The sequence below is a fragment of the Monodelphis domestica genome, chromosome 6, assembly GCF_027887165.1.
Source record: "Monodelphis domestica isolate mMonDom1 chromosome 6, mMonDom1.pri, whole genome shotgun sequence".
In the NCBI taxonomy this organism is placed as follows: domain Eukaryota; kingdom Metazoa; phylum Chordata; class Mammalia; order Didelphimorphia; family Didelphidae; genus Monodelphis; species Monodelphis domestica.
In genome coordinates, this window is record NC_077232.1 from 69,233,698 (window position 1) to 69,305,786 (window position 72,089).

Below are 72,089 nucleotides of genomic sequence, written 5' to 3' on the forward strand. Positions count from 1 at the left end.
TCATTCTCTATATGTTGTTGCCACTAAGGGTGAGCTTTGTCCCCTGCTGTGGCTCTGACAGACCAGGGTTAAGAAGTTAATAGCTTCAGATCCTGTTTCCAAGAGATAAGGCTGGCTTCAAATCTCACTGGCACCTCTGCTTAAAGACTCTGTGGACTTCTGGAAATCTAGTATTGATGTGAACCAGATGGAGGAATACATTCATTCTCCCATTGGTTTTATTGATCAATGCTTCATCTGACAACCTTTTTGAATATTTCCTATTGGTTTTCTTTTTCTCAATTTCTAGAAAGTATAAATAATCAAAGCAAAGTTAGACATTGACCATCAAGAGCTGGGCAGGATTTTTCAGCATTAGTAGTATAGATTCCTAGTTGTATATTATATTGATGAGAGTTCAGCACAATCATACTCTCTCACAATTATATTCCATAACAGGTTCATTCATTCATTAATTTATGGACACCATAACTGAGCCCAATCCTTTGCCTTTTCCAAAATAACTTAAAGGATTTTTGTACATACTTTGTTTTGTTTAGGTCTAATCCCTCCATTAACCTATCTTCCTTCTAATTTCCCTTTCCCATTTTCCTCTTCCACTCCTATATCTTTTTTGAATGAAATATATTTGTCTATCCAACTCAGTTTATATGTGTATTCTTCCTTTTCTTTACCAGTTCAAATGAGAATAAGATCCAAGAGCCCTCTCTTATTTACATAGATATATTATATATACTTTCATTTTGAAAGGTGATCAAAAAGCTGGCTTTCTAGGTATCTTCTCTCTAGTCATTTCTAAAAATCATTAAGACATGAAGACAATCACTCTAAGACTTTATCTAATTGTATTCCTTCTAGGACCCCTGAAGAGAACAAGGTTCAGAAGGGACATGTGTATCCATTTCCCCTTATTTGTGTGAGCCATTTATCCTTATTTAAACCTTTATTACTATTCATTCTGTTTATGTTTTTGTGTTTCTATTCACTCTAATTTGAACTTCACAGTTTCTTCACAGCACGTCTTCAATGAAAATGTTTGAAAGCCTATTTCCTTACAAATTCATCTTTCCCTCTGTAGCATTTTGTCATTTTATTAGGATTTTCTCAACTGTAAACCCACATGCTTGGCCTTCATGTATACCCTATTCGAAATTCTCTGTTCCTTTTTAGTGGTGGTGAAAAGAAAAGAAAAGAAAGAAAAGAAAAGAGAAATCTAAGGTATCTTGTAGCAGAAACACCTGATTTGGAAAACAAATTGAGGAGGAAAAAATAGAAGAGTCATTGAAATATTAACATGAAAACCAAAAAAAAAAAGCCTAACATTCTATTTCATAAATATGAAAACTCTCCAGATCTCTTAGAATCAGAGATCAAAGTAGAAATGGAAAGAACCCATTGGTCACTTCCTGAAAGAAACCCCCAAATGGAAACTCCTGGGACATCATAGACAAAATTCAGAACTTTTAGGTCAAAGAAAAAAAATATTGCAGTAAGTCAGAAAGAAAGAATTGAAGGTCCAAGAAGTCATGTTTCAATATTATACATGATCTAGCAGTCACCACTTTTTCCAACATCATACCAAGATCTAGTATTTAGTAATTATTTAAAACAACATTTTCCAACCATGGATCTTTCAGGATGATATGAGACAATGACCCAAATTAGGGCATACTTGTGAGTAACAGAACCTCAGAAGTATATCCACATAGGCTCTCTTCTAGAGTTCCTTCTCTGCACTCCATACTTTCTCATTTTCATCTCAATTCTTTTCATTCACATTCACAGCTATTATTGCTGTGTGTTTCCCTCCTCCTCTTCTATTATAACAATCCTGGCCTCCTTTCACTCTACTTTAAAGTTTTGTTTTACATCTCATCATTACTTTCATTTATATATAAGCCCTTTTATTCTTTCCTTCCCTTTTCTCTTAATTCCTTTCTCTCCCATTTCCCTGTTGTAGAAAACAAATGGATCCATTTCCTACAATAAAAGAAAGCTGATTTGGGTTCCACTGCCAAGGGTTTACCTGATCGCTTTAGCTGCCCAGACTCCACAAGATCCTCTCTAAACAACATCATAATTCCATGAGGAAGTGTTTGAATTTTTGAAATCAAGTTCATACATATCCAAGTAGTCCCTCAACAAACCTCCAGACCTAGAAAAAGACTAACAAGTCAAAAATAGAGGAGGACCCAGTGACATAAATACACTGGTAGTTGGCATTCCTCTACTAATCTAAAGAATTCTCTTCCTTGGCTGCCTCTCCCCAGTTCCCTGGTATCCATAGCCATAGCACATTAAAGTAAACCTTCAGTTTTTTTTTTTACTAAAAACAAATCTACGATTTCCAATGCTGAATCTGAAAAAAAAAAACTCATTTTTTTCATTTCTGCCCCCTTTTACATATTAGTATTCTTCTGAGGCTTTCATCTCTTCTCTCATCAAAACCTCTGTGGCTCATATTATAACTATATATTCTTTCCAGTTAGTATTGGCCCAACCACTGGCATTGCTCAGGTACAAACTTGTAACTTTATTTTCCCTCAATTCCTCACCATACAGACATTTGTCTTTTTCAGAGAAGAGATTGTGTTTGTATAGAACAGTAGCCCAACCTCAGTCACCTTCCTCAAGCTAGGGAACAGAGCACCATACCACATGAATGTATTAATATGTTGATGCCATCAACAACTCCTGAATCACCATAGTTTTGACTTGGATTATCCAATCTAGATCTTCTCCATGAAGAGTTTCTGGTGGGAAAATTCTCTCACACAAGACATTGCACATGCAGTGGATATTAAAGTCTTATAGAAGTGTCTGGAGCACACAAAATTAAGTGATTTGCCTGGAGTCAAAGAGTCTGTGGTTTCAGAGACAGAACATGAACTGGAGTCTTCTCAGTTTAGGAGTCACCTCTTTCTCCCTTCCACCACACTGCTATTCCTCCTGGTAAATTTAAGGTGTGTTTATCAAGATTATCTTTGTACATTTCTTAGGCAATACTAGTTTCAAATGGAAATCTGCCTTCCATTCACACTAAATTTGGGGGACAGACAGCTATAGAGAACTCATTACTGCCTAGATTCTTTACTTTGATCAACCTGCTTCATGAACCTTGCAGAATCTAAAAAAAAAAACAATTTTGGCTCTTTACACAGAGGATCAAAGAGAAGAGGAAGATGATCATGGTAGACTTCATTACATTTCATGGACTGACTTTTAGGAAGTATATGATCAGAGAAAACAATGAAGGCTCATCACTTCCCTTTTGAGATATACCTTAAGACCAATGAGCCTACTCCCTCATTTTCTTTTGTTTTCATTTGCATTACAATTATTTCATATCTGAAAGGTCCAGAAGCCTCTTATGGAAAAATCTCTCTTCACCCACCACCCAATTTTACCCACATTCCATGAGCTTTGAGGCAGAGACCTCTTTCTTTTCATTTACTGAAGTCATTGCTGAGAACATTTTAGGTATTGGCCCTCATACACTCCATTAGGCTCACTGAATCATTTCACATGTCTTTTGTTGAGTCATTTCTTCTGCTGATACTAAGGAATCATGGAGACATGGTTCCACCCCATAAAAATTTTTAGAATTGAATTTACAAAAAAAGATCCATCAAGAATAGAGGAGGAAGATGTCTCATTGAGATTTGAGCTCACCTGTATGTTCTCTCTGTACCTCAATACCTACGGAAGTTGAGAGGTAGTGCAGATTTTCAGGGCAGGGAAAACTGTATTCATTCCAACCCACCATCCAAAGGAATAAATGAGAAACCAACTTGGCAAATATGCAGCATGATTTTATAAATCCCTATACAAGTATTTGCCCCAAGCTGATGGCAGAAATAATTTTGAATGATCACCTTTCCCCAACTGCATGGCCCAAAACCAGATTCTTGGCCTTCTTTCCTATTTGCATGTTTTCCTCAAATTCTAGTTTCCTAATTTTAATTAAATTAAATTTAAATTAAATTTAAATTAAATTTTAATTAAACTTGCATTAGATTCCTATCAAATAAATAAATATCAGTAAAATATTATCCAAATTCTATCACATATCAATGCCAATAAAATATTAGACAACACAATTCTTTCTAAGAATTCATCTGTTTAATTGCAGTGATTGTGGTATAATTTTTAACCCACTGTGGGGAAGGGCCAAGTCTAGTTATTTATCCTCCAAAGGAAGAAGAATTTCATGACCTAAAAGTCAATATTTTAAAATCTCTGTTTGTGGATGATTTCTTTTAAGAACTCAGCCTCCACACTCTGAGCCTATAACCAAACACACATGCAGAACTTGATTTCCCATTCTCTAGGCCAACTGGGTGCACTCATTGTTCCACAGGATATGCCCACAATCACCAATGCAGTTTTTGATCATCATGTTATTGTGTATGGGAGAATTTGAAATAAAAGGCAGGTAAATGCTATCACATAAATAATGTTTAGTATTACTGTAGGCACTCCATAACATTGTACATTGAGTGGAGGAAGCCTATACTTTAAGTGGTATATTATCTTAGCTTTTGGAGTGGTGAATGATTAGAGAACAAAGAGAATAACAAAGAGTAGTTTGCTGTGAGAATGATCTATCTTGTAAATCCAATAGAAAGGCATGAGGAAGCAAATGTCAGGACAGAGGAGAATTAATTCATTATATGTCTTAACAATGCATTTCTATGTTCATGTTGTTATAACATTTACATGAAATATACATTTTATTTTATAACAGATAATCCCTTTTCTCTGGAATCATATGTGATTTAGGTACTGTAGGACTTAAATTAATTTCCAACACTCTAAGAATTATATTTTTGTTTATTAATAATTACTTGAAGTAGAAGGAATAAAAAGGAAATAGAAGTTAAGAAAACCTAATTATTTAACAAAATTAAGACCACATGACTAAGTTCTCCTTGCCTGTTTAAAAACTCCACTTCTGGGGGCAGCTGGGTAGCACAGTGGATTGAGAACCAGTCCTAGAGACGGGAGGTCCTAGGTTCAAATCTGGCTTCAGCCACTTCCCAGCTGTGTGACCCTGGGCAAGTCACTTGACCCCCATTGCCTAGCCCTTACCACTCTTCTGCCTTGGAGCCAATACACAGTATTGACTCCAAGACGGAAGGTAAGGGTTTAAAAAAAAAAAAACTCCACTTCACCAAAGCCCCAACAGGAAGATAAAAGAGCAAGAGGAGGTGCTACACCAAAATTATATCCTCCCTATCTCAGTAGTTTTTACTGTAACAGATTCCAATTATACAATGTCCCCTGAGGAGAGTGTTGACAACCACACAGATCACCCAAGTATACATGACTGAGTTAGGAGGTATGTGAATCAATCGTAAAAAAGGAAATCAAAAACATTTTAAAAAATAGAAGAAAAAAATCAAAATTAAATGGTACATAAAAATTCTGGGTAAGCAAGAGAGAGAGTAAGCCCATAACGGGTCCTTGAATCAGGGGTCAATAAAGTGATTTATGTCCCACAAGCCTGTAGGACCATTGCAGCAATATGCACATACTCAATCATCAGCCAGGACTACAGAAAATTGCCAAACTTACGAAAGACAGAAAAGAGACTGGATTTTTATAGCATATGGGAATCAGCATTTCTATATATCTCCAACACAGCTCAGTAGCAAGAACTAGAAAGAGAAATCCCATTCAAAATCACCTTAAACAAAACAAAATACCCAGGAATCTATCTCCCAAGACAAACAAAGTAACTATATGAACACAACTACAAAACACTCTCCACACAACTAAAACTAGACTTGAACAATTGGAAAAACATTAACTGCTCATGGGTAGGACAAGCCAATATAATAAAAATGACCATCCTACCCAAACCCATCTATCTATTTAGTGCCATACCCATGGAACTTCCAAAAATTTTTTTTACTGATTTAGAAAAAACCATAACAAAGTTCATTTGGAATAACAAAGGATCAAGGATATCCAGGGAAATAATGAAAAAAATGCAAAGGAAGGGGGCCTTGCAGTCCCAGATCTCAGACTATATTATAAAGCAGCGGTCACCAAAACAATCTGGTACCGGCTAAGAGACAGAAAGGAGGATCGGTGGAATAGACTCAGGATAAGTGACCTCAGCAAGACAGTATATGACAAACCCAAAGATCCCAGCTTTTGGGACAAAAATCCACTATTTCATAAAAACTGCTGGGAAAATTGGAGGACAGTGTGGGAAAGATTAGGTTTAGATCAACACCTCACACCCTACACCAAGATAAATTCAAAATGGGTGAATGACTTGAACATAAAGAAGGAAACTATAAGAAAATTAGGCGAACACAGAATAGTACACATGTCAGACCTTTGGGAAGGGAAAGACTTCAAAACCAAACAAGACTTAGAAAGGGTTACAAAATGCAAAACAAATAATCTGGAATACATCAAATTAAAAAGTTTTTGTACAAACAAAACCAACGTAACTAAAATCAGAAGGGAAGCAACAAATTGGGAAACAATCTTCATAAAAACCTCTAACAAAGGTTTAATTACTCAAATTTACAAAGAGCTAAATCAATTGTACAAAAAATCAAGCCATTCTCCAATTGATAAATGGGCAAGGGACATGAACAGGCAGTTCTCAGCCAAAGAAATCAAAACTATTAATAAGCACATGAAAAAATGCTCTACAACTCTTATAATCAGAGAGATGCAAATCAAAACAACTCTAAGGTATCACTTCACACCTAGCAGATTGGCTAACATGATAGCAAAGGAAAGTAATGAATGCTGGAGGGGATGTGGCAAAGTAGGGACACTAATTCATTGCTGGTGGAGTTGTGAATTGATCCAACCATTCTGGAGGGCAATTTGGAACTATGCCCAAAGGGTGATAAATGACTGTCTGCCCTTTGATCCAGCTATAGCACTGCTGGGTTTGTACCCCAAAGAGATCATAAGGAAAAAGACTTGTACAAGAATATTCATAACTGCACTCTTTGTGGTAGCCAAAAATTGGAAAACGAGGGGATGAACACAACTACAAAACACTCTCCACACAACTAAAACTAAACTAAAACAATTGGGGAATGACTGAACAAATTGTGGTATATGTTGGTGATGGAATACTATTGTGCTAAAAGGAATAATAAAGTGGAGGAATTCCATGGAGACTGGAACAACCTCCAAGAAGTGATGCAGAGCGAAAGGAGCAGAACCAGGAAATCATTATACACAGAGACTGATACACTGTGGTACAATCAAAGGTAATGGACTTCTCCATTAGTATCAATGCAATGTCCCTGAACAATCTGCAGGGATCTAAAAAATACTACCCACAAGCAGAGGATAAACTGTGGGAGTAAAAACAACGAGGAAAAGCAACTGCCTGATTACAGGGGTGGAGGTGATAGGACTGAGGAGAGACTCTAAATGAACCCTCTAATGCAAATACCAACAACATGGAAATGGGTTAGAAACAGGAACACATGTGATAACCAGTGGAATCGTACATCGGCTATGGGAGAGAGAAAGGGGGGGGGGGGGGAGGAAAAGAAAATGATCTTTGTTTCCAGTGAATAATGTTTGGAAATGACCAAATAAAATAATGTTAAAAAAAATCTAAAAGCAGCAGGACTGGGGAAGGTATTTACATACAAATCCCCTTTCCCTTAGGGAACAAACAACCCAATTAGGCAACCCTCACTGACAATACTGCCTAGATTACTCTTAATTAACAGTGAGAGAAACCTGGAGAAAGTTTTGGCCTTGTCCTGCTCCCCACATGTCTCTAGTTTTAAAATTAAGTGACGAGTGAAAAAAAAAAAAACTTGTGGGGCCCGCTAAGAAAATAACTACCCAAAAAAAAAAAAATATATATATATATAAGTAAATACTACATTCTATGACATTTGTATGGCTGTTGAAAAATTAGGGACACTAAAGATTTCAGAATATGTCCAATTTCTTATGTTATTAGGTAATTTCCTTTTTATACTCCTAAATACTGTGATGAGAAATGCTAACTTGAAAAATTCTGAAGCTAAAATGTAGAAAAACATGCAAAAATTTGAAGGTAAAATGCAGGAAAACATGAAAAACCAATTGAATAGTTTAAAATGCTTCTTACAGGATCAATTGGCAAATACTGACCCCACCAAAAACATGTCTGAGCCTGACAAATCTGTTTCTGAACCTCTAAATGAGGAAATTCCCTCCCCCAAAATGGAGATGGAAAACACCTCTCCTATAGCTCAGCTAACAGACTGGTTCTCTCATGGTCTGCAAATCTTGGCTTAACTTAATCCCCAAGACCCTTCTCCTGAAACCCAAACTTCTGAAATCCCAGTTCCTCCTGTTCCTTCTCCTACCCAAAAACCAATTCCAGCCACAAGGAAATGTCCTCCTACAAAAAACCAATTCTAGCCCCAAGGAAATCTCATCCTTGTAAAGAAACTCGTTCTAGGGGGCAGCTGGGTAGCTCAGTGGATTGAGAGCTAGCCCTAGAGACAGGAGGTCCTAGGTTCAAATCTGGCCTCAGATACTTCCCAGCTGTGTGACCCTGGGCAAGTCACTTGACCCCCATTGCCTACCCTTACCACTCTTCTGCCTTGGAGCCAATACACAGTATTGACTCCAAGATGGAAGGTAAGGGTTTAAAAAAAAAAAAAGAAACTCGTTCTAGTCAAACTGACCCACAGGTACCAAATTCAACTAGAGGCCTTTTTCCTCTAAGAGAAGTACCTGAAATAGGATGCAATGTGGATGTGGTGAATCTAAGGCACAATATACCACAATATACCACATATACCCCAAGAAATAAATGAATTCACATGAAATATTCCCACATATGAACAAGATCCTTTTCTAGTAACAAAAAAGATGACAGACATATTTTTTCAGTATAATCCATCTTACAAAGATGTTGAAAACTTGCTACAGGCTTTTTTAACTGAACGTGAGAAAAATAAAATAATTTCTCATGTCAATTAAACCCGGGGATGCAATGCAGCATACTGGCCATCTCAGGATCAACTCTGAGGATTATTTACAACTATACCATTGTAGGGAGGCCATCTTAACAGCCATAAGAGAGTGTGCAGACAGTACAGATAAGTGGACAGAATTTGAAAGAATTAAGCAAAATGAGGAAGAGACACCCTCCAGATTCATGGACAGAATAATTGAGTTTGGGGATCGATACCTGGATTTTGACCTTTCTAAAGAAAATTGCATAAAACAAATTAGGAGGCACTTTGTCAGTAACTCTTGCAAAGTGATTAGGGATTTTTTTTTGGCAATTCACTCTCCTTTATTCCATCCCCTGGCACACAGAGGGACAAGGTTCAGCAGCATCCCTTCCCTGCCCCCTAATCCACAAATACAAAGAGATCGTAGACACCAGCAGCAAACAGGCTCCATCCCCTCTAAAGACCATGATCCCCACTGAATAGGCATCTGGTGTGACCTCCTCCACCTCTGCAATGCAGCTGGAGGTTCCTGTCAGGTTCCTAGGGCCTCTTGGAGCCAATTAGGCCAAAAAAATAAAACAGGATCACTCCTCAAAGTAGTGCTGACAGGTGGACCCAAGGCTCTATGCCCATAACCTGGGTCCCTATAAACTGTGACTGCAAGAAGGGGCAGAGCATCAGAGACACAGCACGGTCGGAGAAGGGTGGCTCAAACTCCACTGCACAGCCGCTGTGCTGCATCTGGTGAAGTGGTGGTGCAAAGCTTATTCAAATCAGAGGATCTGTCAGATGAACCATTATCTATACTGTCAATGTTCAATGATGCATTGTGGTAGCCATAGTTTCTCCACCTACACTGCAAGATATCAAAGCCAAAGCCAGTATTTCCATCTGATCTGTGCATCAATTAAAGTGATGGTCTTCTTGGCACACCAGGCAAAGCCCCACCTGCAGATGTCTCAGTGGTCTTGCATTGGTTGATGATGAGCCCTTTTTTGCAAGTAGTGGTAGTGGTGGTGGTGGTGGGAGGGGAGGGGGAAGGAGGAGGGACCTCCAGGCCACATAGGCTGATTAGCTAGAATGGCATTCAGGAGGAAAACCTCACTCCCGAGGTCGATTGACCATGACCTCACCCAGGGCCTCCAGCACCTCCCTCTTATAGTCTTCGAAGTCTCCATCAATCTGGCTAACACGCTGCTCTTCTACCACCCAAAGCTGGCAGTTGGTTTCTGTGATTAGCCAAGCATCATGACTGACGACAATTACAGCACCCTTGTATTCATTGATAGCTTCTCCCAAAGCGTCAATAGACTCTATATCCAAGTTGTTGGTTGGTTCATCCAGTATGAGGACATCTGGCTCCCGACAGGCCAGCTCAGCAAACACTACTCGAGCTTTCTGTCCACCTGAGAGTTTGCAGATCTGGATGGTATGGGCATGGCTCTCCAGGCCAAATCGGCCCAGACACTTTCTGGCGTCCTGGTAAGGCATGTTGAAGCCCTGCTGAAGGTACTCGGTGGCAGTCTCTTCCATGCGTAGTTGCTCTGCATACTGCTGATTGAAGAAGCCAATTTTCAGACGGTGGTTTTTCCTCATCTCCCCTTGAGTTGGAGTCAGCTTTCCTGTGAGCAGAAGATTAGGGATTATTTTAGAACACATTGCACAAGATGTCTACAGATGGACCTTAAAGAATTGGGAAAAACTGCTTTATATGTTTCAAAGGGAAACAAAGAAAAGGAAGAAAAGACTAATGATTTCATGGAGAAAATTGAGAAACAATTTACATATTTAACAGACAGGATTGTTAAACTGGAAAGAGGGTATGATACTCAACCAATGGCACTTGCCCCTCTCCAAGAATCTAACTATCTATCCATTACCTGCCAGTTCTGTGAGAAGAAAGGCCACAGAACGATAGAGAATAGAACTTTGTTCAAGGTAATCAGAAGGAATATGCAGTTTAATAAAAACTTCAGAAATGATAATTATAGAAATAACTATAATAATAATAATAGAAACCACAACTTTAGGAATGATAACTATAGGAATAGATATTGGAAAAGTGATAACTCAAACCAAATGACTCCACAATATAACTTAAGTGGTGCTCATCCAAAAAATACTTGGGGTGCTAATGCACCTCAGGGGGTACCCCTCAGGGAGGTGCCCAAGGAACTTCCCAAATATTATGAAGGTGTCTGGGGTGGGGACTGGGGTACAGGAATCAGAGGATACAACCTTGATTTTCCAGACCCTGATGTCCTACTACCCATTGTCCCTATCCACTGCCCTACCATACTGATGAGCCCCATATTACCTTAAAGGTGGGTAATACCTATTATGATTGTCTTTTAGACACTGGAGCTTCCAGGTATATATTAAAGAGAACACCTGATTTATATTGCTATTCCATTGACTCAGAGAATGTAATGGGAGTGTCAGGGATACCCCCAAAGAGTTAAAAAGCTTTCCCCTAGAATGGTGCCTGTAGGACCCCTAGAAGTACAACATTCTTTCCTTTTGATGCCTGACTCCCCTTTAAATTTTCTGGGGAGGGAACTTCTTTGCAAACTCAGAGCCACAATAACTTGCTACCCAGATGGTTCCTTATCATTGGAAGTACCTGAGGAATCTTTGGGTGTGGTTGATTGAACTGCAGTTTGATTGAACATTTATTTGAATGTATACTCTGATGCCAAAAGGGTACTGCCCCCTAATTGGTTTTTGTCAATGAACCCAGCAAACATTGGTTTTGCTGTTTGTCTTTCTTCTATTCCCCTTACAATCATGTGAAGTTAAAAAAAAAAAGACTGGACACAGGTAATGGACATCAAGGGAACTCTGAACACTGGGAACTGGGGAGTGGATGCCAAGGCAGTTAGAAACTGAGATTAGGCATTCTTAGGGCGAAATATTTTGTGGGAAAGACTGAAAAGGTTAATTAGGGATATCCAAAATTGAAAAGTAGTAATTCTAAGCTAACAGCACTGAAGAGGAATAAAACACACAAGGATACTAGTTATAGAGTGTATATTGAGGGTGTGCTCCAAGACAATTACAGGGTATCAAAAGAGTTTTATACCAGACAATGAATAAAGAAGGTGGCAAATACCAAGGAGTCTGGACTTGGATTGGACAATATAGGGAACAGATTTGGGGAAGAATACACTGAGAATAAGGATTAAGGGTATTGGAATGTAAGAAATGGAAACTACAAACTATTGCCATTGAAAAGGGCAGAAACAAAAGCATTTGTGGGATGAAAGTGGATGAAGATAGGCATAATGAGAAAGGAATCTTAATCAGAAAATACAGTTCATGAACTATTTTCCTTTCCAGATTATATTGTGTTATTTTATTTTATTATATTTCTAGATTCCCCCATGATTTCTGATAATACACTTTGGAATCAGTCCTCTTGGATGACTTATAGAGAGGTACTTAGAATCACTACAAAACTAGGCTTGGGACACAGGGCTGTGTTATTAAGAAAAATTAACATGGGGTCTCTAAAAGGCCAGGAATGTGGTCACTCAGCTATCCAACCAGGTTTCATTCAAGAAGTCAGACCCAAGGTCAAAGAGCCACAGATCATTTGGCTTCAACATAAATGCAAAGAGATTAAGAAAGTTTATGTTCAGCACTGATGTTTATTAAATGCAAACATGTTAGCAGCTACACCTTGCACACATGCAATAGTGGGTTGGGGGAGCAAGGAAGAAGGGTTACTCCAGGAGAAGCTCACAAGCTATGTAGAGGAGTTATCAAGAAGCAAAGCCAACTTAGGAGTCGAGGTTCCTGCCATTTGTGTACTAAACAGATTAATGGAAGCATCGGCCCGCAGCATCATCTTTCTGGATGTTGCTTTTAAATGTGGAATCCCCATTATAACTGGAAGAGAGGAAGACATGTATTAGAGAAATCACCATTTCACATCTTTCCCAACCCCTCCCATTTCATTTACTGTAATACATAAAAGTGGAAGGAAGCCCTCTGAGAAGAGATCAAAAAAGGCCATGGACAATCACTGTTCATCACCACAGTCCCCAGACCCAGATCAGCATCTGACAAGTCAGGAGCAAGATACTAACAAGTGGCCTCAGAAATCATCTTACACGTTGGCTGTGCCAAACACAACAAAAGGGAGAATGCTATCTAAATCAATATACCTAGTCAATGGCATCTCAATCAAGTTAAGAAAGAACTCTTTCTTAACTTACTTAAAAGAACTATAAAATATGGTTTTAAAAAATCATGTATAGAAAAAATTAGAATTTCAAAAGTGCTTAATGAAAAAACAGGAAAAAAGAAGGCATAACAATACCAGACTTCATACTATGTTAAAAAGTAATGGTATTTTAAATTATTTCATACTATTTTCTAAAATAAAGATATTGATTCATGGAAAAGATTAGGCATACAAGAAGTAGGTTGACATAATAACATGATATTTGATAAATTTCAAATCCCAACAACTAGGGTAATGAATGGCTATTTGAAAAAACCTACTGGAATAGTCATGATGGAAGGGTTTGGAATTATAGGAACACTAATACATTGTTGTTGGAGCTGTGAAATGGTACAACAATTTTGGCTCCACCCTCTTACTTTCACCCTATGTATATCTACCTTTCTCATATGTATTTCTTATAGACAGCATATGGTAGGGTTTTGGACTCTAATCCACTCTGCTATTCGCTTGCTTTTTATGGGTGAGTTCATTCCATTCACATTCAGAGTTATGATTACTAGCTGTGTATTTCCCAGCATTTTGATTTCTGCTCCTTTACCTGCCTTTTCTTCTTTCACTATTTTCTTCTACACCAATGTTTGCTTTTGAACAGTCCCCCTTGTTCCCACCCTTATTTTACTTCCCTTTCTAATCCCCTCCCTATTTATCCCCCCCTTATTTTCCCTGTGGTCTTTCTAAAATTAACCCCCTGCTCCCTCCCTCTCTTGTACTGCTTCCCTCCCCACCAGACCATTTGTTACCCTTCTACTCCCCTATAGGATGCAAATCTATTCTCTGCCCCCAATGGATTGGATTGTTTTTCCCTCTCTGAGTCACTTTCAAAGCACGTAAAAGTTCAGTATTTCCTGTCTCTGACCTCTTTACCCTTCCAGTGTATTGATGTTCTCCCCCCTCCCACCATGAGAGTCCAGAAGGAGGGTTCCCCGCTTCTGTCCTGTTGTTCAGATTGAATTTCGGTGCCCTAGGAGCATTCAGTCTGTATCAGTAAGGAAGGGTCTTCCACAAGGTCTGAACTTTTGCTGCTTGCTAAGCTGCCATCTTGACTCCCGGTACAACAATTTTGGAAAGAAAATTGAAATTATGAAAATAAGGTGATTAAAATGTCTAGACCCTATGAACCATAGAGTCCATTACTGGACTTATAACCCAAGGAAGTTATCAATAAAAAGAAGTATTCAGATACACTAAATATTTGTGCTATTCATTAATTCTGTAAACATTTACTAAGTGCCTGGAATGTGCTAGGCACTGTGCTAAGCTCTGGGAATATAAATAGAAGGGAAACATAGTCCCTTCTCCTTAAAGAACTTATAGTCTAATGAGGGAAATAACATGTAAACAAATATATACAAAGCAATCTACATACAGGATGAAAAGGAAATCATTAAAAGATGGAAACACTGGAATTAAGGGGAAATAAAGAAGGCATCCTATAGAAGACAAAATATTAGTTGGAACTTAAAGAAAACCAGGTAGATCAGAAGTCAGAGCAGAGAAGGGACAGTATTCCTGGCATGGAAGACAGTCAGAAAAAAAATACCCACAGTTGAGAGATAATATCTTGTTCATGGATCAGCCAAGAGGCTACTGCCACTGGCTCAAAGAGAATGTGTTGTGCAGTAAAGTGTAAGAAAAATCCTGGAAAGGTAGAAGCAAGCTAGGTAAAGGAGGGATTAGTATATTAAACAGAGTATTATTTCATTCAATCTAAGAGGCAACAGAAAACCATTGGAATTTATTGAGTAGGGTGGAGATGTGATGAGACTTGCATTTTAGGAACTTCACTTTAGGGGTTAAATGGACATTAAAGGGATAAACTTTACCCATTAATCAGGGTATGAGGGGATGAAGGACTGCTCTAGAAGAATGGCAGTGTCATAGAACAGAAGGAAACATAATTAGGATGTGTTGCAGAAGCCAAAATGCAAAGGATTAAGAAAAATGGGAAGCATTTGTTGTAGGTGGCCTTTTCAAGGATTTTAGCAGCAAAGGGCAGAAGACATATAGGGCAATAGTAACATTAGTAGGCCTCAGCAACATTTTAAATGTGGGACATGAAAGATAGTGTGGAATCCAGGATGAATCCTTGGTCAAGTGCTTCAGAGATGGGGAGGAGGGTATTTCCCTCTACAATAATAGGGAATTCAGGAGGGAGGGAAGATTTAGGGGAAAAGATGTGAATTCTTTTTCACATATATTGAGTTTTGAGATGTCTCCTGGACATCCAGTTTGAGATGTCTGAAAGACATTGGGATAATAGATTGAAGGTCAGCAGAGAGAATGAGGCAAGAAAGATAGATCTGAAAATCATCAATATAGAGAAGGTAATTAAACCCATGAGAGCAAATGAGATCACCAAGTGAAATAGTAGAGAGGGAAGAACAGAAGACCCAGGATAAAACACTGAGGTATTCCTACAATTAGAGGGAAAATCTGTATCTGGAGGAGGATTCAACAAGGAGACAGAGGAGTGGTGAGACTCACAAAGAAAAAAAAACTGTCAAAGTGAAGAGAGGGATTAAAAATGTCAAAAGCTGCAGTCAGAGAGAATGAGAACTTGAAAACGGCCCCTGGATTAGGTAGTCACTAGATCAGTACCTTGGAGAGAGTCTTATCAGTGGGAAGATAAGGACAGAAGCCAAAATGCAAAACGTTAAGAAAAAGTGGAGGCATGTATTAAGGATGGCCTTTTCAAGGAGTTTAGCTGCAAATGGCAGAAGAGATGTAGGACAACAGTTCAGAGGGATGAATGGATCAAGTGGTGAGGTAGTTTTTTTTTCAGGATTGGACAGCCATGGGCATGTTTTTAGACCAAAGGGAAAAAGCAAGTAGAGACTAAAAATAAGTGAAAGAACGGGGATATCAGAAGGGGATAGTCTGTTTAAGGAGACAGGATGGAATGGGATCATGTGAACAGGTAGAGAGGTTAGGCTTGATAAGGCATAAGGTCTCTTCATCATGTGAGACAAAAGTGAAGGAGGAGAGAGTAGCAGGAGGCATTTGAGTGATAATAGATAAGGAAAAGAAAGGAAGAAGGAGTTCATGGCAAACAGCTCCAGTTTTTTTCTATAAAATATGAGGCAAGTGTCTCCATTTAGAAATTAGAGGAAATGGGATTTATGAGAGGACTGAGGAAGGATGAAAAGATTTTAAAAGGCACTGTATTAAGTTGGCTATCAAGAAGAAAATATAATAAGATTGCCTAGCGTTTGCCTAGCATCAGTGAAGGCCCAGTTGAAGTAACATAACCTCAATTAGTAATGAACCTAGTCATAAGGGCTGCATGATTTCCTCCATCTTTGTTCAGCAAAACACATATAGGCAAAAAATGAAAAAATTGGCAGGAATGATACAAGGCTGAGGCTTCACCCAATAGAATCTGCAACATAATATGGTTGCTAAGAATTCATGAGAGAAGAAGGCAGTGGAGTTGAATTAGATCACCAAGGAGTCATGATGGGGAGCAGAGAAGGAAAAGCAACTAGTGAAAAGGAGATGGCCTGGAAGAGATAAAAGACCACAGGGGATTCATGTTAATGGTGGGAATAAAGAATAGAGTTATATAAGAGAAAGTAGATGGAGAATTGAAAAATCAACAGATTGTGGTCAGATAATATGATTTTAGAATTCTTGGACATGATGGTTGTATATCTGTAACTGATGACAAGATCAAAGGAATGACCATCTTTTGTGTGTTGCTGAAGTAGGGGGACGACTAGGTCATAAGAAGTGAGTAGGTGCAGAAAGTGAATGGTTGGGGTACTTGAAGGCAAATCAGTATGTATGACAAATTCCCCTAGTATGGGAGCAAAAGATGAGGAGAGAAAAATTATAAGCCAGCTATTGAACTCATTGAGAAAAGAAGGGAAGTGACCAAGGAGAACCAATGGAACCACCACCAGGGTTTTGATTGGGTGGTAGATGTGAATATCATGAAACTCAAAGGAAGAAAGGAGACTGAGGAAAGAATAAAGGGGAGAACATAGAAGTGGCAATAAGGAGTAAGAGTATTCTAACTCCCTAGCCTTGACCAGTGAACTGAGGAAAATGAGAGAAAGTACAGTCAATACTGGAGGCAACTGGAGTTAGGAAGACCTGAGTTAAAATCTAGCCTCAGCTGTGTGACTCTAGGCAAATAGCTTAACCACTGCTTGTGTTAGAGGCATTTAGGCACTCAGTGATTAGAGCACTGGGCCTAGAGTCAGGGAGACCTGACTCACTAGCTATGTGACTCCCTCATTTAACCTCTATTTACCTTAATCCACTGAAGAAGAAAATGACAATCCACTCTGGTAGCTTTGCCAAGAAAACCCTTACAAAGAAACTTACAAAGAGTCAGACATGACTAAAAAACAACAATAAAGCAGTCTCTACTGGAAAGGGCAATCAGGAAAGCTGTGTCATCAGAAGAAAGTCAGGTTTCAGTAAATATTAATGGGTTGAAAGTGTAGGAAAGGAATAGGTTTACAATGAAGGGAAGTTTGTTGCTTATGTAGCAGGCATTCCAGGGGGCACAGTGGAAGGATTGAGTAGGGTTAAGATAAAACACTGAGATGGGAGGATTAACAAGACTTTTTGTGACAGCTAAAAATTAGAATCAAAGTGAATGCCTACCAGTTGGGAAATAGCAAAACAAATTGTGGCTTAAATGCAAATGACTGTAATAGAATGTTACTGTGCAGTAAGAAATGGTCTGTATGATGAATATAGAGAAGCATGGTATGATCTATATGAACTGATGAAGAGTGAAGTAAGCAGAGGCAAGAAGGTGATATCTACAACTACAATGAAAATAAAGAGAATAACTACACACCAAAAAATATCAAAAGTAAACATAGCAAAAAAATATAAAGAACAAGCAGAGAAGGGTGGCAGCTAACTTGCTCAGTGGATTAAGAGTCAGGCCTAGAGACAGGATGTCCTGGATTCAAATCTGGCCTTGGATACATTCTATCTATGTGACCTTGAGCAAGTCCCTTAAACCCCAATTACCTAGCCTTTACCACTCTTTCCCCTCCCCTTTGCAACTGATATTCATTCTAAAATAGAAGATAAGGGTCTAAAAAAAAAAGACTGAGTAGAACTTGAATGAATATAGAAGAGAGGATATTCCCAACCCTTGGTAGAAGTAGGAAGTTCACAGGTATTACACACTGACCATGTTTTGGGTCTTCATTGATTTACCAATTAATTTGATAGTCTTTATCTCCTCTAAAAAGTACTATTTGCTCTTTGGGATGACTCTTAGGGAGGGGACAAAAGAATATTGGGATAACTATGATAATGTTCGGAAAACATGACATCAATAAAAACTTATAGAGGAAGGAAGGGAGGGAGGTAAGGAGAGAAGAAAGGAAGAACAAACCTCCTTGGAAATATAAAAAGCAATATAGCATGAAATTCGGTTTAGATGAACATTTCACACCATATAAGCTCCAAATGGATGTCACCCAAATACAAAAAGATTATATAATTAAGAGAAGAGAAGGGAGAACATTCCATACCAGCTGATAAGGGATGAGTTCTAACCAGTAGAGAAGATAAAAAGAAAATATATTCTATTGATTACAGAAAATGTAAAAGCTAAAATCAATTCAATTAAAATAGAGAAAGCTGAGAAAAAAAATCTTTACTATAAATTGCTCTGATAAAGGTCAACTAACCAATTTATATATAGAACTGATGCAATTTTATAGAAACAAGAAACTTCCTTAATAGATAAATTGTCAAAGGAAATGTAATGATGGGGCAGGGAAGATTTGGGACTCTGAAATGAGGACTGAAAAAGAAGCAGTGGCAGTTGAGGAGCAAAGACTTCTGGAAGGAAAAAATGAACCAGGAGAAAGTTGTAGGGAGCCTCAGGGGTTCTGTTCTGGTGTAGGGCCTGACAGGACCAATTGTGGAGAGCTAAGGATTCACCAAAGCCACCTGAGAAGATCCAGTTCTTAATTTCAACCCTACAATTGATCTTTCCTCAATTTGATTCCTCCCACCACCACCTCCCAACAGAGAAGAAGGTATCTCAAACACCAAAAAGGAGGAGCTGTGGACTTTCAGGGAGAGAGCTCTGCTCCCTGAGATTCCAGCCTCCTAGCCCCTGTCCCCTTGTAGTTGCTTCAGCCATTTAGTTACATAAATAATAGTGGGGTTTAATTACTTTAGAAAGGGCCAAAGAAGCTTTAGGTAGAAAATATTAGGGTGACCTCTCACCATCTTCCTTCACCCAACTTACCTGAATTCCTTTATTAAATATTATAAGCAGTCAGATCCTTGCCAAGCCTCCCAATACAAGATAAAAGGGAAGGAGCTTAGCTAATGTAGGTATGGCTGCTGTCTCTCCCTCTTCCTGTGATAACAGACTGTCAGTTATCACACTGTACCCCTTGAGGAAATGACTGAAGAGATATGATGGCAATCTCCCCTGTCAGTTCCACTTGTAGATGTCTTCGAGGCCTCTTCCTCAGAAAAGGATCAGTAAGGGGTCCTGTCATAGAGGGAATGGCCTCAGGTACTCTTATTGAGATATAACCCTAGTTCTAGAAGTATCCCCTTTTATCTTGTATCATATCTGAACAAGTTCTCAAAATAAGAAAGACAAAGTTAAAAAATATATTAGGAAAAGATTCTAAATCACTAAGGATGAGAAAAATATACATGTAAATAATTCTAAGATTCCACCTCACCTTCACCATAATGACAAAGATGGTAAAAAAAAGAAAATGACAAGTCAGAAGTATAAAAGGAAAACCATACTAATTGATGGAATTAGGAAAAGAAAGGAAACTAAATGAAATGAAACAAAATGAAAGGAAAGGAAAGGAAAGTACATCAGGATTTTTTTTAAACTAGTCACTGAAAATCAGAATAGTTTGGGAACAAAGAATGAATGTATTATATACTTTTTTAAATTGTATGCAGTTTCTGTGTAGTTCTATTTTACTATTCATTCTGATTGGAAATGTTCAAGTGTGTTGCTATCAAATTCAGGAAAATAAAAAAATGAAAAGGAGAAATTCTCCCTTAGATATTCTTGTCATTTAGGAAATGGATACAGTATTAGTACTAACAACATACCAAATCTTACTTCTCTTTGTCGGACTAACAAACTGAAGGTCCTGCCTGGGATCTGGCAATAGCCACTTTTGGAAGTACACAGACAAGTTTTATCTGTATTATCCATAGTAAACATTCTCAATTTGAAGGGATGCCAAAATAACCCAGATTTGCTCCACTGTTAGAAACATGACCAAATTCATACCCGGTTGCATCATTTCCACCAGGAGGTAAATCATTAACAGAATCCACCTCACAGATAAACGAACACACTTCCTTAACACCTAAAAAAAAGAAGAGACATGACAGAGGAATTCTGAGGCACAAGCAAGGCTCCAATAGCACTGACCTGGCTCTTTAGGGGAATTAAGCTTCTTCCCTGACTTAAAGATGTTTCCTTATGAATGGCGTGGAAGCATCCCCCAGACCACTGACTCCCAATAGAAATGGAACATCAAAATGAACCTTTAAAAATAGGGATTCCTTCCCTGTTCAACTTTTAAACATTAGATTCTCTCATCACAATTTGTGTGACCATTTAACCCCTTACTAATATTGCTCCTTTTCTGTCAAAAAGGAATAAGGATAAAAAAAAAATCTGTCCTAACACAACAGTGTCTCCTATTTCACATCCTGAGTGATTCAACACCATAGGAGAACACTATTAATTTCCAGTAGTAGTCAGAGACTTCAGGGGCAGGATTTCATACCAGCATCATCCCATTTGGGGTCCTTCTGCCTTAAAGATGTATTCCCTTCTAGGGAAAGTGACCTTCCTTCTCTCAATATTCATATGTTTTTGCAAAACAACATAGTTGATTTTTGTGCAAGTAGAAGGTATAGACAGGTGTACTAAGGTCTTACTAGTCAATATATCCTTACCTTCACCAAACCACTTTCTAGCTTCATTCTGACTGTTGACAGTCAAGACAAAGGAAAGGAGGAAGAGGCTTATGATGGTCTTCATTGTGAAGATCAAACTGAAATACAGAGAAGAGAAGCTCAAGAAGTCAGACCAATACTCATAAATGTCTTCCTTACTTCACTACTTTGGTATTTGATCATTTCATATCTACATTTTATTTTGTTATAACCTGAACTATCTCATGTGAAAGCTAGAAAAATTGTTAGATGAGAATGAAAAAAATTCAATTTCCCCTATCATCAGCTCTTGGGAAAAAATCAACAGGGTTCACTTAGCATGGGTACTCTGCTGAATCTCTCAGCAGGGAAACCATGGATATCACTAAACTCTTCTGACTTTTGCAATTAGTTATTTTTACTTACCAATGTAAATCAAGAAGATATATTATCCAATTATCCAGATTAACTTATAAAAATCATTATTAAGTGCCTATTGCAACAACAACAAATTTAAGGCATTCCTTGCTCTCAAGGAACATGTGTTCTACTAAGTCAGGTCTTACTTAGAGCTTAGTTGGTTAGACCTGAGTCACAAAAAGGAAATAATAGGCAAGAGGCCCTGTCCACAAGAACATTGTCAACTAGATATCATAAAGGCTCTCTGCAGCAATCAGAATGGAAAGAAATGCCTCAAAAAAAAAAACTTCACCTGCAGTATGTCCTCCTTTCTCTGTCAATGGAGAGGCTCAACTGTGAAGGCAATAGAGAGGAAGCTTATACTTATCCAAACTTTTCAATAATGGGAAAATAATGATTGAGTCTGTTAGCCAATCCTACTTGAGTTAACTTGGGGAATTCCCCCTTGAAAATTCTTCCTGGGTGATGATTGAAATAAGTGCCAAGAAACAGAGAATTTATCATTTTCATATATTGTTAAACACTCAATTCTGATTTCTTGGCAAGTTTTCCTATCTGAATGCTTTCTCATATTTTTATTGTCTTGGAACAAAAGGAAGAACCCCATGGGGTCAGGTTAGCACAGTTAACTAGTTAATTATGCACTTTGAATGTTGTGAATACATTGAAATCTCTCTAGTGCAACATTTCTCATTTCTTGGGGACTGAGTCCAATTGAAGGAACAGGTAAAATTTACTCAGTTAAAATTTATTTATTGTCTAATTTTCATTCTGTATGAGCCTTGATTCAGGCCATGCCTCTTGTATGGAAAGCTTCATCCCTTCAAACTTTGTAAAATATATCCTTCAAGATGCAAAATGGCGTCTCAATAAAGCTTTCTTTGATTGCCTCAGATTGTAAGTGCCATTTCTGTTCTTAAGTATTATTCTTAACTAGTATTATAGGTATGAGAGAGTTATAGCACTAGAGGAAAGTTTGCAAGGAAGAGTGGCATGAGACTAGCAGGAAAGAATTCTGGAATGTTGAAAAGAGGGTTGAGCTGGAAAAACTGAGAAGTTAGAGCCTCTCTTGGAGTTTGCTGACTGCAGGCATCTAGGGGGCTTTGCTGCCAAGCTATATGGTGGAAAGCCTTTACCTGTCCATTGCTCTTAAGACCTGTGATTCCTGAGGGAAAAGTTCCTTGAACTACAGCTAGCCTGACTCAACATCCTGTCAAGTGCAGCTGTTAGTGAATGAGATCTGAGTCCATCTGGACTTGGGATCATTCCCTGGGCCCTGCTAATCTTGCCACAGGCAATTACCCTTTTAGACTAAGGGGTGTTTTAGTTCAGAATTAGCTAGAGCGGGGACTGGGAATTTTAGGTTATTGAGGTGAGTAGTGTAGACCAACTCTGTGAAGAGACATCTAAATCCTGGAACTTTAGTTAGGAAAATTAGTAGCAGGGTTATCCTATTTTCCCCTTTCCACCTGTTCCTATGTAGCTAAAATACATTACTGTTACTGAGTGGTCTGTGTGTTGATCTCAGACCAGGCTCTGCCCTGGTTTGAGTTTCTATTGGCCTTCCAACCCACAGTTCACAACCTGATACTGGCCCAATACAATTCATCCTATCACATCCCCAATCCCACCTCCCTTTTACACTAGCATTGGGGTAAAGCAATATGTTTGGGGATATATGTCAGAGATAAATGTCAAGGATTCCCTCCTTATGAAGTTGAATGAAGAAACACATTTCAGCCTTTTTGCACTTAAGCCACTTCAACGGTGCTATATGCCAGCCTGATTAACAAATCCTGTGGTAGAGCCATGTCTCAGTGGGTGGGAAAGGATAAATAGAGAGTAGAAAGACATCTAAGAGACTTACTTTCACTTTCCCATGTCCCTTGGGGTTGCATAAGGTTCAGGGTACAAGACTGGGCAATTGCTGTACCTCATGTGTCCTTTTTGTGTTTCTATCCATATCTTTCATGGATTATGCAGGACAAAAGCACAGTCAGCAGAGTACATGTAAGGCAGGATTTAACAGTGATGTGACATTCTAAGGACTCATTCTGAGAAAGTATTATATCTCACTGTCACCAATGGAGTTCAGCCTCCCATAATCAGGGAAGACAATCCAGCAGTAATCATTCAATATAATGCTGTCTAAGGTCTGTGAAGGTATGGACCATGTCTTATACTTCTCTTAAGTTCCATAGCACCTATCACATTCCTGAGCATATATGAAGAAACTTAACAAACAGACGTACATGGAATATCTGAGTTAGAAAGGATCTCAAAAGCTTATTCTTGAACCTAGGACCAAGGTTTAAAGCAGACGTGTTCCACTCATGACCTGAAAAACTCCTGAGGGCTTCTGAATCAGATTGAAATATAATTGGCCTCAAACATTTCTTAGCTATGGGACCCTGGGCAAATCATTTAACCCCAATTGCCTGGGCCTTGACTCTTTTATGTCTTAGAATTGATCATAAGACAGAAGGAAAGAATTTTTAAAGGTAATTGGGAGATAAGGAAGGAAGGACCCTTCAGACCCAGAACATTGTAGAGGTGGGAGGTCCACAAGTATTATACATTGCATATTTTTCCAAATTTTTGATGTATTCATCAGCTGTGTTGGCTTTTTCCCCTCCAAAAAAGTACTATTTGTTATAGGAGGTGGCTTCTGAGAGGGAAAGCAGAAGGGCTACTTAGGTTAACTATGGTGATATCTAGGAAACAGAAGAGACCAATAAAAACTTATTTTTAAAAAACATAATGAGAAACTATTGCACAAAATAAGTAAAAATACAATACCACCTCAATAATGTTAATTTGTGGTTTTCTAAATCAAGATGAGGCTGACGGGATCCCATTTCTTACAGCAATGACACCAATGGCTCAGTTATACAAGTATAAATTCTAGGAACAAATGATATAGCTCTCTGAGAGAAAAGAGTTGTCAATCATAGCTATAGAGGACAAGGGTGGAGTAGAAAAAATGAGAACTGACATTACAGAAAGTAACTTCCAGACTTGGTGGTCAAAGGGACCATCTGGGACTATATTGTAAAAAGTCAAGAACATGTCTATTCAGTCTTCTAGATGATAACTCTTCCTGCTTCAAGATGGCAATCACATCCCTTCCCAAGGAGTCTTTGCTCTAAGATAAACATCTCCAGTTTCTTCAACAAATTCCCATAATGTATACAATACCACAAGTGCCATTGTTCTATAGACACTCTCATCTACCAGTGTCATTTCTCAATGTGGTACCCAAAACTGAACACAGTATTCCATATATCTGTACAGTCCAGAATGTCTTGGGACTATAATATTTCCAGTACAGGACACTCAAAATCTCAAATATTTCTCAATTTTGATATTTATTCCCACACTACACATTGTAACTCATTCATGCCTGTCTGTACACCCTGTGGGAATCTTGACTATATTTTGAGAATATTTTCCAATATGCTAAAGACTTTTCTCACTTCCTCTTGATTTTGCAAAGATACTACTGAAGAATTATGGCTGCCAAGATGTCCTCCTTTATCCTTGACACACAAATGTTCTGCTCTCTTTTCTCATTGCATGATGCCTTCATATCTTTTATTCCTGCTTCAACATTCCTTGTTGATTATATGTTGGCAAGATTAAAATGGTCATATCTCTTCTCCATGAAGGTATGTGATACTATAACGTGACACACAAAACAATATCATCTGCAAACAAGAACATGTGCCATTTCTAACAATGAACAAGGAATTATCTAGAACAATGATGTTAGATTTCCACTGTGACAGCACTCCTCTCCTTGATGGCAATCACAGTTTATTATAAAAATGTTTCCAGATCACCTCCTTTTTGCTTTTGTTGGTTGTTCTTCAGTTGTCATGCTTACCTACCATCAGGATCAATTTGCTTAGCTGAATTTCTTGCCAGTTTTCTCCACAGTAATTTTGTACATTTGGCTCTTTCTGCTTTATGAGATGGTATTATTTGTAATAAGCATCAACTTTCTGTATTAGACTTTACAAAAGCATTCCTATTCCAAACCAGTGATGCCTCCAGCTGCCATTCCTCTTAAGTATTTGTAAACTTGAGTTCTTATTTTGAAACTTTCATTCTTCTTGTAGGGTCATTCAATCAAGCATCTGGACATAATCATTATAACTGACATTAATGTAACTCTTTCGGTGCCTTTCCCATTTTTCATGACCAGTTATATAAGAACTCTGGATTGAATTGTTTCAATTGCTTCTCATATCTCTCCTTATTATTCTTTCTTCTAGTTTTGATTAAAATTGATCCTTGCTCTAAAATGTTGGTCATCTAACTGTACAAAGACAGATGATACATAGAGATTACCACGTAAACAATAAAACTTTTCCCATCTGCTATAATATAAACTATTTCATTTTTATGGCATTGTTAATACTCACAATATGTAGTGCCCACTTTTCCTTTTCTCAAAGAAAGCATTCATGATGGAATGGCAAGAATTTTCTTATGAAGTTAGCAAGTCTTTCACCTCTCATTCTCACTTCTTGTTTCACGTTTTCTGATGTATTTCTCAACATAGTCAACTATTCCAGTCTTTGTAATGATATTATTAGCAGTCTCTCCGTAACCGAGGATGACGATTGTCTTTGTGCATTTTCATCTATGATACATGAGTGTGCGCAAAGTCACTTGTGCATGAAGGAGATTTAAGTGGAAAAGTCGATGCACAGAGACAGTCCCACTCTCTCCGGTGCTGGAAGCCTGGCTCCAGTGGCACGAAAAGTCATTACACCTGGAGGCTTCCTCAGCTGCATTGGATGGCCGTGTTGTCTTTTGTGCTCCATCACGCCCTGAGCACTCCACAGTGCTTTGCCGCGTTGCCATCTCAGCCGTTGAACCTTCTTGTTGGTTTCTTCCATCTGTTCCGCCGAAGCAGTCTTCACATGCTGGGTAAGCAAAGCCTTAGTTCACCAGGGGTCGACGACGACCCGATGGCTACCCTCACAAGGTTTAGCCGGCCTGTCAAAGCCATTGCCGGGGGTGTGGCCTCTGCCGCATGCTAGCAGCTACTGGGAGCCACAAATGAGAGCTGGGTGTCAGGTGAGGGTCAGAGGCTGGAGAGCTGCCCTAGGAGGGCACGACAAGCCCTCCATACCAGAAATACTACCCCTCCCTGAATACCCCATACACCCCTTTAAACCATTAAAGTATATAATACTTTTACTTGAAGGGTCTTTTGTGGTTTTTGTAGAATTTCTTTATTTCTTAATCCACTACTATTGATATCAGTGCATAAGATATAATTATTTTCACAATGGTCTTTTTTCCAATCTTGAGAGGACTATGAAAGGGGATAATATGGTCCTTATTGACACAATGATTTGTTTTACCTGTAGCATATAATTAAACTAGTTCTACTAATTCCTTCCTCTTTCTCCCCAAGAAGACCTAGTAACCCTCCTTCATTTTAGCTGCAACTTCCTTCTTTCTTCTGGTTTCTTTCCTGGGGGGAATGTCAAGGTTGACATGATCCAGCTCCTCCAATAATAGAGCCAATGGCAAGGGTCTCATACTTAGAGAGTACCCATAGGATATTAAAGTATATAAGAAGTTTCAAACTGTGGGATTCTTAGCACCCTCTGCTTCTTTGTCTGACATTCTGCCACCATTAACCACTTCAGTAAACTGTAGGAAATGATGAACTGTTATTTTGCATTTTTCTTTCTTCAGTGGGTCAGCATGATTAAAGAGCACATAATCAAGTGGTCAGCCTATAGGTGATGAACTTTGCCTTATTTATCTAAACTAGTCTTTAAAAAATGGCCTTGATCTGTCTTCAGAGCTATACTTGAATCCTATGTTGCATAGTAGAACTTGCCAATGGTTAGAGTCCCTAGACATTTTGAGATCCCAAGCTGATCTATGTTGACTCCCACTGAACTTCCAGCCCACTAAAACCAAACCCCAATCTTTGGAAAATAAATTATTTCTGGGGGGAAATTTGATAGCAAGTATCACTTAAAAAAGGTTTCATTTCTCAAATATATAGAGAAAAGAGTCAAATTTATAAGACTACAAAGTACATCCCAACTGAAAATGGCCAAAGGATATGAACCAGCAGTTCTCAGAAAAAGAAATTAAAATTATCCATAGTAGTAGTCTCTCAGTAACCGAGGATGACGATTGTCTTTGTGCATTTTCATCTATGGTGTATAGATGAGTGTGCACAAAGATACTTGTGCGTGAAGGAGATTTAAGTGGAAAAGTCGATGCACAGAGACAGTCCCACTCTCTCGGCGTTGGAAGCCTGGGTCCATTGGCACAAAAAGTCATTACACCTGGAGACTTCCTCAGCTGCATTGGATGGCCGTGTTGTCTTTTGTGCTCCAACATGCCCTCAGCACTCCACAGTGCCTTGCTGCATCGCCATCTCAGCCGTTGAACCTTCTGCCTGTTCCTCCGAAACAGTCTTCACATGCTGGATGAGCAAAGCCCTGGTTCAACAGGGGTCGACAACCCGATGGCTACCCTCACAAGGTTTAGCCGGTCTGTCGAAGCCATTGCCCGGGATGTAGCCACTGCCGCATGCTAGAAGCTACTGGGAGCCACAAGTGAGAGCTGGGTGTCAGGTGGGGGTCAGAGGCTGGAGAGCTGCCCATAGCGACATGAAGAAAAAAAATATGCCCCAAATCTCTACTAATTAGAGAAATGCAAATTAAAACAATTCTGAAATACCACCTCACACCTACTTACCAGCCTGGCTAACATGAGCAAAAAGGAAAATTACCAATATTGGAGGAGATTTGGGAAAATTGGGACACTAATATACAGTTAGTGAACTGTGAACTGATATAGCCATTCTGGAGAGCAATATGGAACCAGACCCAAAGGGCCACAAAAGTATGCAAATCTTTTCCCTGAGCCATACCACTACTGGATCTATGTCCCAAAGAAATCAGATATAAGGGGGAAAGACCTCCATTTAACCAAATTTTTTATCAGCTCTTTTTGTAGTAGGCAAAGAATTAGAAACTGGGGGTTTTCCATCACTTGCGGGATGGATGAGAAGTTATGGTATTAGGATTAATAACAGCTAAGGGCAGGGTAAAGAATAATGCGTAAGGTTTATTTAAGAGCAGACAGAATCTTGGGAAGAGGGGTGGTTGGAATTCTGGGTAGCAGGAGTTGGTTGGTGTTTTCCAACTGCCAACAGGCTCCTGGTGGTTTTTGGCCTAGGAGGTTGGTGTTTCTGTTCTCTGGAACACTGAAAAAACTCAGGGGCAGGAGAAGGAGGAGGACAGGTTAGAGTATCTGGAATAAGTTTGTGGGAGAAATTAACAGAAAGGAGAAAGAGAGAAACTGTTTTTCCTATGGGTGGCTGCTGAGAGGGCCAGGCCATTTTGAGGCCTAATAAGGCCTAAAAAGCCTAGCTAAGCCTAGAAGGGCTGGCAGTGGGCAGAGTGAGAGGACTACTAACTGATTAAAAGCTGAAGGAGATTTACAGAGACATTAAATATATAATTAGAGGATTAGTAATTAGCATAATATTATTTAATATAGTCTCAGGTTTTTTTAGTGATAGATAAGGAGTTTTAAGGAGGCTCAAGGGAAACCCTGAGTGAGAAGCAGGTACATGAGGACTAGATGCACTGGGATAAATTTAGACCCCTTTTAGATTAGGGAATCCTAATCCTTCAAACCTTTCTTTACCTTTCCTTGCCTTTCTTAAACCTTAATTGTTATTAAATAGAGGGGTTTTTTTACATATGTCACTAGCCATTGATCTTGCACAGGCCAAAAATAGCTACATGGTGCTTCAGTGTCCACAAGTAGTAAAGGAGATACTGAATCCCAATTTCCCCCTTAACATTCCTAGCTGTTCCTAATTGCAACATTCCAGCCATTAACATTTTTGGTTATTCCTATTTGTAACAATGGTATATGCTTGTAATAGAATACTATAGCACCACAAGAAAGGACAGACAGGATAATGTTCAGAAAAAAACCTGGAAAGATTTATGTACACTGATGGAAAAAGAAGTGAGTAGAATCAGGAAAATAATGTATACAGTAACAGATATATACAATCAACTGTGAAGGACTAAACAACTATCAGCAAAGCAAATTTCCAAGGTAACCACAAGAGACTCAAGATGAAAAATGCTACTCACAGCCAAAGAAGGAACTGTTGGAGTCTGATTGCAGATCAGATCATGCTGGGAGAATTTATTTTTCATATACTGTATTAATTCCTGTATATTAGGAAGAACCACTGTGTATTCCTGAATCTGGGATCTAGGTCAGAGATAGCATGTAGTCTGCAGCTGTTTGCATTTTCTTTGGCCTTAGGAATCCCAAAAGGATGTCGTCCTTTTTACCAGAATTTGGTTAATAAATGAAGGAGAAAAGAGTTCCTTTACTGACAAAGAGCCTGATGAACCACTTCTTAATTATGTAGGACCAATTGGCATGGTCAATGGAGGGACTGAATAAAGAGTTCCTAAAAATCTATTCATCAGTCTGCCTGACCCAACTCAAGTTGTTGCTGGTCATGAGAAACAACATGGAGGCCAATATTACTTTATTGGTTATGATATATAAACCTTATGTAATCAATATATTTCTATTCTTACTGAAAAATCAGTCTCTCAAGATCATTTTAATGATAACAGTTATGGCTGACCACAATAGGATTAATGAATCCTCCTTTTGCTTACCAAAATACTTTCACTCCAACCCTGGGCCATGTTGGGGCTTTTCTTCCACCATGATTTCCTTTCTAGTGAGTAAAAGGCAGAAGAAGTTCATCCCTATTCCTGATCATATATTCTGTGGGTAAGAATTATGCCTTATGTGTATATGTTAAGTGTATGGCTTTTGTATGTGCATATTAAATTAACTATTTTAGAAGGTCTTTATGTCTCGAAGTTGTGTGTATATCTGTGTGTGTATCTGTATATTAAATACATCATTGTGTAAACAATAAGAACTCTAGAGTTGATTCATTGAGAATACTGGAATTGATTTACCTAGAACAGTGATGGCAAATCTATGGCACAAGTGCCAAAGATGGCATGCAGAGGGCTTGCTGTGAGCACTCAGTTTCTCCCCTTCCCCAGAGTTTATTACTAGGAAGGCAGAGGGAATCTAGCAAAGCTGTTCCCCTCCCCCTCTCCACAGTACTTGATAACATTTTTTTCAAAGCCCCCTCCCCTCTGTCCACCAATCCAATGGGAGTGCACAGGAGGTAAGGTGGGCAGCTCACAGGTGGAAGAACTAGAGGGGAGAAAAGAACTTGGGACATTCCCCTCCCCCTACCTGCACTTGCTGAGGACATTCCTCATTTCACCCACTCCACCTCCCAGCAGTCCAATGGGAGCATATTCTCTCTCCACTGTGGGAGGATAAAGGTGGGGGCAGGGCATGCCCTACACTAAGTGCAAGAAGAGGGGCAAGGAATGTGGGTCTTGAGGTGGGCACACACAGCACTCAGTCTGGGAGTAGGGTGGGACAGGGACAGGCACTCCATCTCTAAAAGGTTTGCCATGGCTGACATAGAGTGAGAGAACTAGATGGAGTTTACTTAAGTAAATAGTTGCATGTATTGATGGGCATTAAATTGGGGTTCTATGTTGAAGTCTCTATGTAAGACTTAATTTTGTGTTTTTTTTTAAATAGGGTTTTGAGAATCAGGAAAGCCATCCAGAAGCTAGAAGTGGCAAGGTGTCCTGAACCCCCTAACTGGAATGAATAGGGCCATTTGGAAATCTCTCTGTGAGATTTAGCTCTCGAGAAAAGTCTTGCAAAGCAGGGAAGTACCTTTTAGTTAATTAGGTCACAATTTTGTACAATATATTTGGTTGGTATATGTTTGTATGTATCTGTTTGTGAAGTGAGCTAAAAGAATGAAAGTCTAAGAAGTCAGGTTTCAAGTAGTCAGGGCATAAAGGGAGAGACAGTTTACTTCAACTGGAATTTTTGAAAACTTTGGTTTGGGTTTAAGAAAGCAAGCTTGAATTTGAAAAACCTATTATGGCCTAGGTACATTTATATAGAAAATTTTTAAGGCTTACCATAACATCTGATATAAAATCTATAATGACTTCAGCTGAGAATTTATTCTAACTTTGTTACTTAATTTTGAAATAAATTTTGAGCTAACTTGTTCATTTGTCATTTATTATCATTTCAAAAGTATGAAGCGGTTTGTTTTTATACTATCTGTATCTTTTTAAGTAGGGTTTTTTGGTGTGTTTTTTTAATGTTTTGTATTTTTGTTTATATTGTAATAGGCAAATTATTTTTATATTTATTCCTTATATATTTCCAGAGAGTGGCCAAAATCCACGGATTACACACAATATAAAAATTAATTAGAAATTTAAATAGGTTGGCAAAAAGTTTCTAAATTACGAAGTGAGAATTTGGGGGGAGTGATTGCAACATAAAAACACATGAAAGTCATGTTAGCAGTTATAAAAGCTAGATTTGGGGAAAGGGGTAATAGCTATTTTAGGTTGACTTTTAATTTATCTCCTCTTTCCCAAAGCAGGTCTTGGGTTGGCAAAGACGTAATTTCTTTTTTGGTGGGGGAGGAGAGAATGGAGTGTCATGCATTTTTGGTTGTTTGTAAAACTCCTGTACCGGAAAGGGAGTGCCCTAATGGCTCCCTGTCAAGTACATCCAACAAACATTTTTGACATCATGTTATAAAACACCAAAGCATCATAGTTAGGCACTCCATGTAACATATAGTCATCATATTTGAGGCTCTTTATTAAGCCTCAGTTTCCCCAAGAAACAGAGGGGAGATTGTAAGAATCTGTTTTTCATATACTATATTAGTTCCTAAATGTTAGAGAATATTACTGTGTATTCCTGTATCTGGGATCTGTGACACACCACCTAATTCCGACTTTTTTCTGTTTTCTTTGTCTTGGAAATCCCAAAGAATTTCTTCCTTTTCTTAATAGAATTTGGTTAATAAATGAAGAAGACAAGAGTTATTTTCCTGTAGACCTGACTTTCCAAATATCAGTCTGGGTAAGGGGTAAGGGTCTGATGGACCACCTCTTAATTTAATTTAATTTAATTTGAAATGCCTTAGGCTAAATAATTAGTTCCTAAAAATCTATTTATCAGGCTTCCTGATCCAACTCAGGTCATCCCTGGTCAGGAGAGACACCCATGGAGACCTATTGCATTTTATTAATCAGCATACTGGCCTAATCAGTGATCCTGCTGTCAACCAACTATCTTCCCAAGTGTGTGAACCCACAAGATGGGAGTCAAATTGAGTGAAAGACACTAGAAACTGAGGAAAAGGCAAAGAATATTTTAAGGTATTCTTCTCCGCACAAGGAGCATGCATGCAGGAGCCCCTCTCCTAAGGAGAGAAGCCCATTTAGATACAGAAATTAGCCAGCTTTTATTGTTTGAAAAATGAGGAAAAGAGAAAAGAAGCAATCCAAGGGGAAAGTAAATCAGCAAATTCTCAACAGTAAGTCCTTAGAATGACTTTGCAGGTAATCATTATCTCATCTGGAAATCTCTAGAGTCCTTCTGGTGAGATGATCATCATCATATCAGGAAAGGTTTTTAGGATTTTTCTCAACCCAGGCCCACTAGTCACAAAGGATGATTGTTATGTATCAGAAACACCTAGAAAAATGAAGGCTAGAACAAATACAACCAATTATTATACTCAATATTCCTTTCACTTTCTCACTGATATAATCAATAAACATACATTCTTACCCAAAGACCATTCTCTCAAGAACATTTTAATCATAACAAAGCCAACTTCCCCTTTATTTCCTTCATGAATTTTTTATCATATGTGTCTTCTGTCATGACATGAGCAATACGGAAATATGTATTTCATGAAAGCACTGATGTAACCTACATCCGACTATTTACTGCCTTGGAGAGGAGTGAGGAAGAGAAGGAGGGGAAAGTCTGAATCTTAAAATGTCAGAAGACAATTGTAAAAAATTGTTTCTACATGAAACTGAAAAAATTAAGAAATGAAAAGATTTCCAATCTACAATTCTTTTACTTTGTACTAGTGAAGTTGCTATAGTAAATATAAGTACAAGACTTGACTCACTTAAATTTATTTGATTAATTCTTTATAGGAAAAGAAAAGAGGGTCCAGGACATAGCCACATGGGATATCTATGATTACAGGATGTGACCTGAATGAATACTAAGCAAAAGGGACTGAGATTGAAAAGTCAGATAGGTAGATAAACAACTAGGAGAGTAGTATTCTGAAAAAATAGAGAGAAGAGAATATCAAGGAGAAGAGAGAGAATGGCAGTGTTAAAGGCTTCAGAGAGAGCAAGATTCCTCACCCCTCACTCGGTTCTGAGAAGTTCTGGGCTCTGCTTGTTAAAGGTAAGCAAATATTTAGGTTCATCCTGTAAGACACAAAATTCATGGTTAACTGTGGCATTCTTCCAGTTCTGAACATGAATGGATGTTGGCTTAGTCTGTTACCCCAATTTTTAATGATCCTATTTCAAGAAAGGGACATGGTCAAGAAAATAGACCTTAGTAAAGGACACCAATAAAAGAAAACATGAGAACACAAGACTAAGATCCAAGGATATCCTCTCCTGAAATACTATAATCAGAAAACATAAATTATAGGCCAATATTATTCATGCAAATTGATTCAAAATGTTAATGAACTGTCAAATAGAACACAAGACTCTATTTTTTTAATCATCCATTTAAACCAAGTAGTGTTTATACATAGAATACAAGGTCAATTTACTACTATAGTGGGGGGAAAAATCAACCTAATAAATTATATTAACTACAAAAATTCTATGATTATCTGCTTTCTATTTGTTTCCATTGCCTTATATATAAATCTATTAATTCCCTGAGGTTTGTGACCTGGAATCTTGCAACAGATATTGGCAATAGGACTCTAAGTGTTCTCAAATAATGAAGTTTATAGAGTATCTTCATTGGGGTAATCAACCAGAGAAGTACAAATCCTCCCCAAAGTATACCCATAATTTGGCACCCACAAATAGGTCTTTATTTAAAAGCATCCTTTTATGATATTTTAAAAATTAAATTCCACATTAACTAAAAGAAATTTCTCTGATATGATTAAAACAATCCTGGCAGAACTGGGTGGTTCAGTAGACTGAGTTCAAATCTGGCCTCAAATATTTCCTAGCTATGTCACCCTGGGCAGGTCACAACCCCAATTGCTTAGCTCTCACCACTCTTCTACCTTAGAACCTATACACAGTATTGATTCTAAGACATAAGATATGGGTTTAAAAAAACCCATAGACGACCTGTAAGCATTCATTTGCCACAAAAGCTCTTATGATACCTCTTGTGAAAGTGGATCTTCATGGAACCCAGCACAGATGCAGAAAGTTTTTGGAAATTAAAGCTGTAAATCAATCAAAAGAATTGTCATTCTGAAAAAGACAAACATTTCTCTGGCCTGTCAGGTGGGCACCATTTTTTACTATGCCCAGCCCTGAGTTGTTCCTCTCTCCCTCCCTCTCTCCCTCCCTCTCTCCCTCCCTCCCTCTCTCTCTCTCTCTCTCTCTCTCTCTCTCTCTCTCTCTCTCTCTCTCTCTCTCTCTCTCTCTCTCTCTCTCTCTCTCTCTCCAGCTTCTCAACTGATTGCAGAAAAAAAATCTGTCAAGGACAGCACTGAGTAGTTCAGATTCTTCACTGTTGGCAGATGATGCTGGACAGATAGCCATCCTGTATCTTAAAATATGAAGGAAGTAATGGGGAGAGTATGGCCAACCTGGCAAGGGCATTGTACCCCCAAAACCATAGAAGTTTTTCAGGAAAATCTTTTGCTCCCTTGCATTCTTGTAACTCCTAACCCCAAACATCTGATAACTCCAATAAGACACTGGGAGAATTATCCTCCTTGGATCTTTCTTTGGATGGACAGAGAGATACACCTCCAGGCTATGCCTTGATACCATCAGGCTGTATCTAAGACATCTACCTGTCATGACCCCTAAACTATGAGAGTCACCCCCTATGTCTTCAGGCAGACCATAGTCAAATGACCAACTTCCCCCATGCCTCAGTGCATTCCACTCTAGAGTCATATCTACCCTGTTGTAAAGAGTATAATAAAGACCCCTGAAATCATATCATCTGGGAATAGTTTCCATCCATGCTGTTGCCCCTAGGAGGCAATCTTCCTGGTCAGATTTAACATTACCTTATAAATTAATAAATTTATATTATTATTTTTAAGCTAAGTTTGGGGGTCTTGCATCCTTGCAAAAGATACCCTTCCCAAACCCCAGAGATTCACCTCAAGCCCCCCACAACAAACCTATTGGCTAATCTGAGAAGCCAAGCTAGCTGCTAATGTATGTGTGGACTTAGAGACCAGCCATAGTGACCAGTCATCACCAGTTATGATGAGGCCAAGGCTAAAGAGATTCTCTCTGAGGATATAAAGATCCTAATGAAATCAAGCAAGAACAAGAAATTGGTCAAGAAGCTGACTTTTTAAATGATGGGTTTCTGGCCTCTGATTCTTTGATCAAGCAAATCTCTTAAATACTGGACTCTGAACCAAAGCTGGAAAGTTTCCATTGACCAACTGTTTTATGAAGCCCCCAAATTTACCTTTGTCCCATGGGAACTTGCCTTCAAGAAATTCCCAAACTGATCCTTGTCCAAGACTTAATAATAAGCCATCAAGCACCCAGTAGGCATCCTTAATGAGAGTGATAGAGAAACTTACGTCTTAAATACCCTCTTTGGCTTCTTGGTGTATGAAGTAACAAAACTCCATCCTGGGCACCCTGACAGTGGGTATTACAGATTGTGAGAGAGACATGAAGAGAGAGAGGTTTTAAAGGACAAGCCAGGACACAAGAGTCAAGGATGGGGACCTGTCTGTCAATCAAGAAAAAGGTTCCAAATGAAATGTTCCCAGGAGTGGCAGTTGGGGTTTCTGGCCACAGAGGAGAGGAAGAAAAACTTGTGACTTGGTCTCTGTCTCTCAGGCTCTGGGCAGTTGAAGCTGATCAGGGGAGAAACTTTGGGACTTTGGTTTCTCTCTGGAGTTGAAGCTGGCTGAAAGACCCTTGCCGGGGCTTGGCTTGACTTTGAGTTATTTGACCAAAGGAGGATCTGATTCTGTCTCTCTCTGAGATTTCACTGACCAACAGTTGGAGGAAAGCCAGGCTGAAGGAGAGATTTTTAACTTTGTTTCTCTCTGGGGTTAAACTGAGAGACCTTGCTGACTTTGTGAAGAAGAAAGAAGAGTTTAAACAACTGTTGTCCTCCATCTCTCTAACGGTCTTAAAGTCCCAGTTTGTGACTGGACTACTTTCTCAAACCCTCAAATTTTCCCTCATTATAGATTAGGGACATCCTCATTCCTCTTACCTCAGTTTCCTATCCTGTTATCCCAATAAACCCCTTAATTTGAAAAAGGAAAAGAATATCTTTATACTTTATTCAAGGGGGGAAGGAAGAAACCAAAGGCTTCAAGAAGAACTGGGAGATGAGGTAGGCAGGAAGGAGAGGGTTGGAGAAGGGAGGGAGTGAAAGCAGGAGGAGGTTAGAAAGATATACTGATCCATCAGCCATCAATAGGGATCAATAGGCAAACCCCAGAGCATTCCCCAGAGCAGTTCCCCTGTGTGGCAGCATCCCTGTACCAAAAGTAGGATCACACTGAGAACAACAAATGGGATCCAAGGAAGACCAAAGTCCAGAAGATGTTCTGCAGGACTGGCAGTTACCTCTCAGAATTTGAGGGAGTGCCAGGAACATTCTTTCAACTTCAGCTTAAACTCCTCTCTTTTCCTCTTTTTACATTCTCTTTGGAACTCTTCCCCTTGCATTCCAGCCAAGAACTTATATTTGTTCACCCTGCAACTCATTACACTTTACTTTATCTCTCATTCCATTCCCTCAATCTGAGCACAGATTTGAACCTAGGATCTCCTGACTCTAGACCTGCCTCTCAATCCACTGAGCCACCCAACTGCCCCCATCAACAATATTATTTAACATAGTATTATGAATGTTAACAATAGCAATAAGAGAAGAAAAGGAAACTGAAGGAATCAATGGGCAAAGAGGTAATAAAACTATGTCTATTTGCAGATGACATGCAGATGTGAGAAATCCTAGAGATTCAGCTAAAAAGTTAGTTAAAACTATTATTAATTTCAGCAAAGTAGCATTATGTAAAATAAACCTATATAAATTATCAGCAGATAGAATAAAATAACTTAAAACTATTCCTGCTAAAAGAAGCCCAGAAACTACAAGAACATTATTATAAAACACTTTTTATATAAGTAACATCAGATATAAATAACTGGAAAAACAATCACTGTTTAAAGATTAGCACAGCCAATATAATTAAAATAACAATCTTACCTAAACTAATCTACTTAGTCAATGCCATCCCAATGAAATAATCAAAAAGTTATTTTGAGTTAGGAAAAATAATAACAAAATTCATTTGGAAGAACAAAAAGATCAATAATATCAATATCAAAAGAATAAATGGGGGAAAATGTAAAGTAAGGAGGTTTAGCAGTATCAGATTTTAAATTTTATTATAAAGCAGGAATTACCAAAACTATCTGGATTGCCTAAGAAACAGAAAGGTAAGTCATTGAAACAAAACAGATGTACAAAAAACAGCAGGACAAAATTACAATAATCTTATATTTGACAAAATCATGAAATCAGTATTTGATTTTAAAAAAAGAACTGTGACAACTGGAATATGTTGGCAGAAACTAGTTCAAAACCAATATCTTATAACATTCACTAAGATAAGATGAAAATGGTTACGTGATCTAGATGTAAAAGAATATATAAGTAAATTAGAAGAAGTATATTACCTACCAAATTTATGGATGGGAGAGGAATTTATGAGTAAATGGAAATAAATGGAAAGCATTGTGAAATGTCAAATGGATAATTTTGAGTATATTAAATTGAAAAAGGTTAGTACAAGCAAAACAAATTCTGCAAAGATTAGAAAGAAAACAAAATTGTTGGGAGAAATGGTAAAATTATATAGACAACCTGTCAGGTAGAGGTCTCATACCTAACATATACAGAAAACTTTATCAAATGTATAAAAATAAAAATCATCCCCCAATTGATAAATAGACAAAAGATATGAAAATTTTTCAGATAAAGACATCAAAGCTATAAATAATGCTCTAAATCACTACTGAGTAGAGAAATACAAACCAAATCAGTTCTGAGATATCATCTCATGCCCATCAGACTGGATAAAATGAGAAAAGGGCAAAATGTAGGATAGGATGTGGAAAAAATGGGGACACTGATATACTTTTGGTGGAGCCATGAAATGATCCAACCATTTGGGAAAGCAATTTGGGATTATACCCAGAGAGTAATAAAACTATGGATGTCATTAGTTCCAGAAATACCATTGCCAAGTCTGTTTACCTAGGAGGTCAGAGAAAAGGGGAAGGAACTTATAAATACCAAAATATGTATAACAGTTTCTTTATGGTGGCAAAGAATCAGAAATTGAGGGAATGATAAAATACTTAGGAATCTATGTGCTGAGACAAACACAGGAACTATATGAACACAACTACAAAACACTTTCCACACAACTAAAACTAGATCTGAGCAATTAGAAAAACATCAATTGCTCATGGTAGGACGAGCTAACATAATAAAATTGACCATCCTACCCAAACTTATTTATTTAGTGCCATACTTATAGAACTTCCAAAAAACTTTTTTACTGAATTAGAAAAAAACCATAACAAAGTTAATTTGGAAGAACAAAAGATCAAGGATATCCAGGGAAATCATGAAAAAAAAAAAGCAAAGGAAGGTGGCCTTGCAGTAACAGATCTCAAAATATCCTATAAAGCAGTGGTCATCAAAACAATTTGGTACTGGCTAAGAGACAGAAAGGAGGATCAGTGGAATAGACTTCGGGTAAGTGACCTCAGCAAGACAGTCTATGACAAGTCCAAAGATCCCAGCTTTGGGGACAAAAATCCACTATTTGATAAAAACTGCTGGGAAAATTGGAAGACAGTGTGGGAGAGATTAGGTTTGGATCAACACCTCAGACATACACCAAGATAAACTCAGAATCGGTGAAAGATTTGAACATAAAGAAGGAAACTATAAGTAAATTAGGTGGACACAGAATAGTATACATGTCAGACCTTTGGGAAAGGAAAGATTTTAAAACCAAGCAAGACTTAGAAAGAGTCACAAAATGTAAAATAAATAATTTTGATTACATCACATTAAAAAGTTTTTGTACAAACAAAACCAATGTAACCAAAATTAGAAACGAAATAACAAACTGGGGGGAAAATCTTCATCACAAAAACCTCTGACAAAGGTCTAATTACTCAAACTTGCAAAGAGCTAAATCAATTGTACCAAAGAATAAAGTCATTCTCCAATTGATAAATGGGCAAGGGACATGGATATTCAATTTTCAGTCAAAGAAATCAAAACCTTCAAGAAGTACTTGAAAAAGTGTTCTAAATTTCTTATAATCAGAGAGGTGCATATCAAAACAACTCTAAGGTATCACCTCACACCTAGCAGATTGGCTAACATGACAGTTATGGAAAGTAATGAATACTGGAGGGGATGTGGCAAAGTCAGGACATTAATTCATTGCTGGTGGAGTTGTGAATTGATCCAAACATTCTGGAGGGCAATTTGGAACTATGCCCAAAGGGCGATAAAAGACTGCCTGCCTTTTGATCCAGCCATAAAACTGCTGGGTTTGTACCCCAAAGAGATAATAAAGAAAAAGACATGTACAAGAATATTCACAGCTGTGCTCTTTTTGGTGGCAAAAAAAATGGAAGGGGATGTCCTTCAATTGGGGAATGGCTGAACAAATTGTGATATCTGTTGGTGATGGAATACTACTGTGCTCAAAGGAATAATAAAGTGGAGGAATTCCATGGGAACTGGAACAACCTCTAGGAAGTGATGCAGAACAAAAGGAACAGAACCAGGAGAACACTGTACACAGAGACACAGAGACCCTGTGGTACAATCGAATGTAATGGACTTCTCCATTAGTGGCAATACAGTGTTCCTGAACAACCTGGAGGGATTTACAAGAAAGAACACTATCCACATTCAGAGGAAAAACTGTGGGAGTAAAAAGACCAAAGAAAAACAACTGCTTGATTACATGGGTTGAGGGGGTTATGATTGGGGATGTCGACCCTAAATGATCATCCTAATGCAAACAACAACAATATGGAAATGGGTTCTGATCAAGGACACATGTAATACCCAGTGGAATTGTGCGTCGGCTATGGCAGGGGAGTGGGGAGGGGAAGGAGGAATAGAAAATGATTTTTGTAACCAAGGAATAGTGTTTGTAACTGACCAAATAAAAAAATAATGCTATCAAAAAACAAAAAGAAATTGGAGGGATGTCCATCAATAGGTGAATGGCTAGTCAAATCATGGTACATGATTGTGATGGAATACTACTGAGCCATAATAAATGAAAAGCAGACTAATTTTTTTTAACCCAGAAAGAACTACATGGGATAATAAACAGTGAAATGAGTAGAACCGGAAGAACATTGTATATAGCTACACATTTAATTCTTGAAGAATAACTTGTGAATATCACCCCCAGAGAATGAACTGAAGAATGGAAACATGAATGGCATAATCTATATACATATATCTGTCTCCTAGAGGATGCTTTCTATGATACAAGGGGCAAAAGGGAGAGACTGAGATCATTGTAAATAAATTCAATTATAAAAAGAATAAAGAAAATAACTGTCTTAATCACTAAAGCAAATGAACAAAGATACAGGGAAATTATATGAAAATTGCAACAAGATCCACCTAGTAAAAGCATCATTCATTTTGATGAGTAATGACATCTTTGCAAAATTGGAATAATTGACTATGATGAGAAATGTGTTGAAAAACCTGTATTAAGAAGCAGACATGGGAGAAGTCAAAGACTTATTATCTACATAGAAGCTTCTTGCATTTACATCATGAATACTTCCTATGAGAGAAGAAAAAGTAGATGCTTTATTTTGTAAGCAAAAAAATAATGTAATAGGCAAGAAATTATTATATTTGAGGAGCAAGAAAAGACTTTATCATTAATGCAAAAATATTTTATATCCACAATATGAAAACTGTCCTGTAGTTAATTTTTTTAAATCAAAGTTAGAAAAAATAAGAAAAGATATTAAAGACAATTGAAAGAACTTAGATCTCAGCTACTGTCACAAGAAACTGATCATTAAAAATGGAGAAACTATAGGGGAAAATTATGTGAGCATCAATTATAATAATTGTAAGCAGAAGATTAACACAATAGTGAAAGTTCCAAAATGTACTCAAGTCCACAAATACTGAGAAGGGTACCAATTGTAGGCAACACTATTTTAGAATAGGAATGCTTTTAGAAAATCTTAAAGATGCTCATAAGGAATATCATAAAGCAGAGAGAATCCGTGGTGGGTAAAACCAAATTAAGGAACAATAGCAAGGGATTTAACAAAGCAACTAAGTAAATTTACCTTGATGGCATGTAAGCATAAAATTGTAAAGAGAAGAACCAATAAAAGTAAAATGGAAGTGATCTGTAAAGATTTTTTTAATAAATTGTGCATGACATCAAGGATGGTAGATCAGCCACAACTGAAATCAAATATTAGAGTTCCAGATATATCTTTGTGGATGGCTAGAAGTGCTAAATGTTCTTGTTTGCAAATGACATTGTACTGGTTCCATCAATCATAAAATATTGCATACTTTCATGGAAGAGAGATGTAAGCAATGAAAACAGCTTAACTTTAACAAGGTAAAATCAATGATGAACCTTGAAGCAGGAGTAAAAGATATCAAAGAATCATATGATAAGGAAAGAAAGAAGGCCAATCATATAGCAAGGATAAGGAACAACGGGTGGACAGGCATGTTCTTCAGAGGCATCCTTGCAAACCCAAGAAAAAATGAGTACAGTCTCCAGAGCCTGAATGGGTCCTCTAATGTGAAATTTTAAAAATACGGATGGGGGGTAGTTAGGTGGCTCAGTAAAATTGAGACCCCTGCCCAGGTATGGGAGGTCCTAAGTTCAAATCTGGCCTCAAACACTTACTTGCTGTGTGACCCTGGGCAAGTCACTTGATACCCATTGCCAAGCCTTTACCACTCTTCTGCCTTGGAACCAATACAGTATTGATTCCAAAACAGAAGGTAAAGGGCATGGAGGGGGGCGTTAATTTAAAAGAAAATATATAGATTCCAATAGAGTGAACAGGCATGGCTTGGGTTGATATTTGCAATTATAAGAATGAGATTAGAGAAAGATAAATTTAGATAAGATTAAGCTTGAAAAAATAAGAGTGTTGTCTCCAAAAGCTGCTAGATGCAGATCATGCCAAAAATGCAATAGAAGGATTTAGAATGCACACAGAGGAGGGGTGTGTGTGTGTGTGTGTGTGTGTGTGTGTGTGTGTATGTGTGTGTGTGTGTGTGAGGAACTGACAGTTCCTTGCCTTGGCAATTAGAGGAAGGAGCTGCTTTCTTCTGTGGCTGTGAAAAATCCAAGTTTTTAGCTTTTAGTGGGAATATTAGCTAGTGGCAGGCAGCTCAGTGTACCGAAGAGTCCATTTTGCAATAGGCAGAGTTTGGGGGAAAGCAGTATTAGTTTCTTAGTGCTAGAGCATCCCTGTGTTTTGATCCTCATCTTCTACCTTTGATTTACAAATAAATATAGATATTTTTTCTATAAGATAGTCTCCAAGACTTTGTGTGTGCTGGTCCAGTGAAGGAAGGCTCATTCTGCCTTCCTTTCACAAAAGGGAATTGGGTTACTCTGTAGTCAGCAAACAGAGTATCCAAACTAATTCCCTATCTCAGATACCATCTATCAACATTATTTCTTCACAGTGTTGGAAGGAATATCAAAATTGCTGAGATATGCTTAAGATTTTGACTGTCTCCTACTGGCCTAAGCAGATAATTGGTACAGAACTGTGTTCAGTTCTGAGAGTCACATTTAGGGAGGGCACTGATAAGCAAGAATGTCCACAGAGCAGACATTTATGGTGAAGATCACAACTTCATACTTTATAAGAATGTGTTGAAGAAAACATATCTTTATCTTTAAAAAGTTTTCTAAGTAACGCATATGATTGGCATTATTAAAAACTAGGGGTTGCAATAAAAATTACAATCAACAAAGGGCAGCAGAAGGAAAAACAAAATAAATTGTTGACTACATAATCTTATCTTAACAATCAAATGAGTTAGAGAAAAAATCATAGAAACAATGAACAATTTCATTAAAGAAAATTAAAATGAGGAGGCAACATATCAAAATTTAAGGAAGGCAGCCAAAATGGTCTTTAGGGAGAAATTCATGACTCTAGATGTTTACATCCATAAAACAAAGGGCAGATCAATGAATTTAGCATGCATCAAAAAAAAATTAAAATTTCCTGATTAACCACCAATGAAATATTAAAAATCAAGGAAGAAATTAATAAAATTGAAAGTAAGAAAACCATTGAATAAATAAATAAGGAGATGGTTTTATGAAAATATCAATAAAATAAATAAACTATTGGTTAACTTGATTTTTTACAAAAAAAGAAAACCAAATTCCTTGTATCAAAAAAGGAAAAAGGCAAAATCACAACCAATGAAAAAGAAATTAAAGCAATAATTGGAAATCATTTTGTCCAACTATATACCAATAAATCCCACAATATAACTGAAATAGAAGAATACTTAGAAAAATATAAACTACCCTTATTAACAAAAGATGATACAGAATACTTCAGTAACCCCATCACAGAAAAATAAATTGAACATGGTTCATGCCTTCACAGAACTTACAATCTTATTGGCAGAAGGGATAAACCTGGATAAAACAATGAGTGATTGTGGTAAATGTTTACTACTGGACCATTATCCCTGTCCATGGAAAACTGAGCTCTTTTGATAAAGATGAGATTCATGATCTCGCTCTGAGATCTTAGGATGTGGCATCCCTGTTTAGATCCTGTCTTAAATGGACACTGTCTACTAGCTCTGCTGCAACCTAGCAAATGAGTCCAAACCATGAAATATGTGAAGGGAAACACAATTAGGATACACGAAGTATAGTATTCAGACAATGAGCCCATACAGTGCAAAGGAATACAGAAGAGGAAAAAGTCGGGAACACCACAAATGAGTTGCTATAATCTTCATGGATGTCTACCATTATTTATTTTCTCTCACACACCACAACATTATTCTTACATAAAATTCATTCATTAGGTCAAATCAAAGGAGGCTAAAATGTACGTTTCTTCCCTCAACTACATATGAAGGGAATCCTCCGCATTTATCTCTGATAAAAGCATTAAGCCACACTGCTTTAACCCAGTAGAGGTTAAGAAGAGCACTAAAGAATGGAGCAGTATCTATAGTCTGACTTGGAGGCATTTCATTTGAGACCTGAAGGACATGTTTTTCTTGGATAGGGACAAAAAAATCCATGCAGGAAGAAGTGGATATACCAAGGTTCAGATAGGAATGAAAATTGGGGAAAAATAAAGTTTTACTCAGTAAGCCTTGCCTACTCTTGTAACTTTTCCTGGGTTTAACCATGAACCCATAACTTAACCTTTCTAACTTTCAGTTTCTTCCTCTATGAAGTAGAGACAATCTGTGGAACCTAGGTTACTATGAAGCTCAAATCAGAGGCTATGTGTGGCATGTTTTAAAAACCTATATTGTTGGTTTTCTTTTAATTTAAAACCAAACTGGACCTAAACCCCAAGACACCAGAAATGTTTTATAGAGACTAAAACGTATCCATAAAATTCAGAGGATGAGATAATCTGGTTTGATGTGTTAAACTGACCCCAAGGAGCTCCTTTCTTTGTTCCAAAACAATGAAAAGAAAAGAAAGTATGCAAATAGGAAAACGTGCCAAGAAATGAGAGTTGAATATTTTGCACTCTGAGAAATGGATTGTTTCTCTGTCCCTTCACATTTCTTTTATTAACCAATCAGGAAGAATTTTTAAGGGGGAATTTCCCCACTTGCTTTGTGCACAACTAGCTTACAGATTGTCTCTCTTTGTCACATTGCTGGAAAGTCTGTATAAAAATCAGCCTTCCCTCCACTGCTCAGCAGTCCAATCTATTGAGTCTTCTCTCAGGTAAGCTTGTGTTTCTCCGAGCCTTTCTTTGCCTCCCTTTTGCTCTAGAACCTGTATGGCACCTCCCTGACACAATTACTGTGACAAGGACATTTTCTTCTGTTTCTTTGTATGACTCCAGGGCTAATACATATGAAACTAAATAAGAACAGTAGTAATACAATGTAGTCTCCTTGAGAGAAGGAAGGGAATGCTTTGATTGAAAGTTTTTTTGGAGGGAGCTGGGTAGCTGATTAGCTCAGTGGATTGAGAACCAGGCCTAGAGATGGGCTAGGTTCAAATGCAGCTTCAGATACTTCCTAGCTATGTGACCCTGAGCAAGTCACTTAATCCCTACTGCCTAGCCCTTACCACTCTTCTGTCTTTGAACCAATACACAGTATTGATTCCAAGATGGAATCCCTTTTTGTATCTTTTGTATCTCTGGGTCATAACCAAACACAAGACATAGGATAAGCATATAACCAATGCATTGTGAACCAATTTAGTTGTAATTGAATAATGTATAATTGAATAATATTGTTGAGTAACAAAATACAAAACTGGGAGCAAAGTACAGAAAAATGTAATGATATCCATGCTATCCTTGCTGTGGGTACATACAGTTAAAGCAAGGTATTCAAGGGACGGGGGTCCCTTTGACTTTTTCTCAAAGAGATAATGGAGTATGAGTAAAATTGGGAGTTCATAATATTTCATAAAAACAATTTTGGAACTTTCAAATATTGATTTCTTAATTGAATGATATCACATATGAGTGTGGAAACAGAGATTTTAAAATAGTAAAACCAAAAAGCAGTCATGCAATTTGGTATGTGTAAACCTCAAAATTCCTTAGACTTATAAATGTTGGAAATTTCACCATTGGGATATTTCATACTTGGAAAATTTCTTACTGATAGTCTATTGGAATGGGAACCCCATTGGCATGGGAGGTTCCTTTTCCTCCCTTCTTAAGATTACTTTAGGACAGAAACCTTTTGCTGAACAGTGGAAAGGACTTTGACCTATGCTTAAGCATAGAACAGGAATTTCTTTGAGTCATGATTGATTTTAGAATTGATACAATGGAGATACTTGGAATCAATCTCCACCCTATTCAGTCCTAACAGGATTGAGTAAGGGCTGCAGCCTAGATCAAAATTTAATTATTCCAATCTCTACCCTACTCAGGTTAACAGGATTTAGAAAGGGCTGTAGCAAAGGAGCAAAGATTTAATCATTTGAAAATATGACCTTCAACAGACATGTGCAAAGCCTCTGGGCGGTCCTGGGTTAAGCTAGAGCCTCCATTGGCACAGGGAAATTGATGGACAGTGATTGGTATATGTGAGAACTGAGGGGAGGCAACTTGGATGGTTTCCTTAAAGATCAGGAGGGGGTTGAGGAGTTGATCGGAGTGGTGGCAGTGTACTCTGAGAAGCTTGCTCTGAAGGAAGCGGAAGGTGAGGGCCTCTGAGACTGTTTCTCCATTTTGGTCACGTGAGTAATAGGGACTGATCTCCTTTCTTTGCCCCAGCTATCTAAGGGCTTGGGCCTTTTGGCCCAGCCTAAATAGAAGGGGTATTTAAGCCCTATTCCCTTCTCTCCCTTTTTCTCTCTCTATCTCTAATTCCTTTCTTCCTCCTATTGTAATTAAACTCCATAAAAGATTGACTGCAACTTGAGTTTTCATTTAGGAATTACATAGCTGAATTCCTTGGCGACCTTAAATTAATATATATCAGTCTTTTAAAGTGATTCCCTTGTAACATATGACATCATTAACTTCTTTTCCAGGATTCCAATCGGACCTTCACAATGAAGCTCATCACAGGTCTCTTCCTCATCTCCTTTATCTTGTCTGTTGACAGTTCTAAGATGGACATAATCATCAGTGCAGCTGAAACTGGTAAGGCTGTGTTAAATTGTAAGAGTCTAGTATACCTGGCAAATCCCAGAGCTTGGAGAACCCACTGCCTTTGCAAACCTGTGAATGATGGGAGAAGGCAAACTATTTTTCCTAGATAATAATAGTCCTCTCAGAGAGTATGGTTTATACCAGAGCAAGGAGTGCTATGGAATCTTGGCACATAAATCCTTGGCCACCAGTGGATATAGTGTTGAGTCCCTCAAGAAAGAAACTACTGTGTTAGGGCAGATTTTTCTATTCTTAGCACTTTCTAAGAAAAATATTGGCAAGAGGCTAAAATGACAATACAAATTGTGATTAGAGGATCCAGCATTTAATAGTTTCACAAAGAAAGATCCCTATTTTATGTTTCATTTTGACATGTCATTTCCAATGGGTGCCATTAGTTTAGAATATGCTTCAGTGCCATCCATAAGGATAAATCTTCCACCTAGAATGTTTCCTTCCCCAAAAGGGCAAGGTATTTGTTTTTAGATCCCTGCTTGTGACTCAAGATTCCTCTGTCATGTCTCTTCCCTTCTTAGCTGCACTTATTGTGAAGGAAAGTTGTCAGAAATATTGTGATGGAGAGATAGAAATTGAAGATACTATACCTGAAGGTGCTGATCCAGAAGAATACAACAGGTATGAATTTGGGCATGATTCTGACAATGGAGAAGATCTGGGTTATCATAGGACTATGAGAGATAGAGAAAAGTCCATATATAATTAGTACAAATATTCTTTGTCCTGTGTATTTCCCAAAGTGTCTGTTGCAGGGTACTGGGTTGTGATCTTATATCTGACAGTCTAAAAAAGACAGAGGCAGGACTTGGTGTGTTATTGGAACTAACATATCTATTCCCTAATCAATAGGAAGAATCAAGGAATGACACTGATTTTAATCTTTTTTGTTCTTAACAGACCCTTAAAAATGAATGTTTCAGATAAAAAGAATAAGAAATTGGGATTATACATAAAATTATGAAATAGAATTTTTGCTTAAAAAATAAATACAATAAATTCAGAATATTAATTCAAAAACTATACTGTCAGTGACATTTTAAAAAATTATTTACTATTTTCTTTCCTTTCCTCTTTTCTCCTTGCATTTCTTGTCTTTACTCTTTTCCTTTCTTCATTTCTGGATACAATTGTCACTAACTTCCTTCACAGAATGTGTATTTTTTTTAAATCTTTTGTAACAAATTAGTCTAATTAAGCAAAGGATATACCTACTGATCATATTGAGACTGTATATTTCACTTTACACCAACTGTCCATGAATAATCAATCAAGATGAGAAAAGAATATTTTATTACACTAATCTGCATTATCAAGTCTTGCAAAATTATCTTTCTTTTCAAAATTGTAGCCATTTTACAAGTAGATTTCCTGTTTCTGTTCACTTCACTGAATATCAATTCATATAAGTCTTTCTGTCTTTCCTAGAATGAAGCTCATTCATCTTCCTGATTGTACAGTAATATTCCCTTGCCTTCACATTCATAATTTGTCTAGATGTTACTCAACTGAAAAACATCCACTTTTTACAATTTTTTCATATCCTTTGTCTATCTACTAGGAAACCCTCTTATTCTTATATATCTGGATCAGATCTAAATATATCTTACATGGCAGATCTTTATCAAAGAAATTTCTTGTAAAAAATTTTCCCCCAGTTAACTGTTTCTCATTTTAATGGCATTGCTTTTAATTATGCTATAATTTTTCAATTGTTTAAACCAAAACAGCCTATTTAATATTCTGTGACCTTCTCTACAACTTTCTAAAATAATTATTCCCTCATCCATATGTGTGAAAGGTTCCTCCTCTGCTATGCTAACTTATTTTGTTATTTTCTTGCTAATTTAATTGTTTGGTATAGGATTTATCAAATACTTTATTTTATAGTAATTTACACCTTGATTATTTAATCTCTCCCAGTGGTTGATTTTTCTATTTTTCTAATTACTATGAAATCATTATAAAAATTATTGCTTTTCAGTATACTTTAAAATCTGGTATTGATATGCCCCTGTTTTCTCATCCTCATAACCTTGAAATTCTTGTTCCTCTAGATGAATTCATATCATATTTCATAGTCCCAATGAGTAATTTTTTGGCAGCTGAATTGGAATCGAATTGAATAACTACTTTGATAGATAGCTTTATCCCTTTTATGATATAGATACAAAGTGCACAATAATTTGTTCTTAAAGTTTTTACCCTGATTTGGAAAGCTGACTATCAGGGGCTAAGCTGGGCATGGGAACAGAGGGTGGTGGTGAGCACTGGGCCTCCACTTCTTGGAAAAATGATGGAGCTAAAGCACCTTTCTCTGAATTCTTATCATACTGTACTCTTATTTCAAGTAGAAGAGAAGATTAGACAGAAGGGGTTGGGCTAGAGGTGAAGTATAGATTTCTCTAATATATATTTTCCTTTCTTCCAGCATAAGGGATGAACACTGGAAAATATTCATGGGGGAACTAAACAAACAGATGCACCACTAAAAAGCCATGAGGTCAAGGTGACAAATGATCTCAATCCCAATTCAAACTACCAATGAAGACTCTCAAATTTTAATTTGTCTTTTCCTTCTTGCTCCCTCTTCCATGCAGCCTATAAACTCTGATAGGAGTAAACTTTTCATTCATTTATCCTAACTGTGAAGGATTGTAGATATTAATATAGATGCTTTAATAAACATCAGTGCTGAACATGAAATTCCGTGAGTCTCTGTGTCACCATACTAAAGTCAAACAATATGTACCTTTTTTCACTTTGAGCTGGCTCTTGAGGGACCCCAGATGGGGCTCCTGAGTGACTATTTATTTGGCCTCTTAATGACCCAAAGTCCATTTTTCTCAGTCTCTGAGAGACTGACTGAACTTTGAGTGATCCTGTCCTAGTTTCTCAGTGATGCCAGGTCCCTCAACACCAGGCATCTAAGAGGACTTGTTCCAAAGTATGCCATCACAATCTTGGGGAACCTTGAAATTAGTCTGGAAAGAAAAATAATCCCTAAACTGGATCTGCCAGTACAGATTTCATTCCTATTCCATTGCCTCCATTACCTCACATTTTAAAAATCCTGATGTTCTATTGCTCTTTGATTCTGATAGCTAATAGTTTCCCTTTCCCACATTCACATATCTCCAATCAACATTTTCAGTTTACACTGTGAGGTGGGTCAGCCTCCCACAGGGATTGGGGTCTTGGAGGTGGGACGGTGTTGGCTATTCACACTCATATTCAGACCCATTCATTTCTATACCTTAAGAAGATGAATAACTTTGAAATTCCAACATTTTATTTCTTTTCCTGTAGTTGAAAGAAACTCCTGTATGATTTTGATGTTTCTACATTGCACTTGACTTGTTTCTTTCTGACTACAGAAATTCTTCTTTGACCTTAAAGTTATGGATTTAGCTGATTCTAATGGATTAGTGTAAATTTCTTTTATATTTCATGAAATATAGTATTTGGGGGGGGGGGACTTTTTCCTGGTATAGTCATAGTTTTCAGTGAGTCCAATAAATCTTTTAAAGACTTTTTCTAGATCAGAAAACATACTTACTCTAATTTTTCAGTCTTTTGATTTTCTTCTAATATTTTCTGTTTTTTTATTGAATCATTGAATTCTACTTTTTTTTCTGTTTTAAGAATCTTTTCATTAGACCATGTTTTTACTTTGATTTTTTACTTTTTCCAAGCTATTTGCTTTCTTTTCAATATATTCCTCAGGAACTCTATATTGATTTTTATCTATTCCTTCATGTCTTCTTTCCACTATTACTAATTGATTTCAAGGCATTATTTTTCTGAGGCTTGCCACTAGCATAGATTTACTATCTATTTCCTCCTTGAGATCCGCCAATTTCTTCTTTAGAAATTTGGATGATATACCATTTGGTGCATACACCTTTTATCAGGATGTAATTACCTTCTCTATCTCTTTTAACTGTATCTATTTTTACTTTGGTTTTGTCAGATATCATGATTACAACTCCTGCCTTCTTTTTCTCAGTTGTTGCCCAATAGATTTTGCTCCAGTCTTTTATCTTTACCCTGGGAGTAGCTCCCTTGTGTTTCTTATAGACCACATATGATAAGATTTTGGTTTCTAATCCACTCTGCTATTTGCTTCCATTTTGAAGGTGTATTCATCCCATTCACATTCAGAGTTATGATTACCACCTGTGTGTTCCCCAAAATTTTGATTTTCTCTCTTTGTCCTGCCCTTTCTTCTTTCACTATTTCCTTCTACAAAAGTGTTCTGTTTTTAATCACTCCCCATAATCCCCACCCGTATTTTATTTTCCTTTCTCCTCCCTTCTTATTTCCCTCTTGTTTTTAGGGTCTTTTTAAGCTACCCCACACACTCCCTCTCTTGTATTGCTTCCCTCCCAACTTCCCTTTCTGCCCCTCCCTTTTTATTCCCCTTTTATTGTTTAAAGACTATTAAATTCCCTTCCCCTTCTCTTTCCCTCCCTTTTTTTAATTCCCCATCCCACTCTCCCCCCTTAATTGCCCCCTTTCAACTTCCCTATAGGGTAAGATAGAATTTGATACCCCAATGGATCTAGATGCTCTTCCCTCTCGGAATTCATTCCATTTACAGTAAGGTTTGAGTATTACCTTTTAGCACTCTCTTCCTCTCCTTCTAATAATAATATTCTTCCCCTTGTTAAGATGGAGTTGGAGGATTTTGGAATTCTAAAGTTGACTGGCAGGACCAGAATGACAGTTGGAAGAGCAAGGAATTCTGGGAGAAGAATGGGGGGACTAAGGGGATTCTGAAGAACCCCTTGGTCTTTCTACTTTAGGACTGAGAGCTGACAGGTCCAATTTCTAGGTAGCTAAAGGTATTCTGAAGCCATCAGTGAAGGCCTTTGCTTCTTGCCTTAAACCAGTAGCTTCTTTCTCTCCAGAAATCCTACTACTGTTTCCTCTACCTGATGCAAACATTGCAGACCCCTGAGGGAGTAATGGCTTGAACTCTCCAACCAGAGCCCAGTCCTCCTGGATCCTCCTTGGCTCCCAAAAAAACTGTTTCTAGATTATTAGTTTAGGATATAATAGTAGTAGTAGTCTCTTGGTAACCAAGGATGATGAGTGTCTTTGTGCATTTTCATCTATGACAGATGAGTGTGCACAAAGACACTTGTGCGTGAAGGAGATTTAAGTGGAAAAGTCGATGCACAAAGACAGCCCCACTCTCTCGGCGTTGGAAGCCTGGGTCCAGTGGCACAAAAAGTCGTTACACCTGGAGACTTCCTCAGCTGCATTGGATGGCCATGTTGTCCTTTGTGCTCCAACATGCCCTAAGCACTCCACAGTGCTTTGCTGCATCGCCATCTCAGCCGTTGAACCTTCTTATTAGTTTCTTCTGTCTGTTCATCTGAAGCAGTCTTCACATGCTGGGTGAGCAAAGCCCTGGTTCATCAGGGGTCTACGATCCAATGGCTACCTCACAAGGTTTAGCCGGCCTGTCGAAGCCGTTGCCCGGGGTATGGCCTCTGCCGCATGCTAGCAGCTACTGGGAGCCACAAGTGAGAGCTGGGTGTCAGTTGAGGGTCAGAGGCTAGAGAGCTGCCCTAGGAGGGCACGACAAGCCCTCCATACCAGAGATACTACCCCTCCCTGAACACCCCATACACCCCGGATATAATGGTATTAGACTATAAAAAGGACATTTAGTTGGGAAAATGGGCAGAGACATTTGTGGGAATAGACATCAGCCCCTTGAACCATGGAATGCATAGATAATTTATCAGGGCTACCTTATACATTCTTCTCCTCAACCTATTTACCTTATCTCCTTAAGAAATTCCTTATTTAGCAGTCAGATTCAGTTTGGCCTAATTCATAAAAGGAAGGGGGCTTAAGTAACTGGGGGCAGGTCTCAAGCCAGAGACCTGTCCCTCTGTGGTAAGTTCAGACAAAGCCTGCCACATATTTCCTTACAGAAGATAATATAGAAACTTTCCTCTAGAGCTGCTGACTGGAAAGACTGACATCTCATCCCCTCAGCCATCATATGAAAAGGGATTCAGTGATACAGACTACTAGTTATCACTTAAGAAGGAGAGAGAGAGGAATTGCCTTTCCCTCTCTTATATATTTTACCTCAACCTCTGTTCCTGCACACACCATGGTGAGAGAGAGCGGTGTTGCCATTTCCTCTCTCATAGGCTTTACCTCAACCCCTGTTTCTGATCACTTGATCCTCCCAACACTTCACTGGTGTAACATCTCAGCCAGTGAGCATAACTATCCATTAATACAACAAGAAGATTCCCATTTTATAACCTCCTCCTCCTATGTGCCTCATTGTGTGGTATAGATTATCCTAATTTTCTTATTCCTTCAAGTTTCTCTTGGTGCCATATTCTATTCCCCCCTGCCCTTTTTTTCTTTCTTCTTTTTCATATCATTTTAAACCACTTAGTACCCCCAATCTCTACCTATGAATGATTCTTCTAGCTGCTATAATAGTGAATACAATTTTCGAAAGTTACAAATAGCATTTTTCAATATAGGAATATAAACAATTTGGCCTTATTGAGGCCTTTACAGAAAAAAAATAATAAGACCCCTTTCTTTCTTATTTACCTTTTCCTGTTTCTCTTGGTTTTTGAATTTTTATATCAAGTTTTCTATTTAGTTCTGGTCTTTTCTTTACAAATATTTTGAAGTCTTCTATTTTGTTGAATGCTCATATTTTCCCCTTGTGAGTAATACTTGGTTGTAGACCCAATTATCTTGCCTTTTTGAATATCATATCCCAAACCTTGTGGTCTTTTAGTGTGGATGCTGCCAGATCCTGTGTAATCCTGATTGGTGCTCCTTGATGTCTGAATTGTTTCTTTCTGGCTGCTTATAACATTTTCTCCTTAGCTTGGAAGCTCTTGAATTTGGCAATTACATTCCTGCGGGTTGTATTTTGAGGATTTAGTGTAGCAGATGATCTATGGACTCTTTCAGTGTCTGTTTGGTCCTCTTGTTCAAGAACATCAGGGCAGTTTTCTTGGATAATTTCTTGTAGTATGATGTTAAGGTTTCTTTTTGTTTCCAGGTAGGCCTATGGTTCTCAAATTGTCTCTCCAAGATCTGTTTTCCAGGTCAACCACCTTCTCAAAGAGATATTTTGTGTTGTCTTCTAATGTCATTCTTTTGACTTTGCTTTATTAATTCTTGCTGTCTTGTGAGAACATTGGTTCCTACTTACCCAATACTGGTTTTTAACGACTGGTTTTCAGCTAAGATCTTTTGATTTTCATTTCCAGTTTTATCTATCCTGCTTTTCATATATCCCAGCAGATCATTTTTGGTCTTCAATTTGCTTATTATTTCATTTTATTTCTGGACTTCAATTTCTGAGGCTTCCATGTATTCATTGTGGAGTTGCTGTTATGTTTTGGATTTACCTCTTTAGCTTTTCTTAACTCATAATATGTCTCAACATCAATATTTTTTTTCATTTACTCATACCTTTAATCTGGATTCTTCTATAGGGACTTTGTAACAGGGAACATTTCTGCCTCCTCTGACACTATAGGATGGAATGGGAAGAGTAGAAAGGCCCTGTTCTTCTCCACTTAGCAGTCTAGATTCCAGTACTGCTCCCCTGAATTAATTCTATATGGGTTAACTGGTTCAGCACTGCTCTTGTGGACTGAAGCAGAAATTGGCCTCAATCTTTTCTCCATATCCTTTTTGAAATTGCCAATTGTTGTTGGACTTCCAGGGGTGTAAAAATGGAGATTTGAACCCCAAACTTCAATCCCCAGAAGTCCTTGCTCTAGTTCCCAAGATGTTCTCTAATCTCACCTGAATTCCCACCTATACAAGGTCAAAATTTCTATTTAAACTGGCTGTAAAGACTACTGCGCTCTCTTCCTGCTTGCTCTTCCAAACACACACATCTCCCAAGATGTAGCAAGTGAAATTGAATGGGCCTTTCAGCCCTCCTAGACATGTGCTTTCTTATTTTGTATTTTCATTAATTCTTATACCTCTAAAAAATATAATACTTCTAGCAGAGAAACTAAAATTTTAATCTTAACAGTGACAGAGCCAAGATGGTGGAGTAAACCAGAGCAGATCCAGAGTCACCATAAAAATCATCTCCAATCAACATTCAGTTATCATCACAAAACAATAGAATTCAGATGGTTATCTTACAACAGATACAGAAAAACAATTTTTAAACCCTTACTTTCTTTCTGTCTGTGTATTGGTTCCAAGGCAGAAGAGTAGTAAGGGCTAGGAAATGGGGATTAAGTGACTTGCCCAGGGTCACACAGCTAGGAAGGGTCTGAGGCCAAATTTGAACCCAGGAGCCCCATCTCTAGGCCTTGCCCTCAATCCACTAAACCACCTAGCTGCCCCTAGAAACAATCTCTTTTTTTAATGAAAATTTTCTTTATTTAATCAATTTAGAACATTATGCCTTGGTTATAAGAATCATATTCTCTCCCTCTTTCCCCTCCTCTAACTGCTTACTGTAGCCAAAGCAGAATTCCACTGGGTTTTACATTTGTCCTTGATCAGAACCTATTTCCATGTTGTTGATGTTTGCACTGGGATGTTCATTTAGAGTCTACATCCCCAATCATATTCCCTTTGACCCATGTAATCAAGCAGTTGTTTTTCTTTGGTGTTTCTACTCCCATAATTTTTCCTCTGGATGTGGATAGTGTTCTTTCTTGTAGATCCTTCTGAGTTGTTTCTATATGTAACTGAAAAAAAACTTGTTAAAAAAAAGAGGAATTCATATCTAGCATCAGATGCTTAATTGTATGACCACAGGCAGGTCAGTTAATCTGCCTCAGGTTCCTCATCTGTAAAATGGGAACAATAGCACCTACTTCCCAGGGTTGTTGTGAGGATAATGAAGCACTTAATATAGTCCCTGGCACACAGTAAGCACTATATAAATAATGTCAGCTGTTATTGTTTTTTGAAGTGATATTCTAGGATTTAACTTGTTCTGATTGGCCACAAAAGCCAAAAGTTGGAGCCTTATCTGGACACTACAGAGAGACTGGTTTCATTTAGATGTAATGAAAAGGTTCCTGGCAATTAGAGCAATGCCAAAGTAGAGTGAACTGACCTGGGATGTGGTATACTTGTTTCTTGCCCTGCAGCCTTTCAAGAAGAGGAACATTTGTTAAGGATATTGGAAAAGGGATGGATTTTTGTGTGGATTGATTGAGAAGACTTCGGAACTCTTTTCTAACTCAGATTCTGCAAATATCTGTTTTTAAATTTGATTTTATTTATTTTAAAATTAATTCTTATTTTCCTATCTACATTCTCTCTTTCCACTCCACTCTCCAAATGAGAGAGAAAGAAAAAATAAAAACTCTATTCCAAACACATATGCTCAAACAAAACAAAGTAGACACTGGCTATGTCTGGAAAAAAAAATAAATTATGTCCTAGTTTGTACTCTGAGAGTCTATCACCTCTCTATGAAGAAGTGGGTGACATGTTTCATTTTGAGTCCTCTGGAATTGTGGTTGGTTATAGAAATACATATATTATTAATGCCAGAGAATTTGACTCTCCAAAGGATATAGGCATTTATTCTACAATTGTGCCTGAATATAAATAACATCATTTTGTAGTTATACTTCTGTTACACTTCTAAATGGAATAAATGACTTTTTGAAGATATAAAAAAATAGATACAGAAAAAGCCTTTGACAAAATACAACACTCATTCCTATTAAAAACATTAAAAAATACAGGAATAGGCCTTTCCTCAAAATAATAAACAGTATTTATTTAAAACCATCAACAATCTAAACATCTTATAAGAGAGATGCAAATCAAAACAACTCTGAGTTACCACCTCATACCTAGCAGATTGGCTAATATGACAGCAAAGAAAAGTAATGAATGCTGGAGGGGATGTGACAAAGTAGGGACATTAATTCATTGCTGGTGGGGTTGTGAATTAGTCCAACCATTCTGGAAGGCAATCTGGAACTATACACAAAGGGCATTAAAAGACCACCTGCTTTTTGATCCAGCCTTACCACTAAAGGGTTTATAACTGAAAGAGATAATAAGGAAAAAGACTTGTACAAAAATATTCATAGCTGCACTCCTTGTGGTGGCAAAAAAAAATGGAAAAAAAGTGTATGCCTTTCAATTGCGGAATGGCTGAACAAAGTGGTATGTGTTGGTGATAGAATACTATTGTGCTAAAAGGAATAATGAACTCTAGGAATTCCATGTGAACTGGAAAGACCTCCAGGAATTGATACAGAGTGAAAGGAGCAGAACCAGGAGAACATTATTAAACACAGGGACAGATATACACTCAAATATACATCAAGTACAATCAAATATAAATATAATATAATAGACGTCTTTACTAGCTGCAATGTAATGATCCAGGACAATTCTGAGGGACTTATGAGAAAGAACACTATCCACATTCAGAGAAAGACCTGTGGGAGTATAAATACAGAAGAAAAAAAGTTTTTGATCACATAGTTTGACAAGGATATGATTGGGGTTGTAGATTCTAAAAATCACCCTACTACAAATACTAATAATATGGAAATAGGTCTTGTTAAATGAAACATGTAAAACTCAGTGAAATTGCTAATTGGCAACACAAGGTGGGGTGGGAGGAGGAGAGGGAAAGAATATGATTCAAGTAACTATGGAAAAATATTATTAATTAATTAAATAAATGAATAAACAAAAAAAATCAGAAAATATCTATAATAGGGATGGGTTAGGATCCTTCCCAATGAGATCAGGTGTGAAACAAGGATGCCCATTATCACCTCTATTAACATTGTACTAGAAACACTAGCTGTGGCAATTAGAGAAGAAAAAGAAATCAAAGAGATTAAAGTAGGAAGTGAGGAAACTAAACTATCACTCATTGAAGATAATGTATACTTAGAGAATCCCAAAAAATCAGCTAAAAAGCTAGTGGAAATAATTAATAATTTTAGCAAAGTTGCAGGAAACAAAATAAATTGACATAAATCATCAACATTTCTATTTATTTCCAATAAAAATCAGCAGCAAGAGTTAGAAAGAGACCCTCAATTTAAATCACTCTAGACAAAATATTTGGGAATCTATCTGACAAGACAAACTCAGGAATTATATGAACACAATTACAAAACACTATTCACACAAATAAAACTAGACCCAGCAATTGGAAAAACATTAATTGTTCATGGGTAGGACAAGCTAATATAATAAAATTAAAATGCCAATCTTACCTAAACTAATTTACTTATTCAGTGCCATACCTATCAAACTATCAAAAAAATTTATAGAATTAGAAAAAATTATAACAAAATTCATTTGGAAGAACAAAAGATCAAGAATATCAAGAGAAAAAATGAAAAAATGTAAAGGATAGGGGCCTAGCAGTACCAGATCTTAAACTCTACTATAAAGTGGGGATCATCAAAACAATATGGTACTGGCTAAGAGACAGAAGGAAGGATCAATGGAATAGACTTGGGGCAAATGACCTCAGCAAGATAGTGTATGATAAACCCAAAGATCCCAACTTTGGGGACAAGAACCCACTATGATAAAAACTGCTAGGAAAAGTAAAAAGCAGTATAAGAGAGAATAGATTTCAATAACATCTCACATGCTCCACCAAGATAAATTCAGAATGGGTAAATGACAAATATAAAGAAGGAAATTATAAGTAAATTAAGTGAACTGTGAATTTTAGTTTAATGCTTTTATGAAAAGCATTAAAAGGAACTCCATAACATGCCAGAATAGAAGTGATTTATCGCTCCATACTTCATCATTATCAGAATCTCTGTCCCACCCTGCTCTACACAATTTGACTCCTAGTTCTCAAATCACCCCCTCCCATACCCAACTTCCTCCTCCCCTTACTCCCCAACCCACTCCTTCCTCTGCCCATTCCTCTTACCCTGACCCCTTAGCCCTAGCCTGCCCCACTCCTAACCAACCCACTCTTCCCCCTACCCATGCCTCCTATCCTGCCCCCCTCAGTCCTAACCTCTGCCCATGCCTCCTGCCCTGCTCCTCAACCCTATCCCCTCCCCAGCCCATGCCTCCTATCCCACCCCCCTGGCCCTGGCCCCAATCCCCACCTATGATGACTCCAGCCCCATCCCCATTTCCCTGGCTACCCCACCCACCCATGCTGCTTGTCCTGCCCACACTATCTTAATCCCCCCCATACTCCTAACCATCATGCTGCCTCCCACCCTGCCCAATTCATTTAACATACTGCTCCTACCTCTCATCCTTCTGGCACTCCAAGCCCACAGCCCCTACCCCTCAGCTTGCCCTCCCCTTCTTCTTACCTTCTCTTACCTACCCCATTGAAAATGGGGCAAGAAGCCTAGAGACAGGAACACCAGATAATTCATATAGAAGTTTATTTCCCTTAAGAGAAGTACACACTTTTAATAAAAATGGGAACTTGGTATCTAAAAGACACCATACACCTTTCAGTCCTTAAGATTTAAATAAATTCAAGGAAGGCCTTCCCTCATTTGAGAAAGAATCAATATTAATTATTTAAAAATTGGAGAACATATTCAAAACTTTTGACCCCACTTAGATGGATGTTGAAAATGTATTAGAAAAATTTCTGACAAAAAGAGAGAAAAATAAAGCCATCTCTCTGGCTAATCAGAAGTGAGGTAGGGGAGCAAATCATTGGCCAACTGAAAATCCACACTGGAACCCCAGTGTTGAACTAGATTACACAAAACTAAACCAAGCCAGAGAAGCATTATTGACAGTCATGAGAGCTTGCTTAGATAGAGCTAATTCATGGTCAGAATTTGAAAGAACCCAACAAGAAATTGATGAGACTCCCTCCCAGTTTATGGACAGATTTATTGATGTGGGAAATATATATATGGACTTTGATTTGTCCAGAGAAAGGGATATTAGAAATATACATAGAATATTCATTGAGAATTGTTGTTCAGTGGTAAAAGAATACTTTAAAACTGGCTGTCTTGGGCTTGTACCCCAAAGAGATAATGGACAAAAAGTCTTGTACAAGAATATTCATAGCTGCGCTCTTTGTGGTGGCCAAAAATTGGAAAATGAGGGGATGCCCTTCAATTTGGGAATGGCTGAACAAATTGTGGTATATGTTGGTGATGGAATACTATTGTGCTAAAAGGAATAATAAAGTGGAGGAATTCCATGGAGACTGGAACAACCTCCACGAAGTGATGCAGAGCGAAAGGAGCAGAACCAGGAAAACATTATACACAGAGACTGATACATTGTGGTACAATCGAAGGTGATGGACTTCTCCATTAGTATCAATGCAATTTCCCTGAACAATCTGCAGGGATCTAAAAAAAAATACTACCCACAAGCAGAGGATAAACTGTGGGAGTAAAAACACTGATGAAAAGCAACTGCTTGACTACAGGGTTGGAGGGGATATGACTGAGGAGAGACTCTAAATGAACACTATAATGCAAATTCCAACAACAGGGAAATGGGTTCGAGTCAAGAACACATGTGATAGCCAGTGGAATCATGCGTCGGCTATGGGAGAGGGAAAGGCGGGGGTGGGTGGGGGAGAAGGGGAGGGGAGGAAAAGAAAACAATCTTTGTTTCCAGTGAATAATGTATGAAAACGACCAAATAAAATAATGTTTAAAAAAAAAAAAGAAAATTTAAAAAAAACTAGCTGTCTGAATTAGGACTCTATGGACCTCAAAGAATTGAGAAGAGTAGCAGTATATGTTTATAAGGACCATGTAAAAAAGACATAAGGAAAACAATAAATCAGTGGAAGACTTAAAGAAAGAAATTGAAATGTTAAAAAGATAACTGAAAAGTCAGGGAGAGACCATAGCCCCTTTGCAGGAATCCACAGATAAATCATTAACATGCCTTTACTGTGGAAAGAGAGGCTATGTAATGATGGTTTATAGGAGCTGGATTTGGGGGAAAGAAATAATAACAACTTTAGAAATAATAACTATAGGAATTGTAATGCAAATCAAAATAATGACAGTGGTCAAAATGAGGCAAATGATAATACACAACAAAATGTCCAACAATAATATATAAAAATGGAGCTCGTCCATGCTATACTCTGAGTGAAAATCCCAGTCAGTGTGGGGGATCCCAGAAAACTGCCCAAGCATCTTTATGAAGGTGTGATGGAGAAGTAAGGGCCTTGGAATCAAAGAGTGAAACCTTTGATTTTCCAGACCCTGATATTTTAATGCCAATTATCCCTATACATTCCCCCCACATAGTAAGGTACTTCATGTCACTTTAAATGTGAGAAATTCATACTATGATTGTCTTTTGGACACTGGGGCATCTAGGTAAGTTTTGGTAAGCAAACCAGATGCAAAATGTGAGGATAAGAAAGCAAATTAAAAGAACAACAAAGGAGTTCAGAAAAATGGCAATGATGCTGAAAAAAAATATTACCACTAAGGGACATTGTAAAGATATCAGACAATGCAAGTGTGATTCATTCAAAAGTGCACAAACAGTTTTCCACACAGGAACTCGTTTCTATCCATCACAGATTTCCAAAATTTCTCTGTGAACCTTACTGTGCACTCAAGGAATTGAAGAGGGTGTTTAAAATTTTTGAGCCCAATTTTCAGGATGCAGGGTTCCTCCTTTCAGAATTATTTAGCCCCCATGAGCATAAGAAATTTATTGATAAGACCAGAACTGATAGCACCCTGACAAGTTGGCCCAGGGAAGAACAGAGAGAAGACTTTCATTTTGCTAATCCATCTAGCATGGCTTATTTTGAGGAAATTCAGGGAGGATCTTCTTCAGGCCATAAAGTCTTTCTATTCTAATCCTAAAATTGATAAATTGGTTCAAGAAAGTACAAAGCATCCTGCCAGCTTTATTGATCCCTTAGCTGAGATAGCAGAGTCTATCATAGGGATAAATAAGAATTCAGAAGAGTCTGTGGCTCATGTGAGAAGGCTGTTCCTTAGGGGTTGCAACTCACATCTGAAAAACTTCTTCAGAAACTATTTCCCCAAGTATGACAATGTCAATCCTTCTGAACTCTGAGAGGCATCATCATATTTATGGGACAGTCACAATGAAGAGCATTCTGAAATGAATGAATTAAAACAAAAATTGAAAACCACAGAAGAATCATTGAAGCAAAAAGAGAGCAAATTAAGAGCTTGCAGACCATAAAGACATACTCTAGACCCTCATACCAACAGAGCAGGGGACAAAGAGAAACCAGAAAGTTTTTCCTGTGTCACAAGGTTGGACACCTTATTAAGAATTGTTCTCTGAAGAAGAAATATGAGGCAAACAGTAAAAGCACACAGGGAAAGACATATTATAGAGCAAATACAAACACGTGCTGTCAACATTGCAAGCTATGTACTGACCAGGAAGCATCAGACATTGAATCCATGAGATTAGTTATAAAATCAGGAGCTAAAGCTAAGTATGCACATGTATTGAATGAAAGAAAAATGTCTGAAGTCAGGACTTTAAGATACTTTGTAGACATCACCTCCGATGAAGAGGAAATTAAGGCAATCATTAAAAATTACTTTGCCCAATTATATGGCAATAAATACACCAATTTAGGTGATATGGATGAATATATACAAAAATACAAACTGCCTAGACCTACAGAAGAAGAAATAGAATTCTTAAATAATCCCATATCAGAAAATGAAATCCAAAAAGCCATCAAAGAACTCCCTAAGAAAAAATCCACAGGACCCGATGGATTCACAAGTGAATTCTATCAAACATTCAGAGAACAGTTAATCTCAATACTATACAAACTATTTGACATAATAAGCAAAGAGGGAGTTCTACCAAACTCCTTTTATGACACAAACATGGTACTGATTCCAAAACCAGGCAGGACAAAAACAGAGAAAGAAAATTATAGACCAATCTCTTTAATGAACATAGATGCAAAAATCTTAAATAGGATACTAGCAAAAAGACTCCAGGACTTCCGGGTAAACATGGCCTCTCTCTGGCCTAGGCACGTTTTCCTTATCCTGTATTTTCTTTAATCCTTAATCCTTAATAAACCTCTAAAAAATATAATAGTCCTTTCAGAGAGAAACTAATTTATACCTGCCTCAGTCTCCCCTAAATTTTAATCTTTACACTGATCTTATTGGGAATGCATCTAGTTTATCCCCATTGCAGATGATATTAGCTGTGTGGACACAAGGAAGGCCTAGGTCTAGCAATGATAAACACAGTAACCTTGAGTCTTCACACTAGGTTCAAGACCTTTATATTGGCCTAGAAGTGCATCAATCCATCCTGGATTGGCTTTTCTTTGGCTCTGTGCAATGGCTCTTGTGTGTATATCTTGTCCTGGAATCAGACAGAATCATTAAGCAAAGTCCCATAATTTTTTAAATAATTAGTGGCATCGTTTTTATAGTCTCTAGCTTTTTAGGGCATGCATTGGCAAATGTATTTCACTTGTATTACTGAAAAGTCAAAAAGTTCAAGAAAATCTTAATGCTGGTGACATATGCTTCAAATATAAAAAAGAGAGGGAAAAAATAAAAAAAACAAATAGTATATTGCACATGCAAGAAAAATATAATAAAAGTCTTTAAAAAATTCTAAAATATAGCTTATAATCATTGACATACTGTGTCAGCTAAGAAAATAAAGATTACAAGGATTTCTCACCAAAAATGAGATCCATTTCCTCTTTGTATCTGGCCATGATCACTGTGAGTAGAAGGCAAATGAATTGAACAGTAGTACAAATATGTAGTATCAATATCCCCAAAATTCTCAATAGCCCATTTAATTACAATAGCAAACATACACACTTTCACATTTCACATAAGTTGTATGACATTTAAAAGCCTATGAATTGATGGATATTTGTCACAATTTTTACAAATGTAGCAATCTTTCAACCTTGGTATTTAAACATATATTTTTAAAAGAAAGTAAAACTCATCTTGGGTTAAGAACATCAAGAAATCTAGATATCATTCCAGTAGAAGTAAAGTAATGAGCTGAAGAGTATAAATAAAGGGGTGCTCCTTTTTTGGAGTCTTTTTAGGGGTACAAATGCCCTGAGATTAACTGCCCCAACTTCCATTCACATATTTAGAAATGCGGGAAGGTTGGGGGTTATAAAATGTATTTCACTTCAGCTATTATTGGCCTTAGCTCATGGTAGGGGCAGGCAAAAATAACCAGATATTGTTAAAAAAAATTACAAAAATCGTATTTAAAAAAACCCTTAAGGTGCTAAAAGAATATCTACCCTTTGACCCAGCCATAGCACTGCTGGGTCTGTACCCCAAAGAGATAATGGACACAAAGACTTGTACAAAAATATTCATAGCTGCGCTCTTTGTGGTGGCCCAAAACTGGAAAATGAGGGGATGTCCATCAATTGGGGAATGGCTGAACAAACTGTGGTATATGTTGGTGATGGAGTACTATTGTGCTAAAAGGAATAATAAAGTGGAGAAGTTCCATGGAGACTGGAACAACCTCCAAGAAGTGATGCAGAGCGAGAGGAGCAGAACCAGGAGAACATTGTACACAGAGACAAACACACTGTGGTATCATCGAACGTAATGGACTTCTCCATTAGTGGTGGTGTAATGTCCCTGAACAACTTGCAGGGACCCAGGAGAAAAAAACACCATTCATAAGCAAAGGATAAACTATGGGAGTGGAAACACCGAGAAAAAGCAACTGCCTGAATACAGAGGTTGAGGGGACATGACAGAGGATAGACTCTAAATGAACACTCTAATGCAAATACTATCAACAAAGCAATGGGTTCAAATCAAGAAAACATCTAATGTCCAGTGGACTTACGCGTCGGCTATGGGGGGTGGAGGGGGGGGAGGAAAAGAAAATGATCTATGTCTTTAACGAATAATGCATGGAAATGACCAAATAAAATATATTTTAAAAAAAAACCCTTAAAATCATTTGTGATATTTAGCACATTAAATTTTCCAAAGATTTTATACAATTGTAACCAGTTCTGAAGTCCATCTATCCTCTATGTGAATTTTACAAAGGCAAAATAGAAAAACTGTTTTTTCATATATGGGCTTATTCAATAATATTTGTTCAGCGCAGTTATAGGGGAAAAACAGAATTTAACAGTAGTCAAAACTCAGTACATTCAAAATAAATTCAATCAACCTTCAGTGTAACAGAATAATATTCAATCCAGTAACATATGAATTTAACATCACAAAGTTAAATCTTAAACCAAGCAAATATCAAAATGCAATACAGAGATTATTTTTTATAAACCATTGGAGTCTGAAATGCCTTAGAACCTACAGTCTTTAAGTTCCTTGGGTTCTTATCCATTTAAATATCTATTGTCCGAAGGCAGAATGGTAAGGGCTAGGCAATGGGGTTTAAGGGATCTGCTCAGGACCCCACAGCTGGGAAGTATCTGAGGCCAGATTTTAACCCAGGACCGTATGTCTATAGGCCTGGCTCTCAGTTCGCTGAGCCACCCATTTGCCTCCCCAAAGTTGAATCTTTGGGCTGAATCTTTATTCTGGCACACAGGTGAAATCAATGAAATTACCAGAACAGTCAAAAGGTATCCTTTTAAATAGCCCATTGCTTAAAAGTCTGTTTGAAAAGTCTGTTTCTTCTCTCTCCCCTGCTATGAACACCCTGTGGTCAATACCCCCATCCACGTGGAGGCTTAGCCTAAGGGAAAATTACCCATTCTCCTTTCCCTCTCGTCTCTCCCCTCCGCCCACGTGGCCAATACTGTTACCAGCGGGTCCCAATAAGTCCTGAGCAATCTGCTCCAAGGATCTGGGTGATGAGCCGGCTGGGGTCGAGCTCGTGGGTCTGGGGCTGCAGAAACAGGCAGGCAGGGCCGGAAGAGCAGGCACCAGGTGATTGCAATCTTGGTTGAATCAGGTCTGGATGGGGGCTGAACGTCCGCAGGCAAAAGTGGCTGAGTTGGGTGGGGTGGGCGGCAAACGCAACAGGTCTGGATCGAGCAACAGCTTTGCGAGGGTAAAAAAATCACCTTGACCAGAGAGATGTGGCTCAAAAAAAAAAATTTCTAGGTACGAGATATTAAAAGCTGAACTAAAGATCAGAAAAGAAATCAGAAGATTGAGATATTTCATTTTTTCCCAAAGTGGTTATGCCAACTGTAAAGATTAAAATTTAGGGGAGACTGAGGCAGGTAGAAATTAGTTTCTCTCTGCAAGGGCTATTATATTTTTTAGAGGTTTATTAAGGATTAAGGATTAAAGAAAATACAGGATAAGGAAAACGTGCCTAGGCCAGAGGCCTAGACAAGACCTCACCTACATTATGGAAAGAGCCACGTCTGCTCCAAAATGGAAGTCCAAAAAGAAGACCCAAAATCCTTTGCCACCATTTTAAATCCTTCCTCGATCTCGGCCCACCTCAGAATTCCCATGACATTACAAAGCATTTTGGGGAAGTGGAGCAAGGGCTTGTGGGGATTGAAGTCCAGAGTTCAAATCTCAATTTTACATCAGGAGTGAAACAAGGATGCCCATTGTCACCTCTACTATTTGACATTGTACTAGAAACACTAGCAGTAGCAATTAGAGAAGAAAAAGAAATTTAAGGCATCAAAATAAGCAAGGAGGAGACCAAGTTATTACTCTTTGCAGATGACATGATGGTCTACTTAAAGAATCCTAGAGATTCAACCAAAAAGCTAAGTGAAATAATCAACAACTTTAGCAAAGTTGCAGGATACAAAATAAAGCCGCATAAGTCATCAGCATTTCTATATATCTCCAACACAGCTCAGCAGCAAGAACTAGAAAGAGAAATCCCATTCAAAATTACCTTAGACAAAATAAAATACTTAGGAATCTATCTCCCAAGACAAACAAAGTAACTATATGAACACAACTACAAAACACTCTCCACACAACTAAAACTAGACTTGAGCAATTGGAAAAACATTAACTGCTCATGAATAGGACAAGCCAATATAATAAAAATGACAATCCTGCCCAAATTAATTTACATATTTAGTGCCAAACCCACTGAACTCCCAAAAAATTTCTTTACTGATTTAGAAAAAACCATAACAAAGTTCATTTGGAATAACAAAGGATCAAGGATATCCAGGGAAATAATGAAAAAAAACACAAATGAGGGGGGCCTTGCAGTCCCAGACCTCAAACTATATTACAAAGCAGCAGTCATCAAAACAATTTGGTACTGGCTAAGAAACAGAAAGGAAGATCAGTGGAATAGACTGGGGGAAAGCGACCTCAGCAAGACAGTATACGATAAACCCAAAGATCCCAGCTTTGGGAACAAAAATCCACTATTCGATAAAAACTGCTGGGAAAATTGAAAGACAGTGTGGGAGAGATTAGGAATTGATCAACACCTCACACCCTACACCAAGATGAATTCAAAATGGGTGAGTGACTTAAACATAAAGAAGGAAACCATAAGTAAATTGGGTAAACACAGAATAGTATACATGTCAGACCTTTGGGAGGGGAAAGGCTTTAAAACCAAGCAAGATATAGAAAGAATCACAAAATGTAAAATAAATAATTTTGACTACATCAAACTAAAAAGCTTTTGTACAAACAAAACCAATATAACTAAAATCAGAAGGGAAACAACAAATTGGGAAAAAAATCTTCATAGAAACCTCTGACAAAGGTTTAATTACTCATATTTATAATGAGCTAAATCAATTGTACAAAAAATCAAGCCATTCTCCAATTGATAAATGGGCAAGGGACATGGATAGGCAGTTCTCAGATAAAGAAATCAAAACTATTAACAAGCACATGAAGAAGTGTTCTAAATCTCTTATAATCAGAGAGGTGCAAATCAAAACAACTCTGAGGTATCACCCCACACCTAGCAGATTGGCTAACATAACAGCAAAGGAAAGTAATGAATGCTGGAGGGGATGTGGCAAAGTAGGGACATTAATTCATTGCTGGTGGAGCTGTGAACTGATCCAACCATTCTGGAGGGCAATTTGGAACTATGCCCAAAGGGCGACAAAAGAATATCTACCCTTTGACCCAGCCATAGCACTGCTGGGTCTGTACCCCAAAGAGATAATGGACACAAAGACTTGTACAAAAATATTCATAGCTGCGCTCTTTGTGGTGGCCCAAAACTGGAAAACAAGGGGATGCCCATCAATTGGGGAATGGCTAAACAAACTGTGGTATATGTTGGTGATGGAATACTATTGTGCTAAAAGGAATAATAAAGTGGAGGAGTTCCATGGAGACTGGAACAACCTCCAGGAAGTGATGCAGAGCGAGAGGAGCAGAACCAGGAGAACATTGTACACAGAGACTAATACACTGTGGTATAATCGAACGTAATGGACTTCTCCATTAGTGGCGGTGTAATGTCCCTTAACAACTTGCAGGGATCCAGGAGAAAAAAACACCATTCATAAGCAAAGGATAAACTATGGGAGTGGAAACACCGAGAAAAAGCAACTGCCTGAATACAGAGGTTGAGGGGACATGACAGAGGATAGACTCTAAATGAACACTCTAATGCAAATACTATCAACAAAGCAATGGATTCAAATCAAGAAAACATCTAATGCCCAGTGGACTTACACGTCAGCTATGGGGGGTGGGGGGGAGGAAAAGAAAATGATCTATGTCTTTAACGAATAATGCTTGGAAATGATCAAATAAAATATATTAAAAAAAACATAAAGAAGGAAACCATAAGTTAATTGGGTAAATACAGAATAGTATACATGTCAGACCTTTGGGAAGGGAAAGATTTTAAAACCAAGCAAGACATAGAAAGAATCACAAAATGTAAAATAAATAATTTCGACTACATCAAATTAAAAAGCTTTTGTACAAACAAAACCAATGTAACTAAAATCAGAAGGGAAACAACAAATTGGGAAAAAATCTTTATAGAAACTTCTGACAAAGGTTTAATTACGCAAATTTATAAAGAGCTAAATCAATTGTACAAAAAATCAAGCCATTCTCCAATTGATAAATGGGCAAGGGACATGGATAGGCAGTTTTCAGATAAAAAAATCAAAACTATTAATAAGCACATGAAGAAGTGCTCTACATCTCTTATAATCAGAGAGATGCAAATCAAAACAACTCTGAGGTATCACCTCACACCTAGCAGACTGGCTAACATGATAGCAAAGGAAAGTAATGAATGCTGGAGGGGATGTGGCAAAGTAGGGACATTAATTCATTGCTGGTGGAGTTGTGAACTGATCCAACATTCTCGAGGGCAATTTGGAACTATGCCCAAAGAGCAATAAAAGAATGTCTACCCTTTGATCCAGCCATAGCACTGCTGGGTTTGTACCCTAAAGAGATAATGGGGAAAAAGACTTGTAGAAGAATATTCATAGCTGCGCTCTTTGTGGTGGCCAAAAATGGGAAAACAAGGGGATGCCCATCAATTGGGGAATGGCTAAACAAATTGTGGTATATGTTGGTGATGGAATACTATTGTGCAAAAAGGAATAATAAAGTGGAGGAATTCCATGGAAACTGGAACAACTTCCAGGAAGTGATGCAGAGCGAGAGGAGCAGAACCAGGAGAACATTGTACACAGAGACAAACACACTGTGGTATAATCGAACGTAATGGACTTCTCCATTAGTGGTGGTGTAATGTCCCTGAACAACCTGCAGGCATCTAGGAGAAAAAACACTATCCATAAGCAGAGGACAAACTGTGGGAGTAGAAACACTGAGGAAAAGCAACTGCCTAACTACAGCGGTTGAGGGGACATGACAGAGGAGAGACTCTAAACGAACACTCTAATGCAAATACTAACAACATGGCAATGGGTTCGAATCAAGAACACATGATACCCAGTGGAATCACGCGTCAGCTATGGGGGATGGGGGGGGGGGGGAGAAGATCTTTGTCTTTAATGAATAGTGCTTGGAAATGATCAAATAAAATATAAAATTTTTAAAAAAAGATACTTAGTAATGAAAAGGGGATAGAAAAAAGGTATTATAGGATGTGACAAGCAATGAAGGACTTGCAGGAGTGAAACAAAAGCACATATAGAGAATAGAAAATACATGGGTGGAACATAAAACTAAATTTATTGGGTCTGTGAGAAGTTATGGTGACAAACCAAACCAAATATTAAGTGAAAAGTAGAGACAAGCACAGGAATTATATAAAGAGATTAAAAATCTAATTGCACAGATACAAGCTGATATTGGAGACTCTAACAGTAGGGGTATAGTAACCAGTCAGAAAAAAAAGCATAGAACTGATAAAAACATCTTTGGAAAACTTTTTTCAGTGCAAGTTTGGCACAGGGATTGAATTTAGGACAAAAAGAGTTCATGGAAACTCACATAGACATGATCAGGAGCTATTGAAAGAAACAGTGAAACAAAAATTCATTTCCCAACAACAAAATGACTATAGGAAAACAAAGACTAAGGTTACCATTGTAGAAACTGTTACAGGAACTATAAAAAACAAGCTACAGAATCTCACAGACAGAGATAAAACCCCACTTGAACCTATTAAAACTTCAAAAAGCTATATAGTATAGTCTTCCTTAGAGAAAACATCTAGCTTGAACCAGAAGCTGAAATTTTTTATCCTACATTAAATAACTTGGAAATTTCAAATCTAACAGAAAATATGGCTGAAAATACAGTTGATATAATTGACCATATTCAATGTACTGTAAGTGAAACAGCAGTTAGATTTGAAAATACAAATAGAATGGAGGGAATAAAAACTGCCAGGATAGCCAAGGATTCAAGAGACTTCCATGAAGCCAACATTCTAAATGGAGGGAGGAGGTCTGGCCAAGTAAAACTATATGAAATTACAAATAGTTATGATTTAAATTCATATTCCAGTGAAGTAGAAAATGAAATACAATCAAATTTAAATGAAGATCACTTGGGAGATGATTTAAGCCAAGAAGATTTAACTGGTTCGACCATAAATATGGCAGAAAATAATAGTGCAGTGCAAAATAAATCATTAACAATTAACTCAATAGCTACACAAAAACTAGAACCATATATATATATATATATATATGGATTAAGGTGGGGAAGAAATAATACAAAGCTCTCGTGGATACTTATGCTTCAAAATCAGTCCTAAAGACATTTCCAGGGGATACCACCATAGGGGGTGTGGTTTCAGTAGCTAGAGCTATGGAACAAATACAACAGGTCCCTGAGCTCAAAAGCACAATGGTTAAACTGGGTCCTCTCAACATTGATCATACATTCCTAAAGATTGAAGTCAGGGGTGGTGTTCCGCCTAAGGTTCCTCAGTACAAAGTAAGCAGAGAAGCCATAGAAGGAATAACACCAATTATAAACAGCTTGTTGGAACAAGGCATTGTAAAACCTACAGTGTCTGAATTTAATTTTGGCTATTAAGAAAAACAAAGTTAATGCAAAT

General features: G+C 37.7%; 1 protein-coding gene and 1 long non-coding RNA gene across 2 annotated transcripts; both read right to left on the reverse strand.

The window, feature by feature from the left end:
- Positions 1-10,055: 10,055 nt before the first annotated feature.
- LOC130455220 (ATP-binding cassette sub-family F member 1-like) lies at positions 10,056-21,226 on the reverse strand. The gene is made up of 4 exons (XM_056803792.1): positions 21,142-21,226; positions 20,465-20,543; positions 10,835-10,881; positions 10,056-10,576 (listed from the first exon to the last, which is right to left on the reverse strand). Exons 1-4 carry the CDS (start codon positions 21,224-21,226, stop codon positions 10,056-10,058), a joined length of 732 nt encoding a protein of 243 aa, XP_056659770.1.
- An 11,628-nt stretch (positions 21,227-32,854) lies between these two features.
- LOC130455181 (uncharacterized) lies at positions 32,855-52,367 on the reverse strand. The gene is made up of 4 exons (XR_008913120.1): positions 52,281-52,367; positions 48,251-48,334; positions 33,885-33,950; positions 32,855-33,204 (listed from the first exon to the last, which is right to left on the reverse strand). It is a non-coding gene; the product is annotated as an uncharacterized LOC130455181 (long non-coding RNA).
- Positions 52,368-72,089: the final 19,722 nt, after the last annotated feature.

Excerpts from the sequence above, each read along its gene's own strand:
- LOC130455220 (XM_056803792.1), bottom strand. The coding sequence starts at position 21,226 with ATGAAGACCATCATAAGCCTCTTCCTCCTTTCCTTTGTCTTGACTGTC. Across the intron at positions 10,882-20,464 it reads GGTGGAAATGATGCAACCGG|TTCTATTCTCTATCGTTCTG; the intron begins GTATGAATTTGG and ends CCTTGAACAAAG. Across the intron at positions 10,577-10,834 it reads TCTTCTCACAGAACTGGCAG|GAAAGCTGACTCCAACTCAA; the intron begins GTAATGGATAGA and ends TTCTGCTCACAG.